The sequence below is a fragment of the Nicotiana sylvestris genome, chromosome 4, assembly GCF_000393655.2.
Source record: "Nicotiana sylvestris chromosome 4, ASM39365v2, whole genome shotgun sequence".
Classification (NCBI taxonomy): Eukaryota; Viridiplantae; Streptophyta; class Magnoliopsida; order Solanales; family Solanaceae; genus Nicotiana; species Nicotiana sylvestris.
Genome location: NC_091060.1, coordinates 7,466,736 through 7,538,824, shown reverse-complemented (window position 1 = coordinate 7,538,824; position 72,089 = coordinate 7,466,736). Strand labels below are relative to the sequence as shown.

The 72,089-nt window shown below is 38.4% G+C and overlaps 4 protein-coding genes and 1 long non-coding RNA gene across 14 annotated transcripts; 3 read left to right on the top strand and 2 right to left on the bottom strand.

The window, feature by feature from the left end:
* Window positions 1-495: 495 nt before the first annotated feature.
* Window positions 496-6,856, bottom strand: LOC104242754 (pentatricopeptide repeat-containing protein At5g65560-like). Of its 3 annotated transcripts, XM_070171747.1 has the most exons (3): window positions 3,992-6,856; window positions 3,758-3,844; window positions 966-1,569 (listed from the first exon to the last, which is right to left on the bottom strand). In XM_070171747.1, exon 1 carries the CDS (start codon window positions 6,685-6,687, stop codon window positions 3,994-3,996), a length of 2,694 nt encoding a protein of 897 aa, XP_070027848.1. In that variant the 5' UTR covers window positions 6,688-6,856; the 3' UTR covers window positions 966-1,569; window positions 3,758-3,844; window positions 3,992-3,993. The 3 variants fall into 3 exon arrangements, with proteins under 3 accessions (XP_009796137.1, XP_070027848.1, XP_009796136.1); XM_009797835.2 differs by lacking the exon at window positions 966-1,569 and adding an exon at window positions 496-856 and having other exon boundaries at window positions 3,758-6,856; XM_009797834.2 differs by having other exon boundaries at window positions 3,758-6,856.
* Window positions 6,857-38,861: 32,005 nt separating this feature from the next.
* Window positions 38,862-39,653, bottom strand: LOC138889217 (uncharacterized). Its single transcript, XM_070172489.1, has one exon. It carries the CDS (start codon window positions 39,651-39,653, stop codon window positions 38,862-38,864), a length of 792 nt encoding a protein of 263 aa, XP_070028590.1.
* Window positions 39,654-41,080: 1,427 nt separating this feature from the next.
* Window positions 41,081-43,327, top strand: LOC104242753 (HVA22-like protein e). The gene is made up of 5 exons (XM_009797833.2): window positions 41,081-41,284; window positions 41,409-41,435; window positions 41,704-41,826; window positions 42,499-42,691; window positions 43,017-43,327. Exons 1-5 carry the CDS (start codon window positions 41,238-41,240, stop codon window positions 43,035-43,037), a joined length of 411 nt encoding a protein of 136 aa, XP_009796135.1. The 5' UTR covers window positions 41,081-41,237; the 3' UTR covers window positions 43,038-43,327.
* Window positions 43,328-44,450: 1,123 nt separating this feature from the next.
* Window positions 44,451-56,691, top strand: LOC138888967 (uncharacterized). 3 transcript variants are annotated; one of them, XR_011406486.1, is made up of 8 exons: window positions 44,451-44,593; window positions 50,535-50,602; window positions 51,171-51,389; window positions 52,399-52,466; window positions 53,036-54,331; window positions 55,272-55,332; window positions 55,823-55,874; window positions 56,549-56,691. It is a non-coding gene; the product is annotated as an uncharacterized lncRNA (long non-coding RNA). The 3 variants fall into 3 exon arrangements; XR_011406488.1 differs by lacking the exon at window positions 50,535-50,602; XR_011406487.1 differs by lacking the exons at window positions 55,272-55,332; window positions 55,823-55,874.
* A 7,819-nt stretch (window positions 56,692-64,510) lies between these two features.
* LOC104236783 (uncharacterized) lies at window positions 64,511-71,779 on the top strand. Of its 6 annotated transcripts, none has more exons than XR_011406483.1 (7): window positions 64,511-64,585; window positions 65,521-65,722; window positions 66,748-66,815; window positions 67,384-67,602; window positions 68,662-68,729; window positions 69,299-69,517; window positions 71,063-71,779. XR_011406483.1 is itself a non-coding variant. In XM_070171546.1 (2 exons), exons 1-2 carry the CDS (start codon window positions 69,166-69,168, stop codon window positions 71,098-71,100), a joined length of 390 nt encoding a protein of 129 aa, XP_070027647.1. In that variant the 5' UTR covers window positions 69,064-69,165; the 3' UTR covers window positions 71,101-71,779. The 6 variants fall into 6 exon arrangements, 1 of the variants encoding a protein (XP_070027647.1); XR_011406484.1 differs by having other exon boundaries at window positions 65,510-65,722; window positions 67,395-67,602; XR_011406482.1 differs by having other exon boundaries at window positions 65,510-65,722; window positions 67,384-67,571.
* The last annotated feature ends 310 nt before the right edge of the window (window positions 71,780-72,089 follow it).

The window sequence follows — 72,089 nt, the reverse complement described above, 5'->3', positions numbered from 1 at the left end:
GAGGAACAAAAAGGATGACTAACTTACAATTTGAACTTTGAACTTGCTGCTATGAAGAAGAATGAAGTTCTCTTTGTATTTGTAAAAGAAAAATGAATATTCATTGATTTTGGGAGATACTAGCAAACTAGCAGACAAAATAAAAAATTGGGAAAAACCATGAATTAAGGCTTCAATCAATAAAAAAGATCTTGACTTTTAAATTTAATACATTTCAGTTCCTTTTTTAAAACTTTTGAGTAATTACCAAACTGACTTTTGAGAATTTGTGTATTATATACTTATTCAACAAAATTTGTTTTAATTTGAATAAGTCTCTATGGCTTATGCCTCACTAAAAAAACACGCATCAAACGCCTGAGCATACGCCTCTTGAGACTTTTGCCTCACACCATCGCATCGGGGTATTTTTGATGCGCCTCGCCCTGAAAACGCCTTTTAAAACACTGCCCTATAGTATTGATAGTCCAGAATTTTTCTATACCATGAGGTTAATTGAGCTATAGTCAATTAAATTGCAGCGATCAATTGGGAAAAGAAGATTTACACTGTCAAGTCTAGATAACTTAAATCTTAACCCTCCTCATACAAATCATTAATAATTTACACTCTAATGAAATTTATGAAACAAAGACGTGACAATATCAAAACTCGACTATAGGGAATAAAAAGGTATCGTCCAATTTTAGAGCTTCCTTTTGCATTATAGACTGATCAATAGAGTCTCTTGCTTTAGCTCTACTTTCATAAGTTTGGACTTTCGTTCTTTGCTGCCCTCTATATAATTGGCTGTAATCATAGTTTGGCTTTCGTAGATGGTATGTTGCACTCCCTTAATGCCATAATGATAAATTTCCTGACCAACACAGAAAACATATAAACACAATCGATGTATTGTAACGATTTTGAAATAATTGATTGACTTGCAAATAGTCGTCGTCATCTTTTTCCATAGTAGTCATAACTCAAGAAAGGAAAAGACCACTTAGTGCAGCAGAAAGAGAGCATCAAGCACAACTTTCATGTCACCACTTCTTCAACTATTCTTCTAGTATTTCGGCAAATAATTCTTTACACAACTTTCTCATCTCCATGGTACTCATGTCGCTATACATTCAACAAAACCTGAACTCATTAATAGGTGTTACAACAGGCGAGCTAATTTGTGTCTTTGACTTAATTGACAAATCAAGAATCCAATGACAACTATCCTATAGGAATCAGGGGGAAAGAAGTGTGAAGAGGGATTGTACAAGAAATACAGCGTGTTTAAGTGCATTACAGTTTTGCCTGCATGTTTAGTGTAGAATCAACAGCTGGGGAGGAAAATGTTACCATATTCTGTACATTTATGCAGTGACAATCCTCTAAAGCTGGCACAGCAATTACTTTGTGGCCGACCTCCAGCCCCCCGGCAAAATACAAATGCACATCAAATTCAGAGAGAGAACTTAAAAATGCATAGATAACCATGAGTTTCATAAACAAGACATCTAATCGTTTTTGTCCTCAATCTTCTGCAACATCCACGAGTTCATTTAAATGAACTAATTTAGCAGTTTGATCGTCCTGTATATTCAAAGTGAGAATTAAAGAATGTAAACTTCTTAAATTTTTTCTTAAACTTCTTAAAAGGGAGGCAAATCACAGATGCTCCCTTAATTGCAAATGAAGTACTAGATTGGAGGTTGAAGAGTGGCGAATCTGGTATTATCTGCAAGCTGGATATAGAAAAGGCATTTGACCAACTCAATTGGCAATATCTCATCACAATGCTAAGGAAAATGGGATTTGGACAAAGGTGGATAAGGTGGATGCAATTCTGTATCAAAACTGTCAAGTACTCAATTTTGATAAACTCAAGCCCAATCGGATTCTTCTCCCCCCCAAAAAGGTCTCAAGCAAGGGGATCCTCTCTCCCCTTTTCTATTCATTTTGGCCACGGAAGGCCTGAGCCAAATGCTGGACAAAGCAAAAAACCTTCAATGGAAAAGAGGGTTTGATGTGGGGAAAGCTCCAGGGAATGTCATCACTGTTTCTCATTTGCTTTATGCAGATGATACCCTTATATTCGGTGGAGCAGAGAACCTGAATCTAACACTTATTATTTTTCAGGTACTGTCAGGACTTCACATTAATATGCTGAAAAGCATAATTTATCCTGTCAACACAGTGGACAATTTGGAGAATCTAGCAGGAATTCTTTGTTGCAGCACAGGATCCTTCCCAGCCACTTACCTGGGCCTCCCATTGGGTGCAAAGTTCAAATCCTCTGAAGTGTGAAATGGTATCATTGAAAAGGTTGAGAAGAAGCTGGCAGCTTGGCAAGTACAGTATTTATCCATGGGAGGCAGGGTGACACTCATCAGTAGTGTCTTGGACAGTATCCCAACCTACACTATGTCTCTATTCAGTATTCCTAAGAAATCACTACAACATTTGGATAGGTTAAGGAGACACTTCCTTTGGAAAGGTAATAGTGAAGATCACAAGTTTCATCTGGTTAAGTGGGCCAAGGTCACACAGCCTAGGACTATGGGTGGTCTAGGCATCAGTAACTTAGCTGTTCATAATAAATGTATGTTGTTGAAATGGTTATGGAAATACAGTCAAGAAGGGCCAGCATTATGGAAGGAAGTAGTGACTGCAAAACATGGATCACTCAATCACTGGTGTACCAGACCTCAAGAGCACCACATGGTGTTGGTCTTTGGAAGAACATCAGCAAATTATGGGAAGAGTTCTCAAGAAATTGCAGCCTCAGATTTGGGAATGGACAGCGCATCAGATTCTGGAAAGATAAATGGCTTGGCGCCACACCATTGCAGGCGGAATATCCCAACCTATTCCTTATATCTACCAACCAGGACTCCCTCATATCCCATTACAGAGAAGGAAACTCTTGGAACCCAATCTTCAGAAGAAACATGCAAGATTGGGAAATTGAAGAGCTACTCAACTTGATGGCTAGATTGGGAAGCATCACCTATAATGACCAAGCAGCTGACACTTTGAGATGTGAGGTAGAACCAGATGGCCAATACTCAGTTAAATCAGGGTACTTATTGTGCTCGGAATGAAATGGTGGACAACTGGCCTTGGAAGCTCATATGGAGAACAAAAGCATCCCCAAAGGTGATTTCTTTCGGTTGGATTGCACTTTATGAAGCATGTTTGACCCAAGACAACCTAGCTAGAAGATCTTTCCACTTGGCAAACAGATGCCACATGTGCGTGCAAAATGAAGAAACATCCAGGCACCTCCTACTACACTGCCCAGTTTCAACAGATCTATGGAACATGTTTTTGTCTCTTTTTGGAATGGACTGGGTAATGCCTGGGAGTTTAAAGGAAGCCTTTTTGAACTGGAATAGTTGGAAAGTTGGTACAACCATCAAGAAAATCTGGAAACTAATCCCTTTATGTATTTTTTGGTGTATTTGGAATGAGAGGAATAGGAGATGTTTTGATGGAATAGCAACTCCAAACCACTCCTTAAGGCTAAATGTCTTTTACTTTTGTACAGTTGGAGTACCTTAACACCTGTAAACTCCCCTGACAATTTTTTTGGACTTTGTTAGCTCTTTAACATTAGTATAGGACTCTTTGTACTGGAGCTAACAAATCTTTTGTATCTATATTTCTGCATCTTCTTGATGCCATTTATAATATCTCTTACTTTATCAAAAAAAAAAAAAAAAAGATGAATAATAGATGGAAGAATGCAAGAAAAAGTTAAGAAAACAAAGTAACTTGCCTGTAACTTGTAAGAAGGAGCTGCATATACCAAGTGATGATTCCGAAGTGATCTCTCAGGAGGCAAATTCCTCTTAAACAGAATAGCCTACAGGCATGGAACGAGAGATCTTTATTTGAGCAACAGGGTATCAAGGTGCACATGAAGATCTCCATTGTCAATGAAGATCTAGTTGTGGACATCCTTGACTGCACAAACATATGCAGCAGAATCACAGAAGTAGGAACTTCATACTTTTATTTGTTGTCTGTTCTATCAAGTCCCTCTAGCAGCAATGAATATGTCTGGGTACTAAGCCGAAGACGATTTTTCTCCATAATATCCAACAACTCCGAACATCTATCTACAAAACCCCTCTTAAGTAAGCCATCAATTAGAAGCTTCCAAGCTACTTCATCATTATTGTACCCACAATCAAGAAGCCGGAAGAAGGTCGCCTTAGCTTTCTCATTGTTTCCGTCATCATACAATCCACACACGAGGAGCTTGTATGACTCTAAGCATGGTAAAAAACCTTGTGTAAGCATAGTTTCAAGATATCTTGCAGCATCCTCAAACAGTTTCAACTTGCAACAACAATTTACCATTGAGGTGTACATATCTTCACTAGGAGATATTCCGCAGTTCTGCATATGATCAAGTAACCTCGAAGCTTCCTCAAGGCGTCCTTCTCTACAGAGGCCAGTAGCAAGAGAATTAAAAGTGTTTGTATTAGGAGGACAGCCATATTCCCCCATTTTATCAAAGAGTTCAAGCAAAGTTTCGTATTTCACCACTTTCCACACGTCAGCAATATTAATGGAACTGGCCTTTGTTTTGATATCAAGTCCTCCTTGGGACAAATGTTTGATCAAAATGGAATAGGTGTAATGAGAAGGTTCATGTCCAGCATGAAACATACATTTTAGCACATCAAAGGCTCGATGCAGTAATCCTGCACGACCATAGCCATCAATCATTACTGTATAGGCCATCAAATCTGGCCTAACTCCCTCCTCTGCCATCTTAGCCATCACATCCTCTGCGTCTTTCAATTTCTCTTCATTGTAATATGCAACTAGAAACGAAGTGTAAATGCAGACATCAGGCTTGTGTCCTATGGAATCCATTAAATAAAAAACCTTGTACGCATGGTTAAAGGCAGATTCTTTTAATAGTTGCTCGATCAGGATACTATAGGATTCAATTGTGGGTTTAACACCACTTTCTGGCATCCTTTCAAGTAATTGGGCTGCTTCCAGCTGCTTACCCTGTTTACACAACCCGTTAATCAACACATTATAAGTGCATGCATTTGGGGAGCAACCTTCCTCAATCATTTCCTTAAACAACGTCAAGGCAAAATCAACTCTTTCAGCTTTGCAAAATCCATCAATTAGAGCAGTGTAGATCGCAACGTTAACCTTTATACCCTTCTCTTTCAGAGATCTAAAAATGGTGTGAGCTTCTTCAACTCTGCCTCTTTCACACAAGCCATCAACTAGAGTACCATAAGTCCACTCATCAGGAGCCAAACCATTCTCTTCCATCAATCTAAGCAACCTAAATGCACTACCTATTTCGCCCTCTTTACACTGTCCATGAACTAACAAGTTAAAAGTGACATCAGTAGGAGACAGTTTGCGTTCGAGCATCTTATCAAGTAGTGACATTGCCTTATGCGCCTTGTTTATCCTACAAAAGCCAGAAATCAATTCATTGTACGTACGGACATTCGGGATACAGTTATTCGGTTCCATTGTGTCAAAAACATCTAACGCGACATCAACCAAACCTTTCTTACAGTATCCATCAATCAAAGCATTGTATGTCACCACATTTGGAACTAGTCCATTTTCCGACATCACATTCACTAACACTCTCGCTTCGTCAAGCTTAAAGTCTTTACACAAGCCATCAACAAGCACAGTGTAAGTATGAACATTCGGCTTGCATCCTTTCTCCTTCATCTCATCAAACAATCGCAACGCTTCCGCCCTCCTATCCAATCTACACAACGCATCAATGAGAATCGTGTATGTCCTCACATTCGGACAACAAGCATCCTCATCTCCCATTTCCACAAACAACCTCATCGCCTCATCCATCCTCCCCGCTTCACACAACCCATGAATCAAATTATTGTACGAAACCACATTCCTTCGACAACCCTTCTTAGGCATTTCCTCAAACACCTTGTAAGCACTATCTACATCCTTTCTCCTACAATGCCCCAGTATAAACGACGTGTAAGTATGTGTATCGGGACTCAAACCAGCTTGCAAAATCTTACTCAAATAAGATTCAGCCTCAACAATATTACCTAATTTACAATAAGCATTAATCATAGTATTAAAAGTATAAATATCAGGCTTAATTAAATCACTCAACATTTCATCAAACACACATTTAATTTCCTCAATCATAACGAATCGCGATAAACACATCAACAACGTGTTATAAGCCCACACATTGAGCTTAAACTCATCATATTTGTTCATATCAAGCAATAAACGCATCGCAAAAACGGCGTCGTCACGAGTTTCGCATGATTTAAGCATGTTAAGTCGGGTTTTTTGAGCAACCCGAAAGAGATTATTAGAAATTAAAATCCGTAAAAGGGACGCGTAGGATTGAACATTGAGTTTGAAAGAAGGGACACAGGAGAGATAATTAAAAAAGGAGAGGGCAATTTGGGGATTTAGATTTGGGTATTGTGAGAGGAAAGACGAAAAGGAAGAAGGGGATAGGGAAGGAATTAGAGTTTTGAGGGAAGGGTGTTTTTGCCAATTCGGATGTGAAAGGAGGGAGAAGAGTTGGTGATTAATGGAAGGTTCTGGAGATTCTTCTGAGGTTGAAGATGAAACGGAAAATGGGAAGAATTTGATAAAGAAGAGAGGAATTGAGTGAACTGAACGGAATGGAGTAATCAACGCCGTTAATTGGATCATTGTATTGGGAAATCAGACGGCGGTGTTGACGACTCCGTGAATGGAAGAAATCGTTTAAGTTTTGAGATTCATTGGAGCTGAAGAAGGAGACTGAAAATGGAAGCTCAGAAACGCAGTGGCTGCTGAACACAGTAGGGCTGACTTTCGAATTTTTTGTTCCTCTTTTTCTTTTTTCTTTTTTCTTTTTTTCTATACTACTTTTTATTTCTTTTTCGGAAAAGGGTGAAAATTACCCTGCCTATTCGATTTAGTATAAATATATCCTCCGTCACCTAGGCTCATTTGGTTTGAATACGACTTATATCGATATAAAGTTATGTCGGTTAGGGGTGTCAATGAATATTTAAAAACTGACTAAACTGATCGAACCGTACCATACCGAACCGATTTTTAGGCTTTTTTTAAAAAGCCGTAGGTTTTTATATAAAACTATAACTGTACCGATAATTACGGCATGTTTTTTATTTTATAAAAATAAATCGAAAAATACCGAACCGTATCGAATAAATTTTATGTGAAAAATATATTTAGATAATAAGTTTAAAAATAATAAAGCAATAAATTTTTCTTTGGGCCTTCGAATTATAAAAACCATTACAAGCCAACAAGTAATTAAACTTATAATACTAATTTCTAAAACCTATTATGTTACTTCTACTTAAACTAAGTTATTTCAAGTATTTGTATTAGTAAGACACAAAGTATTCTAGCGATTATGATTAGCAAACTACAACGTATTGAATATGTTTCCATTCATATAATTTGAATTTACCTTTTTGAATATTTAATCTTCTATGACTTTATTCTTGAGTCCTAGCTTGGTTAATAACTTTCCACTCATGTAATTTATATTTTCTTTGCTTTTACTTAATTTCTTTTACGTTGCTATAGAATAGTTGATGGATCTAAACTATGGCCATCTTTCATGTTTTTTTAATTCATCACCCTTTAAACAGTAAGAATGTCTAGAAAGTTTTGCTAAGTCCTATAAAAGAACGTATTTTATTGCATTCTACTTCTACTGGTGAATTTTACATAACATTTAAAAAAATACCGAAAATTAACCGAACCGTACCGATACCGAAAGAGAAACCGACATGATTGGGACGGTTTCAAAAATATAACTTTGGTTATATATAATAGAATAACCGAAAAATTGTTATGGTATGTATTTTATAAAATAACCGACCGAATCGAACCATTAACACCCCTAATGCCGGTATAAGTTATGTTGAGATAAGTTATGCTGGGATTAGTTATGCGAGGATTGTTGTTTATCCACTGTTTCATATGTTGTATTAAAAATGGCAATTGCATAATTTCTAAGAAGAAGGTATAAGTTATACCAGTACTAATTACCCCACCCTCTATAAGGTATAAGTTATCACGGTGTTAAAATTAACACCGGAATAACTTATACCTCTTTTGCTAACCAAACAGAATATTAAGGTGGTATTAAATTTTTATACCACCCATATACTTTCTTACACCTCATACCAAATACCAAATGACCCCTTATTGAGCCAAAAATACCCCATCATTATTTTTCTGGCTCAATTATGCCCCTACGACTAACGATCAATGCCAAATAAAAAAAATATTTGTTTAAATTATACGTGAAAATTTTTTATTGGTCTAATTTTAAACTATGACCCCAATTAAACATAGAATTTTTATCTTTTAATACACTGTTTGAAACTTTATTACCAAAAATACTTATGTTTAATTAATTACCCGACCTAAATAAATTTTATTTACAAAATATATACATTCCACCTTAAAAGGCTTGCAATTCATTATTACTGCTTTCAATCAAGGAATTTAGTTACACCTATTTTCCTTTTTTCACCTTTCTCTTTCTTAAGTCTAGAATATTGGTACGGGATCTTTTCTGCGGCTGCTTTGAACCCTTGGGATTCATGAACATATGTATCTACTGAATAAACTATTCAAAGTTGTTTTCTTGTTACAAATTAATATTCGAAAAAGTGAACAAATATTTGTTTAATATAGAAGAAGATGACCTAACAAACATGGGGAAAATCAAAGAATAACCACAGGAGGTTTTAGTGTTTGGTCAATTGCTCTGAACTTGTTCCATTTACTGTAGTATTATTCTTTACCTGTGAAAATCGTTTGGTATTTTGGCAAAAGTTCTGATGTTGATAGACCTGCTCCTTGGCCTTTTGAGGTAGAGAAAAAGGTTAAATCCCGTGACTGAGCTTAGGGCAGGTAATGGAAAGTCATTAACAGCTTGTTTGGATGGTTGTTACCCATTGTATCGTATCGTATTGTATTGTTATTTTAAATACAATATTTGTTTTGATTGTTACTTAAATTTTATTGTATCGTATCGTTAAATTCATCGTTACATAGCGATGAAATGTGCCACTTTATGTAACGACCGATTTGGTATGGTCGCGTCGTTACCTTGTCTTTTTCTCTCAATCTCACCCTTTATTATTATTAAATTATTTTATTTTATCATTTACCCTACTTTTTTATATAGTAATTTTACCTTGTATCATAATTTTTCTTTATAATATTGCAAGTTTATTCTTAATATTGTTGGTGCGTGATATCATGAAACGATGGCAAACGATACAATCTATCCAAACATTGTATTTATCAAACGATACAGTACAATACAATACAGTACGATACAATACATTATGAAACGATGCGTAACAACCATCCAAACAAGCTGTAATCGAACAACTCAAAGTTAGGAAATTTATTTTAGTTTAACTCAAATTTATTTTTCTAATATCAATGAGAACCTTTTTCATACAACTAATTATATATTATACACAACAACAACAACAACAACAACCCAGTGTAATCTCACAAATGGGGTCTGGGGAGGGTAATATGTACGCAGACCTTACCTCTACCCCGAGGGGCAGAGAGGCTGTTGTATAATATAATTATATATTATACAACTTATCTAAAACTTTCACACATTATTTCTACCCAGTTATATACATTTACAATATCATAACACTTAAATATAATTTTTATACAAATTTTATACAATATATCTTTTATATATTTTGTATCTGATTTATACATAGTAAAAATAAATTTCATACAACTAATTATAGATTATATAACTTATCTACAACTTTACATTATTTCTACCTAGTTATATATAACTACAATATCATACAACTTAAATACAATTTTTATATAATATTGTTCAACTTTCATACAATATTTAAATAATAAAATATATACAAACAACATAATACAATTTACCTACAATTTTACTACAATTTCGTAAGTATACTATATATCATGTCTTCTTCTTCTTCTTCTTTTTCGAGTTTCAATCTGAAATTCAGTCAAAATCAAGTCTAATCTTCATCAAAACACCCTCAAAATTGAGATATAAACACCAAACAATATTCCTAATTGTTTGCAACAACACCAAATCCAAACAAATAATAATTTTTGAAAACCCAAAATCGAATTCAAAGCTTTTTAATGGCTGTCAATGGTGGAATTGCTGCTCTCTTTTCATTTGCTCTACATTACTGAAATTAGGGATTGAGAGATAGAGAGAGACGGAGAGAAAGAGAGAGAGAGAGAGAGAGAGAACAAGGATGAAAAATAATTGATTCTTAATATGAAGGGATAGTAATTTAATTCCTAAAGTGTATATAATTGGTAAATTTGTATATAGGATGTATTTAAATTGAAACTTGAGTAGGGAGGGTAATAAAGTTTTAAATAGTGTATAGGAATGTAAAAATCCAAACACACCCTTAACCCTTTTTTTTACTCAACCCCAAAATCCGGCCCACTAAAAAAAATAGTCAAATTCTTGATTGATAAAAAAAATTAGCTTCTCCATCTTTTCAACTCTACCATAACCATAGTTGCCACCAACCCCTTTCCTCCGTAACAACCACGTTGCCATCACAACCATGATTCTTTTGTTTGTGTCATTCCTCTAACAGCGAGAATATTATGCTAATCGAAAGGGTTTGATTAGAAAATCTTTAATTTTTTTGATTTGATGTCCTTTTTTTGTTGTAAAATTAGGATTTTGTTCGAGAAGGAGTACCTAGGCCGTAAATTTTTTATTTTCTACAATAAATTACCATTTGGGTCTAACAACTTATTAAGAGTTTGCAAAATTTATAAAAATTGTGAAGAAAAAACTGGACTATTCCGAAATTTAAAGCCCATGTATTTGTAATGGGTTCTTTGATTATCTTATGTGATGAGAAACAAAAAAAGATTTATCATTATATGTGACATTTGAATGTGAAAATTAAGGTCTTTTGACGAACATTTTTGAAAAATGACAACTCCAATGGTAAATATAAAATGAAGAAGATAAAAATAAGAAAAATAACCAAAATTGCCTCTAGACTAAAAATGTGGTGGCAGCGTGGTTGCTATGGAGGAAAGGGAATGTTGGCATAGGTGGTAGAATTGAAAATATGAAGAAGTTATTTTTTTTGACAATCAAGAGTTTGGCCATTTTTAAGGCGAGTCGGATTTTTGGGCCGATAAAAAACAGGTTAAGGGTAGGTTATTTAATTGGGGTCATGGTTTAAAATTGGACCAATAAAAAGTTGCCACTTGTAAATTAAGTAAACCTTATTTGTTTAGCATTGACCATTAGTCGTAAGGGCATAAGCGAGCCAGAAAGATAACGGTGGGAGGATTTTTGGCTCAATAAATGAACAAAGGACATATTTCTACCAAATCGAATAGTGTGAGGACAGTTTTGACCCTTTTCCGTTTCTTTTTATATACTCCATAGTGAGTATCTCTATTTTAGAATTATTAATTCTTAGAATTAATACAACTTAGCTAAAAATAGTGCATATAGAAGAAAAATATCCATATAGGTAATACCTACAAGTTGAGAATAAATTTTACACTTAATAAAGAAATACTATTATTATTATTATTATTATTATTATTATTATTATTATTATTATTATTATTATTATTAATATATTGTATATAGCCGTTTAGTTTGATTTTTATAAATATCGAATCAAACCAACCACTGTCAATTTTTATAAATTTAAAATCAATTCAAACCAACCATTGTTAATTGAAATTTAAAATCAATTCTAACCAAGTCAAATAATATCATTTTTAAAATTTTCTTGTTTTAGAAAAATAATTTTTACAATTTTTCAATGGCAAAATCAAACATCACGAATGTGCTTATACAAATTTTAAATTACTAAAAGCATATAATTTTTTTCTTATATACTACTTGTTTACCTCAAAAATACGAGTAACAATTAAATTTGATTTGTGATTTTAAAGATAGGTGATTTAGTTCAATACCAATTAATAATCAAGAAATATGAAGTAGAGATGAAAGAGACAAGTGAATCAAACCAATGTTACTCAACAACAGTGACCTCGAGGTGGTGTTAGAACAGTAAGAACAATTAAGTAAGAAAAGTAAAATAAGAAATGTAGAGCTAAGGACAATTCTATGAACATTAGGCAAAAAGGTAGAAAGTATATTCTTTGCTCAATGATTGGATGATATTACAAATGATTGGGGTCCCCTTTATATAATAGGGGAACCCCTAAATAAGGTATATTTCTATTTGCAGTAAGAAATATTCTTGGTACAGCTGTCTAACCGCCTAGTACGGAATCGTACAATCCTATTCCGGGATTTGCGCCATGACTTTGGGGACGTGGCAGGAATCTAGCTCATTCTGGTACAAATCCATAACGGTACTATTTCGGGGTCGAGCACACTTGGCCTCGGTATTCCTCGAGCACTTAGGTCTTCAAGCCTCTTATTCTACCTTCGAGCCCGAGCTTGGTCTATATCGAACTCTTGACCTCGATACTACTTCTCGAGCCTACAAAATCGGAGGCGTATGATTTTGACCGTATACATCGGGCTTGATCCTAGTCTATTTTGATCTCACTCTTGAAGTGACCCTCGAGCCCACGAAATCGGGGTAGCCCCGATTTCTACCGGATACAGATAGTCCCCGCGTTTCTTAGAGTATAACGACAAGAAATGAATTGAGTCCTTGATCTTTATCCCGATTTACCACGACATCATCATCGTGACGTAAGCGGCTGAGGAAATGAGAGCTTGGAAGTTGGTCTTTCTCGAGGAAAACTCTAAGAACTTTTAGCGAGTCCGGCGGCGGGGAAAGTTCTGAAGGCGAAGACACTTCTGCCAATAAGGACCGTGCCTCTTGGGTTTCGTGCTCTTATTAATTTTTTGCTTTTGAGGTTGATCGGCCCTTGCGAGGAACACTTGATCGTGACCTATAGCTCTTGTAAAAAGGATTATACAAAGCCTTTTTCCTTCCATGACTTCTGAATCTATTATCCTTTTGTGCGGGTCAAAGCGCCTTATCATAAAATTCCTTTTGAATGTCCAAAGTTTGAGATGGTAATGACAGATAAAAAGTTCTGCCCTCAAACGTTTCTGATCAATGGTCCCCGAATGGCCATTCGAACTTGAGTTTGAGTAGATCTTAGGCTCAACAGTCGATGAGGTAAGGTAGCCCTTGGGCTTGATAGTTGAGTGAGTGCATGCTCGAACTTGAATAAAAATAGCCCTAAGGCCTTATGGCCAAGCGAGGACATGCTCGAACGTGAGATGAGGTGGCCTTTGGGCTCGAAAGATAGTCCCCGAGTGAGAATTTTCTCGAACTCGGGTAGCCCTTGGGCTTAGTAGTCAAGTGAGTACTTGCTAGAACTTGAAATGAAGTTAGCCCATAGGCTTTATAGATAGTCCCCAAGTGAGGGTTTACTCGAACTCGGGTTAAGATAGCCCTTGGGCTTTTATGATCGAGTGAGGACTCGCTCGAACTCGAAATAGAGAAACCCTTAGGCTTCATAGATAGTCCTCGAGTGAGAATTTTCTCGAACTCGGGTAGCCCTTGGGTTTAGTAGTCGAGTGAGTACTTGCTCGAACTCGAAATAAAAATAGCCCTTAGGCTTTTATAGCCGAGTGAGGATTTTTTCGAACTCGAAGTAAAGTTAGCCCTTAGGCTTTTTTATATTGGCCCTTAGGCTTTTTTAGATTGGCCCTTTGGCTCTTTAAGTTGGGCCAATTCGGCCTCTGAAACGACTATAATTTTTCCCTCTTTTTGGCTAAAAGACTTAGTGAAAATTTCTTTATGCCTTAGCATGTGTTTTTTGTACCCGTTAGGTTTTTCGAGGGTTCAATCGATCAGAAACCATTCGTGTTAATACCTCTTGAGGCTTTTTCAAAGGCTGATGTTATCGAAGCCTTTAAATTATTCGAAGGCTGATTTTATCAAAGCCCTTTTTGCTTTTGCCGAGGGTAGCCGAGTTTAACCGGTTTTTCGAAGTATTTGAAGGCCTTTAATTTATGGCGAAAGTCGGACATCTCCAAGTCGCATTATTTCGGTCGTAGCCTTTTACATGACCGTAGTCTTTAATATGACCGTAGTCTTTAATATGACCGTGGTCTTTAATATGGCTGTAGCCTTTAATATGACCGTAGCTTTCGGGTATGTCTCTTGGACTTGTTTCCCGATAACCTTTCGAACTTGTCCGAAAGGTTAGTCTCCGAGTATGATGGTCTTGTCTTTTGCATTGAGGGATGCCTCATTGAGGTCTTATAAATTCAAGTTCAGATACTCGAATGTGTTGACTGTCGATGACAGTCCCCACGTATTCGAAGTGTATTTGCGTTGTAGCCCTTGAGCCATTTCTCGTGGAATCACAAGTATGATGTTCGTATAGTAGCAAGTTTCTTTGATACACAAAGTGTTTTGATATATAAAGAATGATTCTTTGGATAATTGATACATGCGTACATGTTTTGCCATCGGGGCTCGACTATTCTATACGGACACGGTTCATCCGACCGTTTAGCCCATTACAAAGTTCTCCTATGGAGACCCGATGTCCTAAAGTGATTTTCTTGCAACAAAGTAAACATTCGAGGGCAATGCCCTTCAGTACTCGAGGCTTATTGTAGGGAACCTCATATACCGTTGAATTGCTTTAAGTTAACACGACAATGGTTTCCTTGTTAAAAACCTCACCGGAAAAACCCATTTGGGACAAAAAATGGTCTAAGGGAAAAAGAGTGTAACACGTGCTTTAGGTCCAAAGCTTCATGATGATCCTTGTCGAAAACATACAAGTGTTAGTCAAAAAAATAGAAAGGATTGGACTGGGGTCGTACCATTCCGATATTGGATATTTAACATGATCTTCCTCGGCATCAAGCCCCCGTGAATTTTGACATCGATCATTTCTCCTCTCATTTCATGCGAAGCTTTGCCCAGACTCGCTGCTTCTACGGTCTGCATTATACGGTTGATTTCGATCTCTATTGGACCTCGGCTCTCGATCGACTCCCTTTTGATCCTACCCATGGGCCTGCTAGGATAAACGGACCCCGAAGGAGTCCCTAGTTGATTATCCTCGACTCTAATCTTTGACTGGTACCGATTATGTATATCGGCCCAAGTGACAGCCGGGTATTCGAGTAAACTTTGCTTCAACTAATATGATATAGAACTCCGAGTGTTGAGACCTTGAGTGAAAGCTTGAGCAGCCTAGTCATCGGTGACCGGAGGCAAATCCATTCTCTCTACTTGGAACCGAGATACGAATTCCTTGAGCATCTTGTTATATTTCTGCCCTACCTTGAAAAGGTTCGACTTCCTCGTTGCAATTTTAATGGCTCCGGCGTGTGATTTTACAAAAGAATCTGTAAGCATGTCAAACGAATCAATAGAATTAGGTGGTAAGTTATGATACCATATCAAGGCACCCTTGGATAGAGTTTCCCCAAACTTCTTCAGCAGTACGGATTCAATTTCATCATCTTCCAAGTCGTTTCCTTGATGGCGCACTTATACGAGGTGACGTGTTTATTCGGATCGGTCGTCCCGTTAAACTTGGGAATCTCGGGCATATGGAACTTCTTGGGGATTGGCTTCGGAGCCGCACTAGGGGGAAAGGATCTTTGCACGAACTTTTTAGAATCTAGTCCTTCTAAGATCGGGGGTGCCCCGGTATTTGATTAACATGGGAGTTATAAGTCTCCACTTTTTTGTCATTATCCTCAATCTTCTTCTCCCCGGATTCGATTCTCTTGGTGAGTTCCTCAAGCATCCTCATTATCGTGGGGTCAGTCCCCGAGCCATTACCGTTTGGTCTCTCCGGCACTGGCTCAGTACGTCGAGTGTCCCCTGGTTCGACCACACTTGGAATTTTATCCTGACTTTGAAGTTGAGCGATGGCAATCTGTTGAGCTTATAACATCTCGAATATTACTTTGAGGCTGATTCCCCCGTCTCCTATACCCTGTGTTCCTTGGCCCCCAAATCGGGATTCCCTACGCACACTTCCTCTGGGGTCTGCGCCTAGATCCGCATTCAAAGTAATGTATGAACTAACATCGACCGGTTCCACATTTGGCACTTCCTCAGGGTTTATTGGTGGTAAACCGACCCCTACATTGTTGTTTTCCCCATGAAATCCAAGACAATCGTAGTCGTGTACAGGTGTGTTTCGCGAGTTTGACATGTTTTTATGTGAGAACAAAAATTCTTGACAAGAACAAATGTAAAAATAACGTGTGTTATGAGAATCAGTATTGAAATAATCACTATTATCTTTAATCCCACGGTAGGCGCCAAACTGTTTACCTTGAAAATACGAGTAACAATTAAATTTGATTTGTGGTTTTAAAGATATGTGATTTAGTTCAATACCAATTAATAATCAAGAAATATGAAGTAGAGATGAAGGAGACAAGTGAATCAAACCAATATTACTCAACAATAGTGACCTCGAGCTTAGTGACCTTGAGGTAGTGTTAGAACAGTAAGAACAATTAAGTAAGAAAAGTAAAATAAGAAAAGTGGAGCTAAGGACAATTCTGATGAACAGTAGGCAAAAAGGTAGAGAGTATATGTCACGACCCGGATTTTCCACCCTCGGGAGTCGTGATGGCGCCTACTAATATGAGCTAGGCAAGTCAATTATTGAACAAATAACCTTTTTACCCTTTTTATTCTCTTTAACAGTTATAAAGCAATAACGTTTAAACAGCGGAAATTTAAAATAAGCGAAAGAAAAGCAAGAGTATCTGAACATGTAACTAATACAATTGTTTAAGCCTTAACCACCCAGAACTGGTGTCACAGTGTCACAGACGATCTAAGATTTACTACATACAAAGTCCAAAAAATAAACGATACACTATTTCTGAATTAAGGAAATGAAACAGGGATAAAAGGATAGAGGGAGACGCCGGGGCCTGCGAACGCTTGCAGGTCTACCTTGGATCTCCGCGTGGACTGAAGGTAGCCACCCAATCTACAGTCCAAAAGATGCTCCGGGATCTACACATAGTGCAGAGTGTAGTATCAGCACAACCGACCCCATGTGCTGGTAAGTGCCTAGCCTAACCTCGACGAAGTAGTGACGAGGCTAGGACCAGACTACCACATAAACCTGTGCAATTCAACTATATACAGCAGAAAAGAAGAACAGAAATAAACAGTCAAATATGGGAAGGGTAGCATACTGCGGGGGAGATATCAATTCAGAATAGAAAAAACAACAGGTAATTGAAGGAAACAGTAAATCTCGGATATCAACAAAGAACCAGAAATCATTAAGTGCACGGCATCACCTTTCGTGCTTTTACTCTCGTCCTCACCAAAGCAATCAAGTAATGAAAATGTGCACGGCTTCACCCTTCGTGCTTTTACTCTCGTTCTCACCATATAATCAATATAATCGGCATGGAATGGTACATCGTGCGGCACGACATCACCATTCGTGCTTTACACTCTTTCCTCACAAATCATACACGGCATCACTCTTCGTGCTTTATCACTCTCTCACCAAACAATACACGACATCACCCTTCGTGCTTTAACTCTCTTCCTCACCCAAACAACAATCACAAATAATAGGGCAATGAAATAAATGAAAATACAATAAGAATCCCGGCAAGGGAACAATAGTTCAACAATCAAGTCCCGGCAAGGGAATAACATCAAAAGAAATCTAAACATTCCGGCAAGGGAGATAACATGAAAAACAACAATATCCCGGCGAGGGAGTTAATATTATGATTCTCTTCTCTTTTCCACTTTTACTTCATAACTCACTTCACAACTTTGAGCCAATACTCTAAAAGATTCAATTTCCACGTATACTTTCACATTTCATTGTACAACTCGAGCCAACGCTCCTCAATGTTCAAATGTCACAATTACTTCCACAAACTTTGTCCAACAATAGAAATCATTATCAAAGCATGAATAATACAACGAAGTCATAAAAAATCACAATATAGGACTCACGGGCATGCTTGACACCAACGTATAGATACTCGTCACCATACCTATACGTCGTACTAGACAAATACCACATAGCAAACAGGACTCGACTCCTAATCCCTCAAGCTAAGGTTAGACTAAACACTTACCTCGATGCCACGAACACAATTCAAGCCTCTACTATCGCTTTACCTTTTGATTCCACCACCAATTTGCTCATATCTAGCAATAAGTTACTTAATTACATCAATAAACACTAAATGAATCAATTCTAATGCATGAAAATGAGTTTTCTAAAGTTTTACCCAAAAAGTCAAAAATCGCTCCGGGACCACATGGTCAAAACCCGAGGTTCGAACCAAAACCCGATTACCCTTTTTCCTCACGAACCCAAATATATAATTTGTTTTGAAATTGGACCTCAAATCGAGGTCCAAATCCCCAATTTTTGAAAAACCTAGGTTCTACCCAAGACACCCAATTTCCCCCATGAAAATCATTGATTTTGAGTTGAAATCATGTGAAAAGATATTAATGATTGAAGAAAACGAGTTAAAATTGACTTACAATCGATTTGGAAGAAGAGTTGTCTTTGAAAAATCGCCAAGAGTGTTTTGGTTTTGAAAGAGTGTGAAAAGTGGGAGATTTTCGGCTAAGTATAAAAATTGCAGGTTGTAGATATGGGAATTGCGACCAGGGTTCGCAATTGCGAACCCAGCCCTCTGCTATGTTTGCATTTGCTAGGTGGGAAATACGAAGAATGTGTCGCATTTGCGACGACTGGCTAAAAGGGGGAGTATCGCATTTGCGATAGAATTTTCGCAATTGCGAGGTAGGCTGGCCTGGGCTTCTTTCGCATTTGTGACATGCCCCTCGCATTTGCGACATGCCCCTCGCATTTGCGAGCCAGGCTTCGCTAATGCGAAGCCTACAGGCCTGCAATGCAACAACTGAAAGTCTGCAATTCCTCAAGTCCAAAATCCACCTCATGGCCTATCCAAAACTCACCCGAGCCCACGGGACTCCAAACCAAACATGCACACCAAGCTAAAAATATCATACGGACTCGTTCGTACATTCAAATCACCAAAATAACATCAACAACTATGAATTTAGCATCAAAGTCATGAAAATTTCTTAAGAACTTCAAACTTACCAAATTTCTCAAATAAGGTCCGCTTCTCATCATTTTAAAATCGTTTCTTACCAATTTTCACAAGCTTGACTCAAATCATATATAAGATCTGTACCGGGCTCCGGAACCAAAATACGGGCCCGATACCAATGGTTTCAAACATATTTCTCTTCCAAAAACCTCATAATTATTTCAACAAAACAATTTCTTTCAAAAATTTATTTCTTGGGTTTGGGATCTCTGAATTCAATTTCGGGCATATGCCCAAGTCCCATATTTTCCTACGGACCCTACGGGACCGTCAAATCACAGGTCCAAGTCCGTTTACCTAAAATGTTGATCGAAGTCAAATTAATTCATTTTATAGTCAAAATTTATCATTTTTCACAGATTTTTACATAATGGCTTTCCGGTTACGGGCCTGGACTGCGCATGCAAATTAAGGTGATGCTGAAAGAGATTTTTAAGGCCTCAGAATGCAAAATTCACTTCTAAAACAAGTGATGACCCAAAAGTGATAACCCTTTTGGGTAATCATAGTATATTCTTTGCTCAATGATTAGATGATGTTATAAATGATTGGGGTCCCCTTTATATAATAGGGGAACCCCTAAATAAGGTATATTTCTATTTACAGTAAGGAATATTATTGGTACAATTGTCTAACCGCCTAGTACGGAATCGTACAATCCTATTCCGGGATTTGCGCCATGACTTTGGAGACGTGGTAGGAATCTAGCTCGTTCTGGTACAAATCCATAACGATACTATTTTGGGGTCGAGCAACTTGACCCCGGTATTCCTCGAGCACTTAGGTCTTCGAGCCTCTTATTCTACCTCCGAGCCTTAGCTTGGTTTATATCGAACTTTTGTCCTCGATGCGACTTTTCGAGCCTACAAAACAACGGAGGCATATGATTTTGACCTTATATATCGGGCTTGCTCCTAGTCTATTTCGATCTCGTTCTTGAAGGGACTCTCGAGCCCACGAAATCGGGTAGCCCCAATTTCTGTCGTATACAACTATATATCAAAATAGATATTCATGTTTACAAAAATTTATAAAATATGTCGAATAACTTTGCACACAGATTTCCACTTAGGTGTTACTCTTTCGCATCACTTTAGTCTTTTCATCGTGTAAGGTTCGATTGAGACCTCGACTATTTTGGATTTGCATCGTGTAAGGTTCATTAAAGGGAAAAACGCTCTATATTCGAATTTTTTTCTTTCATTAGTCTTGAACTCGAGATTTTCAATTAAGGATAGAGAGATCAGATCCTATATGTCATACCACAATCCTTGGGCAAAGTGCACTAGTAGCTACTTTTAAGCCTACTATTTAAAATATATTCAAAATTTATAATATATTTAAAAATTAGAAAATTCACACAAACTTCAGGACTAAGTATTCTGAATTATTGAGTTGCCAATTTGAAATTCAAAGTGTCTTGAATTTCTGAACTGCTAATTTCAAATTCGGGACATATATAAGATTCGAATTTCTTGCTACAATATAATTTTTGAACTTTAGGACACAATGTCTTGAAGTTTGAACCTTGAGGTTCAAACTTCACAACGTCATGTCCCGAAATTTAAACAAATTAGTTAATCTTTAAATACGTTGTAAATTGTGCATTTATTTTAAATGACATTATAGACAATAAATTTGCGTCAAGAAAATAATCGAGACTGAAAATATGCGACAATCGTAGTATTTGATTTCAAATAATATGAGTGTACAATCTCTATGAATCCTCTGATTCTTCTTTCCAAGTGTAAATAAATTCAAGGGCCTTTGAGCTTGATCTTGAATATGTAGTTGTTTCTACAAAAAATGATCTTGTTCTTGAGCTTGAGCTTTATTGCTTGAACTTGACCTTGATTTGTTCTTTGTTCTTGAGCATGAACTTGATTTGTTCTTCATTCTTGCGCTTGAACTTGATTGCTTGAAGCTTGAAATTTGTGGAGGAATTTGCAGCGTTTGATCCATGAGCTCTTTCTTGCTTCTTGTTATATCTTCTGGTATCTTTTATGAGTTATGAAGACCCCTATTTATAGTTGTAAGATAGAAGAGTTGTAATGAGAACAAACTCTTTCCGACCAATCAGATTAAAGAGTGACAAGGTCGCATTTGATTGGCCAGAACATGTCACTTGCACATGTAGCGCGATTTCATTAGCCTTTTAATTTGATTTGGCATGCCTTGTCATTTTGATACGTGGCATGATCGCATTGGCTCTTCTGTTTGACTTGGCATGCCACGTCATTTGACACGTGGCACCAAATCGGGCCTTTAGGAAGATGACATTTTAGGCTTAATGAAGTGGGCTTATCACTTTAGCCCCAATTAAATGGGCTAGCCCAATGGAGTAAGACTTATTTATTTGATCCATATATATTGGACCAATATAATTAATTCAATTATATTAGCCCATAGTATTTATTTGGAGAATATATCTTGAATTTAAAATATAATCCAAATTATTTTGTGAATTTAATTTTAATAAAATTTATATGCCGATAAATGCCCCATACTTTAAGACTTGTCGGAGTGTAGATTTGTTGCACTTCCAAGACGAGGCTTGAAGTATAATATCTTTCTTTCTAAGATCCCTTTTTGTTGGTCCATGCACTACTTTAGAGTAATTATTCCCAAGAGTAGTGTGCCATAACTTTTTCAAGTAAGCTTGCACGAGTATCCTTGCTTATTCATGGGGATATACTGCCAAAAGAATAATTTAAGAGTTTCTTGGACCTCCTTAGCTATATTTTTTAACCAGAAAGAGATCTTCTTTCTCAAATGTCTGACATTTTTTCATTCAAAAAAAAATGACATGCATTATTAAGTACTCCATTCGTGTGAATACCATGAGTTATTTAATCATGGAGTAATTTTTCATGTGGAAATTTAATGGCCGCAAACAAAATGGAGTATTACTTTTCCATGTAGTCATGTTGGCCTCCACAAATTCTTTGATCATTTTGATTAAGATAAGGACATGTGACACCTCTTTATCCTTTCAGTTGAACTAGGATACCTAAACCTTCTTAGACTCCTATAACTTCCACAGTTTCTATCACATTAGGACTTAAAGCACCTCCACTATTTATTTATAAATAGAGATCCGATAAAAGGTTTAGAGCCCAGAAATGGTGTTACAAGAGAGTTTGAATCTGCCTTTGACGCTTGGAAGAGTTGAAGGTAACTTCTTCTTCTTTTCTTTTCAATATTTCGTCAACCTTTTATAGTCATTACATTTTGTGGTATAAAATTAATATCTTGCTGTAGAAAATTTCAAATCACGGTCTATTTAATTCTACAAAAGCTAGACTTTGAGTTCTAGAACATATACGAAATTTAGGATTAGAATCTTCACAGATCACCCTAGGTGATTTTTCGAATTTAACCTTAATTTTTGTCATGATGATATTTTCAGATTTGTGCGACTTCACCAAAAGTTTTATATCTTGACATAGGAACCTCGAAATCGCAAACCATTTGATCAGAAACTAGAGTTCAAGATCTACAATATATCCTAAATTCAGAGTTAAACACATTCAGGATCGTTCCAGATGATTTTTTTGAAGTGAGTTCTATATTCTAACACGCCATCAGTTTCAGATTTGTGTGACTTCACCAAAAGTTTATATCTTAATGTAGGAATCTTGGAATTGCAAACCATTTAATTTATCAGAAACTAGAGTTCAACATCTGCAATATATCCAAAACTTAGAGTTAAACACATTTAAGATCGTTCCAAATGATTTTTTGAAGTCGGCTATATATTTTGACGCGCCATCAATTTCAGATTTGTGCGACTTCACCAAAAGTTTTATATCTTCATGTAAGAACCTTGGAATCGCAAACCGTTTAATTCCTCAGAAACCAAAGTTCAAGATATACAACATATCCAAAATTCAGAATTAAACACTTTTAGGATCGTTCTAGATGAATTTTTTTGAAGTCGACTCTATATTCTAATGTGCCAACAGTTTTAGATTATCCCAGCTTCACCAAAACTTTTGTATCTCGATGTTGGAATGTCGGAGTTGAAAACCGTTTTAATTGGTAGAACCTAGACTCTGAGAGCACTAAAAATAATGGCCCAAATCATGCAAGATTGTTCTAGACAATACTTTGAACTCAATTTTCAAATCTAACATGCCTTGACAGGTAACCATCTTTCTTGTACTTGTATTTTTTTTGCTGCCTTCTTTTTGTTGTTGTAGGCAATGGATATCTTCATCAATAAGGCTAGATGCACCTAGAAGGAAAAATTTGTGGCAAAAAATAGAAGGACAAATCTTCAACATCATATGGAAGGAAAAATCTATGACGACATATAGATGATCAAGTCCACAACAACACATAAGAAGATAGATCCCTCGCAACATATAGACGGATAAATCTCCATCACCATATAGACGGATAAATCTCCATTACCATATAGACGGATAAATCTCCATCACCATATACATGGATAAATCCATATCAACATATAAAAGTATCAAATTTATGACAACATATAGAAGTATCAAATCCAAGAAAACATATAGCAGGATCAAATCCATGAAGAGGATAACTTAAGGTGCAAAGGGACTTAATGTCCGCCTTAGGATTGAAGAATTATAGTTCCTTTTAAGGATAAACTCATGAAGAGACCAACTTCAGGTGCAAAGAGACTAACATGTACACCTTAAGATTGGAAAATTAGAAAACTTCAACTTGAAGGCTTGGCGGACTTTGAAGATTTCAACTTGAAGACCAACAAATTTGAAGATTTGACAGGCTTGAAAATTTGGTAGACTTTGATGCTTCAACTTGAAGAGCTGTGGACTTTTACTTCAACATGAAAAATTATTAGGCTTGTAGGGATTAAATAATTCAACTTGAAGATTGGCGAATTTGAGGACTTCAAACTGAAGACCAATGGACATGAAGACTTGGAGGGATTGAATACTTCAACCTAAAGATTGGCGGACTTTTAGACTTCAACTCGAAGTGCAGTGGACTTGCAGAATTCAACTTGAAGAGAGACATACTTGAAGATTTGGAGGGCTTATATAATTCAACTTGAAGATCGACGAACTTGAGGACTTCAAATTGACCACCGACAAACTTGAATACTTCGACTTGAAGACTGGCAAACTTGCAGACTTCAACTTGAAGGATGGTAGACTTTGCAAAATTTAACTTGAAGAGTTTCGTGTCTTGAATATTTAGCTCAAAGTTGAAGAGCTCTGCAAGTTGAAGTTTGGCTCAAATTTAAAGAGGTTTGCGACTTGTCTTTGCTCGACTTTAAAGAGATTTCGATTTGAGTCTTTGCTCGAATTCAAAAAGCTTTGCGACTTGAAAACTTTGCTCGAATTTGGAGAGCTTTGCAACTTGAAGACTTTGCTCGAATTTGAAGAGCTTTACGTATTAAAGATTTAGTTCAAAATCGGGGAGCTACCTGACATATAATAAAGAATTAAGTGCCACGAAGCATTATAACTTACAGTTTAGGCTCATGTGTTAAGGAGAATTATAACATTTTATGCTCGTGCGTTGAGGAACATTACGACATGCATGGACTGTAACGACCCGATCGGTCGTTTTGAGCTCTAGCGCATCGTTTAGTAGTTTGAGACTGTGAGCAGCTTCCCTTAAGGTATTATGACTCGTATGCATCATCAGAATTGAATTTCGGGAAGTTCGGAGTTGATTTGGAAAGAGAATTCTCATTTCGGAAGCTTTAAGTTGGAAGAATTGACTAAGGTTGGATTTTTGAGAAAACGACCTCAGAATTGGGATTCGAAGGTTCCATCAGGTTTGTATGATGATTTCGGACTGGGGTTTGGAAGACCTCGGAATTGGGCGATTCTTAGAGGGTTTCAAGAGGGAGTTTTCATCATCAACGACAAGGTAAGCTAACCCCACCTATCTTGAGTTAAATATATTGATTATGTATGGATTTTAGTATGTAAATTGGTAGAAATTTGGGGGTTTGAGGAAAACCTAGAAAATTCATATTCTTGGATTCTGACCACAATTTTGGGTATTGAATTAAGAGAAAATCATATATTTGAGTTCGTGAGTTCATGCGTAAATTTTATCTAAAAAAAAATTTGGATATCGGGAACGTGGGCCCGAGGGCAATTTTGTCAACTTTTCGATCGGGGTTAGGAATTGTTATAAATTGGATCGTAATGAGTATTTGAACATATATTAATGGATTTGCATAATTATTGACTAGTTTTGGAGCATTGTGCATCGATTCGAGTCTTCGGAAGAGCGTGGAATGCCGGTTATGGATCTTCGAAACGAGGTGAGTCTCCTTTCTAACCTTGTAAGAGGGAATTGTCCCCATAGGAGAAATAATTAAATATGTGCTTCTAATTGTGGGGGCTACGTATGCATGGGGTGACGAGAGTCCGTGCGTAGCTACTATTATGTTTAAGTCCGGGTAGTCTAGGACCCAAAAGCATGCTATACTTGGATTATTTGTAATCTTATTAACAGTTTGAATTGCTTAAATCACATCGAATTAGTAAATGAATTTCTAAAAAGATTTAAACTTCTTTTTCTTAAATTGTTAAAAGAGAATTGGTAGCCTATTGGCATATTATGGCATCTTATGAGACTTTTGATCATGTCCAGAGTGACTTATTGCCTGAGTAGTTCGTACTGGTGAGACGAGATCATTGGATTTAGGATCAGTGCAATTAGATTATATGAAGAATATTAAAGAGCAAATACCATTATTTGGTTCAGAAGGAGGTAATGATTCTTGTAATGAGTATAGCCCCAATGATTGTTGATTCAACAGTTGGTTATGATTTTCTACACATCTCTTCCGTCGCTGCGGTATTGTAAGAGTTAGAACAAAGCCTATGTATGTCATGAGATGCAATGGGAGCATCATATTCGTGAAATTTTGACTAATTTGATCAGAGAACGTTATTCTGGTCGTGTGAGTAAAGCGGTGCAAGGCGTGAATTCAGCAAAGGTATATAGTCATGCTTTGGTGCAGCATGTAGTGATTGATACGGTGAGCGTATGTTGGAAACAGGCCTGGCAGAGAATTTCGGATGTTGGAATTGGGCTCTAAGATTATTTGCTTGAATAAAAAAGAATATCTTTAGAATTGATCGAGCCAATGTGCTCAACTAGGTTGTAGTAGCACGGGTAGGTGCACGAGGTGTTAAACAGTGATTTCGGACAACTCCAGTGCAGTTCTTAGCACGTTCGAAGACGAACGTATGTTTAAGTGGGAGAGAATGTAACGACCCGACCGGTCGTTTTGAGCTCTAGCACATCGTTTAGTAGTTTTAGGTCGTGAGCAGCTTCACTTCAGGTATTATGACTCGTATGCATCGTCGGAATTGAATTTCGGGAAGTTCGGAGTTGATTTGGAAAGATAATTCTCATTTAGGAAGTTTTAAGTTGGAAGAATTGACTAAGGTTTGATTTTTGAGTAAACGACCTTAGAATCGGGATTCAAAGGTTCCAGCAGGTTCATATGATGATTTCGGACTTGGGCATATGTCCAGACTGGGGTTTGGAAGACCTAGGAACGTTTCGGCGCCTATTGTGGAAGTTAGCTTTTTTGGAAGAATCTCATAAGTTTGGATTGAAGTGCATTTCAGGGTTATCAATGTCCGTTTGAGATTTTGAGTCTGGGAATAGCTCTATATGGTGATTCTAGAATTGGGGGCGCAATCAGAAGTGAATTCGGAGGTTCGTCGATCATTTTTGAGTCATTTGGCTAAAGATAGAAATTTGAAGGTTTTTGAGAAGTTTGACCGAAAGTGGACTTTTTGATATCGGGGTCGGATTCTGATTCCGAAAGTTGGAGTAGGTCCGTAATGTCGAATATGACTTGTGTGCAAAATTTGAGGTCAATCAGACGTGATTTGATATGTTTTGGCATCGAATGAAGAAGTTTGAAATTTTAAAGTTCATTAAGCTTGGATTGGAGGCCGATTCATGATTTTAGCGCTGGTGGATGTGATTTGAGGCCTCGAGAAAGTCCGTAATGTATTTTGGGACTGGTTGGTATGATTGGTTGGGGTCCCGGGGGCCTCAGGTGGATTTGGGGTTATTAACGGATCGAAAATGGAATTTTGGAAAGGGCTGAAGTTGCTGGTGTAACCGCACCTGCGAGACTAGGGCCGCATGTGCGGAGCCGCAGAAGCGGAAATGGATGGCTAGGCTGGGACCGCAGATGCGGTCATTTTGCCGCAGATGCGGGACCTCACCTGCAGAAGGAGAAGTGCAGATGCGGAAGTTGAAGGCTTGGGGGAAGACCGCAGAAGCGGCAATTGGTCCGCACCTGTAGGACCGTAGAAGCAGTCAATAGATTGCATGTGCGAAAGTACTGGAAGCAGTGAGTGTTTTAAAAATCGGGATTTGCCATTTTCTCACATTTTTCTCTTGGCTTGGGCGATTCTTGGAGGGTTTCAAGAGGGGGTTTTCATCATCAACGACAAGGTAAGCTAACCCCACCTATCTTGAGTTGAATATATTGATTATGTATGGATTTTAGCATGCAAATTGGTAGAAATTTTGGGGTTTGAGGAAAACCTAGAAAATTCGTATTCTTGGATTTTGACCATGATTTTGGGTATGGAATTAAGAGAAAATCATATATTTGAGTTCGTGAGTTCATGGGTAAACTTCATCTTCAAAAAAATTTCGGAATTTGGGCACGTGGGCCCGAGGGTAATTTTGTCAACTTTTCGATCGGGGTTAGGAATTGTTATAAATTGGATCGTAATGAGTATTTGAACATATATCAATGGATTTTCATAATTATTAACTAGTTTTGGAGCATTGTGCATCAATTCGAGTCTTCGGAAGAGCGTGGAATGCCAGTTATGGATCTTCGGAGCGAGGTGAGTCTTCTTTCTAACCTTGTAAGATGGAATTGTCCCCATAAGAGAAATAATTAAATATGTGCTTCTAATTGTGGGGGCTACGTACGCACGAGGTGATGAGAGTCCGTGCGTAGCTACTATTATGTTTAAGTCCGGGTAGACTAGGACCCAAAAGCATGCTATACTTGGATTATTTGTAATCTTATTGACAGTTTGAATTGCTTAAATCACATCGAATTAGTAAATAAATTTCTAAAAAGATTTAAACTTCTTTTTCTTAAATTGTTAAAAGAGAATTGGTAGCCTATTGGCATATTGTGGCATCATACGAGACTTTTGATCATGTCCGGGGTGACTTATTTCCTAAGCAGTTCGTACTGGTGAGACGAGATCATTGGATTTAGGATCAGTGCAATCGGATTATATGAAGAATATTAAAGAGCAAATACCATTATTTGGTTCAGAAGGAGGTAATGATTCTTGTCATGAGTATAGCCCCAATGATTGTTGATTCAGCAGTTGGTTATGAATTTCTACACATCTCTTCCGTTGCGACGGTATTGTAAGAGTTAGAGCAAGACCTATATATGTCATGAGATGCAATGGGAGCATCAGATTCGTGAAATTTCGACTAATTTGATTAGAGAACGTTATTGTGGTCCTGTGAGTAAAGTGGTGCAAGGCGTGAATTCAACAAAGGTATACAATCATGCTTTGGTGCAGCGTGTAGTGATTGATACAATGAGCGTATGTTGGAAACAGGCTTGGCAGAGAATTCCAGATGTTGGAATTGGGCTCTAAGCTTATTTGCTTGAATAAAAGGGAATATCTTCAGAATTGATCGAGCCAATGTGCTCAACTGGGTTGTAGTAGCGCGGGTAGGTGGACGAGGTGTTAAATAGTGATTTCGGACAATTCCAGTACAGTTCTTAGCATGTTCGAGGACGAACGTATATTTAAGTGGGAGACAATGTAATGACTCGACCGGTCGTTTTGAGCTCTAGCGCATCATTCAGTAGTTTGAGGCCGTGAGCAGCTTCATTTCAGGTATTATGACTCGTATACATTGTCAGAATTGAATTTTGGGAAGTTCGGAGTTGATTTGGAAAGAGAATTCTCAGTTCAGAAGCTTTAAGTTGGAAGAATTAACTAAGGTTGGATTTTTGAGTAAACGACCTCGAAATCGGGATTCGAAGGTTCTAGCAAGTTCGTATGATGATTTCGGACTTGGGCGTATGTCCGGACTGGGGTTTGGAAGACCCGGGAACGTTTCAGCGCCTATTATGGAAGTTAGCATTTTTGGGAGAATCTCATAAGTTTGGATTGAAGTGCATTTCAGGGTTATCAATGTCCGTTTGAGATTTCGAGTCTAGGAATAGCTTCGTATGGTGATTCTGGAATTCGGAGCTCGATTGGAAGTGAATTCTGAGGTCCGTGTATCATTTTTGAGTTATTTGGCTAAAGATAGAAATTTGAAGGTTTTTGAGAAGTTTGACCAGAAGTGGACTTTTTGATATCAGGGTGGGATTCCTATTCTGAAAGTTGGAGTAGGTCCGTAATGTCGAATATGGCTTGTGTGCAAAATTTGAGGTCAATCGGACGTGATTTGATATGTTTTGGCATCGAATGAAGAAGTTTGAAATTATAAAGTTCATTAAGCTTGGATTGGAGGTCGATTCATGATTTTAGCGGTGTTGGATGTGATTTGAAGCCTCGAGCAAGTCTGTAATGTGTTTGGGGACTGGTTGGTATGATTGGTTGGGGTCCCGGAGGCCAGGAGTGGATTCCGGGTGGTTAACAGATCGAAAATGGAATTTTGGAAAGGGCTGAAGTTGTTGGTTGCTGGTGTAACCGCACCTGCAAGACTAAGGCCGCTGGTGCGGAGCCGCAGAAGTGGAAATGGACTGCTAGGCTGGGATCGCAGATGCAGTCATTTTGCCGCAGATACGGGACCACACCTGCGGAAGCAGAAGCGCAGATGCGGAAGTTGAAGGCTTGGGGGAAGACCGCAGAAGCGACAATTGGTCTGCACCTGCGGGACCGCGGAAACGGTTAATAGATCGTAGGTGCGAAAAGACTGGAGGCAGTGAGTGTTTTAAAAATCAGGATTTGGCCATTTTCTCTCATTTTTCTCTTGGCTTGGGCGATTCTTAGAGGGTTTCAAGAGGGTGTTTTCATCATCAACGACAAGGTAAGCTAACTCCACCTATCTTGAGTTAAATATATTGATTATGTATGGATTTTAGCATGTAAATTGGTAGAAATTTGGGGGTTTGAGGAAAATCTAGAAAATTCGTATTCTTGGATTTTGACCACGATTTTCGGTATGGAATTAAGAGAAAATCATATATTTGAGTTCGTGAGTTCATGGCTAAACTTTATCTTCAAAAAAACTCTGGAATTCATGCACATGGGCCCGAGGGCAATTTTGTCAACTTTTCGATCGGGGTTAGGAGTTGCTATAAATTGGATCGTAATAAGTATTTGAACATATATTAATGGATCTGCATAATTATTGACTAGTTTTGGAGCATTGTGCATCGATTCGAGTCTTCAGAAGAGTGTGGAATGTTGGTTATGGATCTTCGGAGCGAGGTAAGTCTCCTTTCTAACCTTGTAAGAGAGAATTGTCCCCATAGGAGAAATAATTAAATGTGTGCTTCTAATTGTGGGGGCTACGTATGCACGAGGTGATGAGAGTCCGTGCGTAGCTACTATTATGTTTAAGTCCGGGTAGTCTAAGATCCAAAAGCATGCTATACTTGGATTATTTGTAATCTTATTGACAGTTTGAATTGCTTAAATCAAATCGAATTAGTAAATGAATTTCTAAAAAGATTTAAACTTCTTTTTCTTAAATTGTTAAAAGAGAATTGGTTTTCTTTGGTTAATTGTTCCCTGATGACTTCTTGATTGACTGTCTGTGGGTCTTTAAATTCTGGAACGGGCCGAATGCCTCAGTAGATTAAATAGATGCATCTATGTTTCGCGCCATTCGACCCTCTGGTAGTGCATAATTTAAATATTATTGGATCAGGCCGTATGACCTCGACATGATTTGCGCATGCTTGTATTGCTTGCCTTGAAACTTATTGAAGTTGTTATTGCCTCTTCCCGGCTTGAGAATATGTGTATAAATGATGAAAAAGGAAATTTTAGGAATTTCACATAAAAGAAAGAATTGTTTACATGTTTCACCTTATTGAATTACAAATCCTGTTTATATGAATCCTCAATTCATTATATTACGGACATATCATTATTGCACCACTAGTAAGTGTCGAAGTCGACCTCTCGTCTGTACTTCTTCGAGATTAGACGGGATACTCATTGGGTATACGTTGTTTTCGTACTCATACTACACTTGCTGTGCATTTTTGTTACACAGGCACATGCATCACTAGTGGCCTGGCGGGCGTAGCAGCATGGTTGATGCGGAGACTTAGGTGAGTTGCACTTCTCGAGATGACCCCCAGCCAACAGAGTCTCTTCCAGATTATTGTATTTATTTTCTGTCCAATTTGTATTCAAGACGGTTGTTGTATTGTATTGCTTCCTAGAAATAGCTCATGCACTTGTGATACCGAGTTCTGGGATAGTTATGTGGTATTTTGTATTGACTTCTTGACATGTATATTTAATTTGAACTGAGTATCTTTTACTAGTAAAAAAAAATGGAAGAAAAATTAGAGTTTTTCACAATTTTTTAAATGAGAATTTAATTAAGTATTTATGGTTGGCTTGCCTGACAGCGGTGTCCGGCGCCATCACGACCCTTAGTGGATTTTGGGTCGTAACAAAATGGCATCAGAGCACTAGGTTCCCTTAGGTCTCACGAGTCATGAGCAAGTCTAGTAGAGTCTCGTGGATCAGTGCGGAAACGTTTGTATTTATCTTCGGGAGGCTACAGGGCTGTTAGGAGTACTTCCCTTCTTGATTCCTCATTGTGCGATTTGATTCCTTTGAGGCTTATGCCTTTGTTTCTTTCCTACTCAATCTTATGCGACGTGAAGCGCTTGTTATAAATCGAGAATTGAATAATTGTAATAGTACTACAGACGTGGTCTGGGATGTTCCTCCCTGTATAGTTGGTTGGGCTATTGTCATCGCCTTGCGGAAGGATCTTTCTATCGTTTTGGCTCGGTAGTTGTGCTTCTAAGAGCTTGGAGGCTATGCACAGGTTGCTATGATGCTCACGATTGATTATCGCACAATATTGACTTGATAGTGACTTGCCTATGTGTTGGGGCAGTGAATGATTCGAAAGGAAGTCTATTCAGTGCACGATTCAGACATCTGTTATTTCATTTCCGACGGAGGAAAAACAATTGGCTTAGAGGTGTCCAGATTTGGAGTGATGGGGTAACAAGACTTGGTGATTTCGAGTGTGATAGGATTTTCATCTGCGACGTGGTGTCGCCGTCCGTGATTGAATATGTTAAGTTTGCCAGTGTTATGGTTTTCTTCAACCCGCCTTTGGGGCAGGGTATTGTGGAATAATATTGGAGAAACGACTGTCAGATATCGCGGGGTGCGGTGGTTCAAGATTGAATAGGTGTTTCTAATGTTGACAGCTCGAGAAAGATGATATTCGGAAAAGTTTAAAGTTAGTAGCGATTTGTGGGTTCAAGTGCTACGAAGATAGATTTTATTTAAGGCAACAACTGAGCAGCAAGAGATGAGGAAGGACACGTGGGGAGTGTCAGGCGGTGGTTCAAATTTTTAGAAGGCCAGGTATAAGAGGCAAAGGTCCAGTAGTCTATTAAAGGGGTGAGTTCCGCCAAAGTGGGAGAGTGGCGGAGTTGCATATAGGCCTGGCGGTAGGATGACTACGCACCTTAAGGAGAGTTTGGAACGATTTGGAAATTTTAGTGATTGGTGATTGGGGTCTACGGATTAATTTGAGGTATGGACTATTATGCGGCAGGAGATTTGATATAACGGAAAGGGAGCTACTTGAAATGAAGAAGGATACAAGATAACTTAGAATTGAAGGGATGATGACGCACATTTAATTGATGTCCATGAGAGGGTGAATGGACTTGGGCAGCTAGAGAGTGAGCTAGGACTCAAGACGGATTATTGGTGTCGTAGTGATTGTACCCCATGGAGCAGCGTTGGAAGATGTCGGCACGTAAATTCCACAGGTGGGTTATCTCCAATGAGCAGATCAGCGGTCGCATGGTTGGCAAAAATTCTGCGAAGAATTTTATTGGTTATACATCGAGGAGATCGGTCGTGAGAATGTGGTTGATGATTCCGAGTATAAAAAGGGGTTTTACAGAAAGATTCCGAGAATTTTGACTGTTGATTGCGCAAGGTTACGTCAATAAGAGAGAAAGAAACCTGGTGAATTCCAGAGTTGTGTAATAGTGGCTTCAGGCTAAGTGGGAGACTCCCACCGCCTATGATTGGTTTGCATGGTTTACTACTTGCGTGGTTCTGGTTATTAGTATATTGATGGGTTATTTCAGCTACGGGAAAGGAACATAAGTGGTAATTCGAACAAAGGAACTGTTAAATGTGTGATATGATTGGCCTTATTGGCTCATGTTCAGACTTGGGGAAGGATTTAAGAATTATGCCTTGTATAGATGCGGGTTTCAAGGGAAGTGATTCTGCCCGGTGCTTCGTCAAAGGGGTATTCGTGTGCCAGAAGATTCATGGAGTCGATTATATTCGGGGCCAAGTTAGAGTGGGTGGTTCTCAACAATGGTCCTAGTGGATTCAAAGGGCTAAAGTGCGGTGCCTAATGATTTCGAGCCTATAGGTTCGGTTAAGAATCAAGCTTTGTAGCAGTTTATGAGAAGAGGCCCAGAATGTTCTATGATATTTTATCTTGAAGTGTAGCGTTTGGGAGGTATGAAATGGTTAGTGGGATCTGAGACAGCATGGTCTCGTGATTCAAGGTCACTTGGGATGAGTGCGGATGGAGTGTGTATGTGTTGAATGGAGTTATTGTTATATCTAAGGCAAACAAGGATAAATAGAAAGAAGATGGATTGGTTAGCCATAGTTGACTTTGCATATTGGTGGTAGTAATCAGTTCATTCAGCGTGATCAAGTTATGCAAGTGATTTGAGACGATACATGTGAGGCTTGTCGGCCGCCGTAATTGATGTTATTTAGAAGTATTCTACTGTTATGGCCTGTTGTGTGTAGGCGGACCCCGAAAGGACTATGGTGGCTTAGACCACTTCTTCGAGATTTGCATATTCTACGGTTATGAGAATTCACCTGTGTGTTGCCATGGTTCTCCTGAAGTGAGTTAAGTGAAAAGTTTTTATATGATGTAGTGTTAATCTATTAGTGGTTCCGGAGTTATGGTGAGACTCGTGTTCTATCGTATATTGGCATGTTGGGTGCAGCGAGTGATATGGAATTTGAAGTAAGGATCAAGGTTGTAGTTTGGTGTTGACAAGGATGTCACGAGCTCGGATGAGCAGGAAAGGAGTTTCGATGTTTAAAGTAAGTTGGTATTGTCTTCGGCGTCACCTGAGATCGGTGTTTTGTGAAAAAGGCTTTGCATCCTAGTTAAGAATTCTTGATCGCTTTTCAGCATTAGTGCGGCCGATGGTTTGGATGTACATACCTGTTATCTGTTATAGAAGGTTGTGGGAGCGTGCCCCATTGGAAGAATGTATAAGTGTGACATGTAGTCACTTGATTGATTGAAGAATTAAACCAAGTGTGAAGATTATAGTGATGTCATTAATTTGAGAATTTAGGCCTGGAGGGCACTCGGTTTATTGGGTGGTGGACTATGGAGGATTGCTCCGGTTATGATGGTTGATCTTATGTGTTATGAGGAAAGGGGGTCATTATGGACCCATGAAAAGTTATCAGCCTAGTTCAGTGTGATCAGGATCGACTTAAGGTTTGTAGATGGATTTAAATGTGAATATGGGCTCTATATCAGGCCAGATGTGTTCATTTCAGTAATGCGCTCCTTATAGAAGAGTAGTCGGAGTATTATTTCGTCGTCAGCTATTTCATATAATGATATATTGCGCCATGTCAGTTGTGAGACGGCTTGGGGAATTTCTTATGTGTTGAGGTTCCGCGCAGAGATGATGTTATATGAGCAGAATGACTCTTGAGATTCAGATCTATATCGCACCTCAGTTGTGCTTGAGTTTTTGTAGCTTATGGCGCTGTATATCTCCCCAAGAATGGTATAATGCACTTAGTGTGCTCATGGCCGACAATCGGTATTTTGTTGTAATGAGCAATCTGGCTCTGTGTGTATCTTCTTACGTGAATTTTATATGTGGATCGGGTGGCACGCTGCCATAGGTATATTGTTTGGATCGGGTTGCGCACCGCAATGGTGTGATGTTGAGCACAGTTCCCTATATCTATTTTTATGTGTTTTGTTTGCTATTTTTCTAGGGAAAACTCATATTAGCTGTGTGAGAGTTAGGTAGTCCCTTCCAGAGTTCGTTTCCCTTTTGTATCGCGTTCGAATTGGTAGCCTATTGGCATATTGTGGCATCATACGAGACTTTTGATCATGTCCGAGTGGCTTATTGCCTGAGCAGTTCGTATTGGTGAGACGAGATCATTGGATTTAGGATCAGTGCAATCGGATTATATGAAGAATATTAAAGAGCAAATACCATTATTTGGTTCAGAAGGAGGTAATGATTCTTGTCATGAGTATAGCCCCAATGATTGTTGATTCAGCAGTTGGTTATGAATTTCTACACATCTCTTCCATCGCGGCGGTATTGTAAGAGTTAGAGCAAGACCTATGTATGTCATGAGATGCAATGGGAGCATCAAATTCGTGAAATTTCGACTAATTTGATCAGAGAACATTATTGTAGTCCTGTGAGTAAAGTGGTGCAAGGCGTGAATTCATCAAAGGTATACAGTCATGCTTTGGTGCAGCGTGTAGTGATTGATATGGTGAGCATATGTTGGAAATAGGCCTGGTAGAGAATTCCGGATGTTGGAATTGGGCTCTAAGCTTATTTGCTTGAATAAAAGGAAATATCTTCAGAATTGATCGAGCCAATGTGCTCAACTGGGTTGCAGTAGAGCGGGTAGGTGCACGAGGTGTTAAACAGTGATTTCGGACAACTCCAGTGCAGTTCTTAGCACGTTCGAGGACGAACATATGTTTAAGTGGGAGAGAATGTAACGACCCGACCGGTTGTTTTGAGCTCTAACACATCGTTCAGCAGTTTGAGGCCCTGAGCAGCTTCACTTCAAGTATTATGTCTCGTATGCATCGTCGAAATTGAATTTGGGGAAGTTCGGAGTTGATTTGGAAAGAGAATTCTCATTTTGGAAACTTTAAGTTAGAAGAATTGACTACGTTTGGTTTTTTGAGTAAACAACCTCGAAATCGAGATTCGAAGGTTCCAGAAGGTTCGTATGATGATTTTGGACTTTGGCGTATGTCCGGACTGGGGTTTGGAAGACCCGGGAATGTTTCGGCGCCTATTGTGGAAGTTAGCATTTTTGGAAGAATCTCATAAGTTTGTATTGAAGTGCATTTCAGGGTTATCAATATCCGTTTGAGATTCTGAGTCAAGGAATAGCTATGTATGGTGATTCTGCAATTGGGAGCTCGATCGGAAGTGAATTCGGAGGTCCGTAGGTCATTTTGGAGTCATTTGGCTAAAGATAGAAATTTGAAGGTTTTTGAGAAGTTTGACTGGAAGTGGACTTTTGGATATCGGGGTCGGATTTCGATTCTGAAAGTTGGAGTAGGTCCGTAATATCGAATATGACTTGTGTGAAAAATTTGAGGTCAATCCGACGTGATTTGATATGTTTTGGCATCGAATGAAGAAGTTTGAAATTATAAAGTTCATTAAGCTTGGATTGGAGGTCGATTCATGATTTTAGCGCTATTGGATGTGATTTGAGGCCTCTAGCAAGTCCATACTGTGTTTTGGGACATGTTGGTATGATTGGTTGGGGTCCCGAGGGTCTCAGGTGGATTCCGAGTGGTTAATGGATCGAAAATGTATGGAAAAGGCTGAAGTTGCTGGTTGCTGGTGTAACCGCACCTGAGAGACTAGGGCCGCAGGTGCGGAGCCGCAGAAGCAACCTTCGTGCCACAGAAGCGGAAATGGACGGCTAGGCTGGGACCGCAGATGCAGTCATTTTGCCGCAGATGCCGGACCGTACCTGCGGAAGGAGAAGCGCAGATGCGGAAGTTGAAGGCTTGGGGGAAGACCGCAGAAACGACAATTGGTCCGCACCTGCGGGACCGCAGAAGGGGTCAATAGACCGCAGGTGCGAAAGGATTGGAGGCAGTGAGTGTTTTAAAAATCGGGATTTGGCCATTTTATCTCATTTTTCTCTTGGCTTGGGCGATTCTTGGAGGGTTTCAAGAGGTGGTTTTCATCATCAATGACAAGGTAAGCTAACCTCACCTATCTTGAGTTAAGTATATTGATTATGTATGGATTTTAGCATGTAAATTGGTAGAAATTTGGGGTTTGAGGAAAACCTAGAAAATTCGTATTCTTGGATTTTGACCACGATTTTGGGTATGGAATTAAGAGAAAATAATATATTTGAGTTCGTGAGTTCATGGGTAAACTTTATCTTCAAAAAAATTTTGAAATTTGGGCACGTGGGCCCGAGGGCAATTTTTTTCAACTTTTCGATCGGGGTTAGAAATTATTATAAATTGGATTGTAATGAGTATTTGAACATATATTAATGGATTTATATAATTATTAACTAGTTTCGGAGCATTGTGCATCGATTCGAGTCTTCGAAAGAGCGTGGAATGCCGGTTATGGATCTTCAGAGTGAGGTGAGTCTCCTTTCTAACCTTGTAAGAGGGAATTGTCCCCATAGGAGAAATAATTAAATATGTGCTTCTAATTGTGGGGGCTACGTACGCACGAGGTGTCGAGAGTCCGTGCGTAGCTACTATTATGTTTAAGTCCGGGTAGTCTAGGACCCAAAAGCATGCTATACTTGGATTATTTGTAATCTTATTGACAGTTTGAATTGCTTAAACCACAGCGAATTAGTAAATGAATTTCTAAAAAGATTTTAACTTCTTTTTCTTAAATTGTTAAAAGAGAATTGGTTTTCTTTGGATAATTGTTCCATAATGACTTCTTGATTGACTATATGTGGGTGTTTAAATTCTGGAACGGTCTGAACGCCTCGGTAGATTAAATAGATGCATCTATGGTTTGCGCTATTCGACCCTCTAGCAGTGCACATTTTAAATATTGTTGGATACCGACGTACGACCTCAGCATGATTTGCGCATGCTTGTATTGCTTGCCTTGAAACTTATTAAAGTTGTTATTGCCTCTTCCCGACTTGAGAATATGTGTATAAATGATGAAAAGGGAAATTTCGGGAATTTCACATAAAAGAAAGAATTGTTTACATGTTTCACCCTATTGAATTACAAATCCTGTTTATATAAATCCTCGATTCATTATATTACGGACATATCATTATTGCACCATTAGTAAGTGTCGAAGTCGACCTCTAGTCTCTACTTTTTCGAGATTAGACGGGATACTCATTGGGTACACGTTGTTTTCGTACTCATACTACACTTGCTGTGCATTTTTGTTGTACAGGCACATGCATCACTAGTGGCCTGGCGGGCGTAGCAGCATGGTTGATGCGGAGACTTAGGCGAGCTGTACTTCTCGAGACGACCCGCAGCTAGCAGAGTCTCTTCTAGATTATTGTATTTATTTTCTGTCCAATTTGTATTCCGGGCGGTTGTTGTATTGTATTGCTTCCTATAAATAGCTCATGCACTTGTGACACCGGGTTTTGTGATAGTTATGGGGTATTTTGTATTGACTTCTTGACATGTATATTTAATTTGAACTGAGTATCTTTTACTAGTAAAAAAATAGAAGAAAAATCAGAGTTTTTCACAACTGTTTAAATGAGAATTTAATTAAGTATTTATGGTTGGCTTGCCTGACAGCGGTGTCCGGTGCCATCATGACCCTTAATGGATTTTGGGGTCGTGACATGGACTCTTCAGCTTCATCTTCGGACAAATACTTGCCTCCATTCTCAGAATCCTCTACTTCTATTTCATCATGAGGCTCAAAGCCAGGATATCTTTGATCTCCACTTGTAGCCATACTCAATTCCATATCATGTGCACGAGTTACTAGTTCTTGAAATGTTTTGGGCTTTATGACTTGTAAAATATAGCAAAGACTCCAATGCATAGCTTGAATGTATATTTCGATGCCAGAAGTCTCGCTAAGGTGATCTTTACAGTTGAGGTTTAAGCTCCTCCAGCGGTTAATGAAGTCAATAACTGGCTCATCCTTTTCTTGATGAGTGTTTGTAAGTTCGATCATGCTTGCGATGCGTCTTGTGCTATAAAAATGATTGAGAAACTCTTGCTCCAACTGCTCCCAACTATCGATAGAACCAGATACAAGATCTGTGTACCAATCGAATGCATTACCTTTGAGAGAACAAACAAACTGTTTGACAAGATGATCACCATAAGTCCCAGAGTTGTTGCATGTCTCGACGAAATGCACCACATGTTGCTTGGGATTTTCTTTTCCATCAAATTGGTTAAGCTTTGGAGGTTGATATCCAGTAGACATCTTCAAGTTATCAATCCGTTGTGTGTATGACTTTGCATATGTGAGGGAAGATTTAATCGGAGGATCAATTTTATCTTCAATTATCCCCATGATGAAGTCCTTCAATTGATCAACATGAATTAGACCTTCTGAAGAAACTTGGATCTCTTTGACCACGATCGTTTGCCTCGCAGCGGATTCTCCCCTACTTTATTTTCGGAAAGCTCCACATGTGCTTGAATTGATTTTGCTTCTGCTAAGCTCTCGATCTCACTTGCTAACTTTTCGAGGCGGGTATCTCTATCCTCCATATACTTGGTCAACTTCTCAAGTGTTTTGTCAAATTTGCAAGTTGTTCTTCCATGATCGAATTGTTAGATCTTATTCTTGAACTTGGAAAAGAAGAGATGAGAAGTATAAATGGTCCCACTGGGCGTGCCAGAATTTGTAGATAATAAATTTGCGTCAAGAAAATAATCGAGACTAAAAATATTGCGACAATCGTAGTATTTCATTTCAAATAATATGAGTGTACAATCTTTATGAATCCTCTGATTCTTCTTTCCAATTATAAATAAATTCAGGGGCCTTTGAGCTTGATCTTGAATATGTAGTTATTGCCACGAACGATGATCTTGTTCTTGAGCTTGAGCTTGATTGCTTGAACTTGACCTTGATTTGTTCTTCGTTCTTGAGCTTGAACTTGATTTGTTCTTTGTTCTTGAGCTTGAACTTGATTGCTTGAAGCTTGAAACTTATGGAGGAATTTGCAGCGTTTGATCCACGAGGTCTTTCTTACTTCTTGTTACATCTTCTGGTGTCTTTTTTGAGTTATGAAGACCCCTATTTATAATTGTGGGATGGAAGAGTTGCGATGAGAACAAACTCTTTCCGACCAATCTGACTGAAGAGTGACAAAGTCGCATTTGATTGGTTAGAACATGTCACTTGCACATGTGGCGCGATTTCATTAGCCTTTTAATTTGATTTGGCATGCCTTGTCATTTTGATACGTGACATGGTCCTATTGGCTCTTCTGTTTGACTTGGCATGCCACGTCATTTGACACGTAGCACCAAAGTGGGCCTCTAGGAAGATGACATCTTAGGCTTAATGAAGTGGGCTTATCACTTTAGTCCCAATTAACTACGCTAGCCCAATGGATTAAGACTTATTTATTAATCCATATATATTAAACTTATATAATTAATTCAACTATATTAACCAATAGTATTTATTTGGACAATATATCTTGAATTTAAAATATAATCCAAATTATTTTATGAATTTAATTTTAATAAAATTTATATGCCTACGGACATATTTAAAAGTGACTATTTGGTCTAATTTCCACACAACCCTGGTCTCTTGGTGGACATCTTACTATATTATATAAATACTCCATCTAATGATGTGTTAGTACTACATTTTGGATCTTGTCCATGAATGTTCAAGTTCAATTGATCTGTCGTGTGCTAAACCTAGAACACTACGTCAAAGTAAGAACCTGATACGGATTTGTCCATCTTAAAACCGACAAGTGTTTTCTTTTGTTCAATAAAGCCTGTGCTTCCACAATTCTTCCTCTCAAAACTATCATTTCATTTACTTAAACAGTTTCTCACTCAGACATTTCTTCTTCGTCTTCTTTGAAGTTTCATTTGAATCATATCATTTCCTTTTCAAAAGGAAATAATGGGTCATTTTTGGACTTTGATCACTCATCTTCATACTATCGCCGGGTAATTTAATATTTTTTTATAAAAAAATCCTTTATCTTTTTCTTATGGGGTCTTTATTTATCTATGTTTAGTACTTGTAAATTCTTGAAAAGTGACAGTTGTATATTTTGTATTAAAATTGCAGGCCAGTGACGATGTTGCTCTATCCTCTGTACGTAATATTATTCCCTCCGTTTTCAAATTAGATGACATACTTCGTTTATCGAAAGTCAAATTGTATAAAGTTTGACCAATATTTTAAAATATTTTTTTATCATATTGACATAAGAAAAATTGCAACTTATAGTATTTCTCGTATAGTTTATGAATATCTAAATTAAAACAGAGGAGTATATAAAAAAAGTGCCCTTCATTTCCTTATTAAGTTGATTGTTTTAGGGTGATATTGTTGAATTCCTTTTGAATATAATATTGTGTAGATATGCATCAATAGTAGCTATAGAGAGCACTTCCAAGTTGGATGATGAACAATGGCTTGCTTATTGGATTCTCTATTCTTTTCTTACACTTGTGGAGATGCTACTTCAACCCATTCTTGATTGGTAAGTTATTAGCTCTCTTTAAACTTTTCGGGAGAATTTTCACATTCTACGAGAGAATAGAATAAAAGATTTCGTCGACTAATTTTACTTTTAAATGGTCTAAATAACTGTCGTGGCGGATTCACACCATTATCTTAATCCACTTGGCTATAGTTCCGCCACCATCCCCCAACAGTTTATGATCAGATCCTTTCTGAACTCCTTAACGGTCCATATTGGGTAGATCTACCCTTCTCATCCTCTGATCTTTTATCTACCGTTCAATCTATTGATTTAATTTCTTCTCGACTGGCCTATTACGTACTGGAGCCAATCTACTACACGCTAATAATAGTCTTTTGGATTTCATCTCCTAAAATAGCAAATGGTTGGCCGTTCGGTCGAGTCCATCCCTTGAAGTCGTATATATGTACCCTCCCAGTATGCGTGAGTATTCCAATTGACAGAATGCCAGCCAGAATTCGAGAACGGTCCATCCCACCATAATGAATCTCTCCTAATGCTATCTACTAATGGATCGATTTATTTAATGACCGCATATTCAAAAGAAGCTTTTTTCCATACTATAGTAGCAACTTTGTGTTTAATGTGAGATAGAAAGTGAAGATAAATATATGTATCATAAGTTATTATTTATTTACTTTAATTTTGTGTTTCTGAATTTTGATTTAGGATACCAATATGGTACGATGTGAAGTTGATCATTGTGGCATGGCTAGTTTTGCCCCAGTTTAGAGGAGCTACTTTTATATATGAAACCTATGTTAGGGAAAAACTAATCAAGAAATATGGAGAATCACATCAACATATGTCTCCTGAAGGAAAGGCCAAAAAGAAATCTGTACACTTCATTACTCCAAAGAAGGTGAGTTAATTTGATCGAGCAAATTATGAATAAGTTTCTTTATAATTTATGTTTAATTAGCAAAATATTAAAGTCTTGATTGTAAGAAGCAACAACAACAACAATAATGTCTTAATCCTAAACAAGTTGGAGTTGATTATATTAATCCCCATATAATATGGACTCTCCAAAATGTTGCCGTGCCCGTGTTTGATCCTCCAAAAATGCACCACTTATGCAGAATTCGCCACACGTCCAAAGACTTTTTTGAAGGGTCCAGGCAATATAGATTAATCCTCATTGGCCATTTTAATCAGTATAATTAACAGTCTATTTTCTTGGATAGGGAGAAGATGAAGTTTACTAAAGGAGCACACAAGAAATGCTACAGTACAGATCACTCAACTTTTTGTTGGTCATATTCAACAACAAAGAAAACAACAACAACAATTCAGTATAATCCCACAAGTAGGATCTGGAGAGAGTAATATGTACGCACACCTTACCCCTATTACGAGGGGCAGAGAGGCTGTTTCCAGGTTGACTAGTCTTTTGTTGTATGATATTCAAAGTTTGCTAGCTGTTGTAATTTTAATTTGACACTGGAAGCAAACTTTGTATTATGGACAAGCTTATAATTACGAGATCCGTTATGTATGTTAGTTGATGTCGATATTATTATGAATATGAGTATAATTTTTATTACACTTAGAATTGTTTGGTAGGGAAACAAGTCATTTCAGGATTAATTATTCCGGGATTGTTATTCCACCTTTCCATAGGGGTAAAAATAACTCTACAATCCCGAAATAACTAATTTCAAGATTAGTTATACCGTATTTTTATCCCAACCAAATGTGGGATAAACTCATCTCAAATTTAATCCTGCGATTAATTATTCTTTGTCACTCGTGCCAAACAATAATACTATAAAAAGAACTTTTACACTACCATGTAGAGACAAATTTAGTCTTCGCCAAGAATTTGTATTTATGTTAAAAATCCAGTAAATAAGTACAATTAATATATTTCGAATCCATTAAATCAAACGAGTTGTAGTAGAATTTCGAACTTGAATGCATAAAGTTTAAATTTGAATTCGCCAATAAAAAAGGGGGCATCCCGGTACATGTGCAAGCATCATGCATTCAAGCAAGGTCCGAGGAAGCGTCACACCCCAAATGATGTAGTCACTGCTTCCATGGCTCAAATTGTGACCTATATGTACACGCAGAGGCGGACCTATGTGGTGAGGTGAGGGGTGACGTGACCCCATTAGTCTCGGCACTACAAGAAAGTATAGAATTGGCAACAGTTTTTTTGCAACAACAATAATGTTGTTGTAAAATACAATAAACGGCAACAACTTTATTTAGTTGTTGCTATATCATAGAATTTTTACCCACAATTTTTTTTTTATTAGCAAAAGTTTTAATATTGTTGCCATATTTAATAAATAATATAATAAATTTTAAATAAATATAAATTAGTAACAACTTTTTACCAACAATATTGCAGTTGTTGGCTAAGTTTAATAAGTGGAAACGACGTGATTAGATTGTTGTTATATTATAGAATTTTTAACAAGTATTTTCTTGTTACATATTTTAGATTGTCGTTCCTATATTTTAAGAGTAATATAATAAGTATTAAATATTAAAATAATTGGCAACAACAAATATAAGTTGTTGCTATTACCCAAAAGTTTGTGGCCTAAAATTTAATAAATTACTTTTACTTTTCCGCCAAAACAAACACGCCAAAACAGGTTTTCCTATTCTATTACTTTTCCCCAAATTCTTAGCGCACTTTTAATTTCCACTGCATCTAGGTTTTTTCTTTTCATTATTCGGCTAAACTAAGTTCTTGCATCTGGTGTGTTCGATTCTTCGATCTCCATCGCTGTGTTCTACCCAAAATCTGGTGAGTTCTCGATTTTGATTTCGTTTCTACTTAATGTTTGGTGCTTTCTGCGTTTGATTTAGCTTAGTCGTATTCTTCTTCTTAGGTTTTCTCTTTTCAGTTATTGTGCTAAACTTAATTGGTTTCTTTTTAATTCTTAATCATATTCTGCTTTTGATCTCTATTCCGTTTTTTCTTTTTATGATACTAACGTTTTGGACTAGAAAACAATTGGTTTTGTATTGGGTGTTATAGTTATTTGGATATGGTTTTGGCATTATTGATTTATGCATTATCTTTGATTATTTTTTTGCCTAGAAGGTACGAAAGTATGAAATTTCAGTTGCAAAACTCCAAATTTTGGAATAGAACAATATGATTTTGTTTTGGATTTTATGGGTAGTTGAATCTGGTTTTGGTATATTTTAGCATTGTCCTTGATTTTTCTTCACTTAGAAGGTCCTTCAAATGAGAAAATTCAATAGCAAATATGATTAGGAAATATCACATAAACATGTCATCAAGTAACTCAAATTACCATGCCTAATTGAATCACTTTAAAAAATTTAGTTAATCAGACATGCTTTGCTTAAAGTAGAAACTAATCATTCTTCTTAGTTTTAGTTTTCAAAGCTAAAATCTAGAGCTTCTTTACTTTTAGTAGTAGCAGATGCATTTTAGGAATTTCAGATTCTTTTTTTTTTTTCACTTGCTATCTTCTTCTTTTTTTTGTTACTTTTTCAAGATGCTACTCATCTTCCTTTGCTTCAGTGGCTATTAGTTCAAATTATATATTTTATTTTAACTGTTTTCTAATATAGAGTCTTCTCTAACTTCTGTTTTAGATAATAAAATAGAGAGAAAGTTAATTATATAATTTAACAATTCTAATTGTATAGTTTTATATTTCTTGTTTTATATTTCATTGTAGGTAAGCATATGATGGATAAGAATTGGCTACTTATTAAGAATAGGACATTACCGGAATACTTGAATGGTGTAAAATATTTTTTGAACTTTGCATTTTCTAATCCTGAGGTTAGTGAAAGAATCCAATGTTCGTGCATTAAATGTAATAATGTTCTTAGAAAATCACGCGATGAGGTGAAGAATGATTTACTTAGGTGGGGAATAGATCCGATCTATGATAGGTGGATTTATCATGGTGAGTCGGATTCATCTTCGGATGATGAAATAAATTCTAATACAGATTCAAATTTAGGGAATGATGATGCTTGCACTTTTGAAATGTTGCATGACATGTATCGTGGTGTTCCCTCTAATAGTCGTTTGTTTGATGAGACCACTGACTCTATGTACGAAGAGCCAAATATAGAAGCTAAAAGTTTTTATAGGTTATTAAAAGATGCAGAGCAAAAGTTGTATCCCGATTGTGAAAAGTTCTCCAAACTCTCGTTTGTAATGCGTCTTTTTTAGATGAAGTGTCTACATGTCTGGAGTAATATGACTCTTTGTTGAAATTATTGAGTGATGCATTTCCCAAAGGAAATGTTCTCCCTAATTCTATCTATGAAGTTCAAAAGATCATAAAAGATTTGGGTCTAGATTATGTGAAGATAGATGTATGTGTTAATAATTGTATTTTATACAGAAAAGAATATGCTGATCTTGAGCAATGCCCTAAATGTAGTGAAAAAGATGGATAGTAAGAAAAGGAGAAGATATTGATAATGAAGTTGCTTCAAAAAAATTGAATAAGAGAAATAAAAGAATTCCTAGGAAGATTCTTAGATACTTTCCTTTGATACCAAGATTAAAACGATTATTTATGACAAGACAAATCACAGAAGATATGAGATGGCATAAAAATAAGAGAGTTGATGATGGAGTATTAAGGCATCCAGCTGATTCATTGGCATGGAAATCTTTTGATGAAAAGAATTCAAGTTTTGCTTCAGATCCACGTAATGTAAGACTTGAGCTTGCTTCTGTCATGACCCGGATTTTCCACCCTCCGGAGTCGTGATGACACCTACTAATGTGAGCTAGGCAAGTCAAACCTTTGATCTAATTACTTCATTAACCGATTATTTCTTTATAACAAATATAAGGCGATAACGTGATAACAACAGAAATTCAAATTAAGCGGAAGACAACAATAAAATATATGAAAACTGTATCTATTACAAATACTTAAGCCTTAACCACCCAAAACCTGGTGTCACAGTGTCACAGACTGTCTAGGATTGCTACATACAAAATTTGAATAACAGTACACTGTTTCTGAATAGAAGGAAGATGAAACAGGAAATAAGGATAGAGGGAGACGCTAGGTCCTGTGGACGCCTGCATGTCTACCTTGGATCTCCGGGTGGAATGAAGGTAGCTTCCACTCTACGGTCTAAAAGCTGCTCTGGGATCTGCACATAGTGCAGAGTATAGTATCAACACAACCGACCTCATGTGCTGGTAAGTGTCTAGCCTAACCTTGACGAAGTAGTGACGAGGCTAGGACCAGACTACCAAATAAACCTGTGCAGTTCAAATACATATACAGCGGAAAAAATACAGAAATAACCAGTCAATATGGGAGGGGGAGCATGTTGTGGGGGAGATAACAATTCCGAATAGAAAGACACCAAGTAATAAAAGGAACAATATAACTCGGATATTAGCAAAGAATCAGAAATCAACAAATGTACGGCATCACCCTTCGTACTTTTACTCTCGTCCTTACCAAAGCAATCATATAATAAAAATGTACACGACATCACCCTTCGTGCTTTTACTCTCTTTCCTCACCATATAATCAATATAATCGGCATGGAATGGTACATCGTGTGGCACGACATCACCCTTCGTGCTTTACACTCTTTCCTCACAATCATACACGACATCAGCCTTCGTGCTTTACACTCTTTCCTCACAAAACAAACAATGCACGTCATCACCCTTCGTGATTTAACTCTCTTTCTCACCCAAACAACAATCACAAACAATAGGGCAAGGGAACAAATGAAATTGCAATAAAAATCCCGCCAAGGGAACAACAATTCAACAATTTAATCCCGGCAAGGGAACAACATCAATAACATCAACATCCCGACAAGGGAGATAACGAATAAATCAAAATAGCCCGGGTATTGGCTTGTGTGATTTCTCGGTCTTCCTTATATGATCGCATCAGAGAGCGCCAGTATGATGATCCGCATTTGCTTGTCCTTAAGGACATAGTTCAGCACGATGATGCCAGAGATGTGACTATTGGTGATGATGAGGTGTTGAGGATGCAGGGCCGAATTTGTGTGCCCAATATGGATGGGCTTCGGGAGTTGATTCTGGAGGAGGTCTATAGCTCACGGTATTCCATTCATCCGGGTGCCGCGAAGATGTATCAGGATCTGAGACAGCATTATTAGGGGAGGAGAATGAAGAAAGACATTGTGGGATTTGTAGCTCAGTGTCTCAATTGTCAGCATGTGAAATATGAGCATTAGAGACCGGGTGGCTTGCTTCAGCAGATGGATATTCCAGAGTGAAAGTGGGAGCGGATCACCATGGACTTTGTAGTTGGACTCCCACGGACCTTGAAGAAGTTCGATGTTATTTGGGTGATCGTGGATTGGCTGACCAAGTCTGCACGCTTCATTCCTGTGTGTACTACTTATTCTTCATAGCGGTTGGCAGAGATCTATATCCGGGAGATTGTTCGTTTGCATGGTGTCCCAGTTTCCATCATTTCAGATAGGGTCACTCAGTTTACTTTGCAGTTTTGGAGGTCTGTGCAGCGAGAGTTGGGCACTCAGGTTGAGTTGAGCATAGCTTTTCACCCTCAAATGGACAGGCAGTCTGAGTGCACTATTCAGATATTGGAGGACATGTTGCGTGCTTGTGTCATTGATTTCGGAGGGTCATAGGATCAGTTTCTACCACTCGCAAAGTTTGCCTATAACAACAGCTACCAGTCAAGTATTCAGATGGCTCCATATGAGGCTTTGTATGGGAGGCAGTGTAGATCTCGGTTTGAACCGGGTGAGGCTATGCTATTGGGGACAGACTTGGTGCAGGATGCTTTAGAAAAGGTGAAGGTAATTCAGGAGAGGCTCCATACAATGCAGTCGAGACAAAAGAGTTATGTCGATAGGATGGTTCGGGATGTGTCCTACATGGTTGGTGTGAAGGTTCGGTTGAACGTTTTGCCTATGAAGGGTGTTATGAGGTTTGGAAAGAAAGGTAAATTGAGTCCTCGGTTCATTGAGCCTTTTGAGGTGCTTCGGAGGATTGGGGAGGTGGCTTATGAGCTTGCTTTGCCACCCTGCTTCTCGAGTGTGCATCCGGTATTTTTTATGTTTCTATGCTCTGTAAGTATATTGGGGATCTGTCTCATGTTTTGGATTTCAGCACAGTTTAGTTAGATGGTGATTTGATTTATGGTGTGGAGCCAACAGCTATTTTGGAGCGTTAGGTTCGAAAGTTGAGATCAAAAGATATAGTTTCAGTGAAAGTGTAGTGGACAGGTCGGCCCATGGAGGAGGCTACCTGGGAGACTGAGCGGGAGATGCAGAGCAGAAATCCTCACCTGTTTTGAGGCTTCAGGTACATTTCTTGACTCGTTCGAGGACAAACGTTTGTTTAAGAAGGGGAGGATGTGATGACCCGGCCAGTCATCTCATGAGTTACCGCTCTGTTTTCCCCATTTATGCTTCTTATTGCTTTGTTTATCGGTTCTATGTGTGATCGGGTTGGTTGGCTCAGGTTCGGAAAGGTTTTGGTAAGGTTTGAGACACTTAGTCTCTTTTGAGGAAGCTTAAGTTAGAAAAGTCAACCGGATGTTGACTTATGTGTTAGAGGGTTCGGATGTGAGTTCCTATGGTTCAGATAGCTTCGGTAGGTGATTTGAGACTTAGGAGCGTGACCGAAATGTGTTTTGGAAGTCCGGAGTAGATTTAGGCTTGAATTGGCGAAATTGGAATTTTGGCATTTTCCGGTTGATAGGTGAGATTTTGATATAGGGGTCGGAATGGAATTACAGGAGTTGCAATAGTTCTATTGGGTCATTTGGGATATATGTGCAAAATGTTAGGTCATTCGGACGTGGTTTGGTATACTTTTTTATCAAAAGCGTAATTCAGAAGATTTTGGAAACTTAGGCTTGAATCCGATGTGTTTTGGTTGATTCGATGTTGTTTGAGGTGTTTTGTAGATTGGTATAAGTTTGGATGGTGCTATATGATGTGTTTGTGCTTTTGGTTGAGGTCTCGGGGCCCTCGGGGTGATTTTAGATGGTTGGCGGAAAGTTTGAAAGTTGGTTTTGGCAACTGAAGATGTGCCATTTGTTGTCATAACCGCACCTACGACTAGGGGACCACAGGTGCGGTCCCGCAGAAGCGAGCGAGGAGGCACACCTGCAGTGGTGCAGGTGCGATATTTCAACCGCAGATGTGGAAAATAGTCAAGAAGTGAGGACCGCAGATGTGGCGTTTGGGATCGCAGAAGCGGTTGCGCAGGAGCGAGATTTTGACCGCAGGTACGAAAAGCCTGGGCCTGAAGGGATACATTATTTCCTTCATGAAGTTTTGGGTTATTCCACCATTTCTAAGTTGGTTTTGGAGCTTTTTGGGAGATTTTGAAGAGGGATTCAAGGGATATCATCTAGAGGTGAGATTGTTGAACCTAAAACTTGTTTCTATGGTATTATTTCACGGATTAGAGATGTAATTATGGAAATTTAGGGGTTAAAATTGGGAAAACTAAGACTTGGTATTGGAGACCTAGACTTGAGAATTTGAGGGGCCATTTGTGGTCGGATTTTTGGACTTTTGATATGTATGAACTCGTGGGGAGACAAAAAATCTATTGATGTAAATTTTATCGAATTCTGAGACTTGGGCCCGGGGTTCGGGATTTGGTTAATTTTGGGATTTATGTTGTCAATTGATTATTTTCGGATGGGCTTCGTTCCCTTAGCATATTTTGATGTCGTGATTCTAATTTTTGATAGATTCGACGAGAGTTGAGGCCGATTCGAAGGGCAAAGGCATCGCGGGCTAGAGTTTGGACCGGATTGAGGTGAGTAATGATTTTAAATATTATCCTGAGGGTATGAAACCCCGGATTACACATCGTTGTGCTATATTGAGGTGACGCACACGCTAGATGACGAGTGTGGGGTCGTGCACCATTGGGGATTATGACTTAGTCCATCCCGAATGACTATTTTACCGTATATTTGATTGAAAACTGTTTGATATCATCATGTTTTGGGCTGAATGCCATATTTGAGCCTCGTGCCAACTATTTGGACCCTTAGGGGAGTTTTACTGATATTTCTTTACTGTTTTGACTTTATACTTGTACTCAGTCATGCTATATTTTACCATTTTCATAACTCAGCCATGTTTACTCTGTTTTAATACATTAAATGCTATTTTAAATGATAATTTGGGCTGAGCATCATGTTTTACTGTTGCCCGAGTGGCTGTGAGATTCTGACTGAGTAAGGCCGATGGCCTGTGTTGTGAGGATACTTTGGGTCGGCTGCACGCCGCAACAGTGACACTGATTATGGCACTTCCTCCTGAGTTGCCTTTTATTCATCCAGTGTTTCACGTTTCAGTGCTAAGAAAATGTATATCAGACTCATCTCAGGTGATTGAAGGACCTGCTATATCGCTTGATGAGAAGTTGTCTTACAAGGAGGAACCGATGGCTATTGTTGATAGGCAAGTAAGAAAGCTTCGGTCAAAAGAAATTGAGTTCGTAAAATTCTTATGGCGAAATCATACAGTCGAAGAAGTTACTTGGGAACTAGCAAAAGATATGCAGGCGAAGTATCCCCATTTGTTTCAGTCTACAGGTATGTACTTAAGTTAAATTCGGGGATCGAATTTCATAAGGTAGGGAAGATGTAATACCCTATATTTTTAATAAGAAGTATATTGGTCATTAGCAAATAATAATAATAATAATAATAATAACCAATTAATTGGAAAAAGAGAGAGAGGAAGAAACCTACTCTAACTAAAAGAAGGGCAAAGCCACTAAAAGAAAAGGGAATGAAAGGGACGGACAGAAGCTAAAGAGGGTTTCAAAGAAAATAAAACCCTTAGACCTACCATGAACAGAAAAACAAAAGAAAGAAGCTTCGGTTGTTTCTCTAGCGCTGAAGACCGTGTTTAATCTAACCTTTGGCATACAATTCCTTAAGTTTCAGCAATACACTCCAAGTAGTTACATGTATTTCTTCCTCTTTTAAGACTATGGAATTTTATATACATAATCTTTTTAGGGCTGAGTAGATATAATTTTGAAGTTGGATTAAAAATTTGAAGGATATAGTTAAGGAAATTGGGAGAAATTCATGAGACTTTTCCATAAATTAACTGGGTAAATTATATAAATAGGTTGGAGTTGATAGATTAGTAATTACTCATATGTGGGTAAATATAATTTGGCGAATTAATAGTCAAATATGGAAATTTTTGGGAGATTTTGAAGAGGGATTCAAGGGATATCATCTGGAGGTGAGATTGTTGAACCTAAAACTTGTTTCTATAGTATTATTTCATGGATTAGAGATGTAATTATGGAATTTAGGGGTTAAAATTGGGAAAACTAAGACATGGTATTGGAGACCTAGACTTGAGAATTTGAGGGGCCATTTGTGGTCGGATTTTGGGACTTTTGATATGTATGAACTCGTGGGGAGACAAAAAATCTATTGATGTAAATTTTATCGAATTCTGAGACTTGGGCCCGGGGTTCGGGATTTGGTTAATTTTGGGATTTATGTTGTCAATTGATTATTTTCGGATGGGCTTCGTTCCCTTAGCATATTTTGATGTCGTGATTCTAATTTTTGATAGATTCGACGAGAGTTGAGGCCGATTCGAAGGGCAAAGGCATCGCGGGCTAGAGTTTGGACCGGATTGAGGTGAGTAATGATTTTAAATATTATCCTGAGGGTATGAAACCCCGGATTACACATCGTTGTGCTATATTGAGGTGACGCACACGCTAGATGACGAGTGTGGGGTCGTGCACCATTGGGGATTATGACTTAGTCCATCCCGAATGACTATTTTACCGTATATTTGATTGAAAACTGTTTGATATCATCATGTTTTGGGCTGAATGCCATATTTGAGCCTCGTGCCAACTATTTGGACCCTTAGGGGAGTTTTACTGATATTTCTTTACTGTTTTGACTTTATACTTGTACTCAGTCATGCTATATTTTACCATTTTCATAACTCAGCCATGTTTACTCTGTTTTAATACATTAAATGCTATTTTAAATGATAATTTGGGTTGAGCATCATGTTTTACTGTTGCCCGAGTGGCTGTAAGATTCTGACTGAGTAAGGCTGATGGCCTGTGTTGTGAGGATACTTTGGGTCGGGCTGCATGCCGCAGCAGTGACACTGATTATGGCACTTCCTCCTGAGTTGCCTTTTATTCATCCAGTGTTTCACGTTTCAATGCTAAGAAAATGTATATCAGACTCATCTCAGGTGATTGAAGGACCTGCTATACCGCTTGATGAGAAGTCGTCTTACGAGGAGGAACCGATGGCTATTGTTGATAGGCAAGTAAGAAAGCTTCGGTCAAAAGAAATTGAGTTCGTAAAATTCTTATGGCGAAATCATACAGTCGAAGAAGTTACTTGGGAACTAGCAAAAGATATGCAGGCGAAGTATCCCCATTTGTTTCAGTCTACAGGTATGTACTTAAGTTAAATTCGGGGATCGAATTTCATAAGGTAGGGAAGATGTAATACCCTATATTTTTAATAAGAAGTATATTGGTCATTAGCAAATAATAATAATAATAATAATAATAACCAATTAATTGGAAAAAGAGAGAGAGGAAGAAACCTACTCTAACTAAAAGAAGGGCAAAGCCACTAAAAGAAAAGGGAATGAAAGGGACGGACAGAAGCTAAAGAGGGTTTCAAAGAAAATAAAACCCTTAGACCTACCATGAACAGAAAAACAAAAGAAAGAAGCTTCGGTTGTTTCTCTAGCGCTGAAGACCGTGTTTAATCTAACCTTTGGCATACAATTCCTTAAGTTTCAGCAATACACTCCAAGTAGTTACATGTATTTCTTCCTCTTTTAAGACTATGGAATTTTATATACATAATCTTTTTAGGGCTGAGTAGATATAATTTTGAAGTTGGATTAAAAATTTGAAGGATATAGTTAAGGAAATTGGGAGAAATTCATGAGACTTTTCCATAAATTAACTGGGTAAATTATATAAATAGGTTGGAGTTGATAGATTAGTAATTACTCATATGTGGGTAAATATAATTTGGCGAATTAATAGTCAAATATGGAAATTTTTGGGAGATTTTGAAGAGGGATTCAAGGGATATCATCTGGAGGTGAGATTGTTGAACCTAAAACTTGTTTCTATAGTATTATTTCATGGATTAGAGATGTAATTATGGAATTTAGGGGTTAAAATTGGGAAAACTAAGACATGGTATTGGAGACCTAGACTTGAGAATTTGAGGGGCCATTTGTGGTCGGATTTTGGGACTTTTGATATGTATGAACTCGTGGGGAGACAAAGAATATATTGATGTAAATTTTATCGAATTCTGAAATCTGGGCCCGGGGTTCGGGATTTGGTTAATTTCGGGATTTATGTTGTCAATTGATTATTTTCGGATGAGCTTTGTTCCCTTAGCATATTTTGATGTCGTGATTCTAATTTTTGACATATTCGACGCGAGTTGAGGCCGATTAGAAGGGCAAAGGCATCGCGGGCTAGAGTTTGGACCGGAATGAGGTGAGTAATGATTTTAAATGTTATCCTGAGGGTATGTGTTACAACCCATATCCACATGTGTTAGTTCATGCCATATATTAGTTAACATAAATCCAACAAGGAATTATCTTTGAGATGATAAGAAGTCAATCCTATTGGTCTTAAGTGATACAAGAGTGTATAAGGGTGATTAACCAGTATTAGAAGTTAAACGAATCAAGGATGTTGTAACTCGTATTTTCAGGTAATCTAGCGGTGCTTAATACACTCAAGAGGTCATTTATTAAGGTATTTTAATCATATAATATCCGTATCATAAGTCTTGAAGTCAAACGAGTTATGAAACAAAAGTCGACAAAAGTTGTCGCAACTTAGGTTCATAATTTTACTTAAACATTAGGTCAAATGTTTCTAATCTTTTCTCATAATTTACAAGGAATTACGGGGTGATCTACCAACCAAATTAAAGATCTATGAGTCTAGTTTCCAACGCATTAAACCGTTCATCGATACGATCTCGGAGTAGAGAGATATTCGCGTTTTCGCGAGACTGCGCCAAGAACCTCTCTATGGGGCCCACTAAGCCGGTTTAAGATATTTGGACCTATATAGGATGACTACAACCCGTTTTTAGTCATTTCTTTTCACTATTTTCAGACCTTAGAACCCTAGGAACATCCTCTCAAGGTTCTCTCAAGATTCAAGACCCAAAAAAAGGGCAAACAACACAAATCAAGTGTCGGGAATTCCGTGGCGCTAGTAAGTCTCTTGTTCTTCTTGTTGTTGCTCATTTTTGTGTCGTTCCAACTCGTGTGGGAGGTTGTTTTAAAGGGTATATGTTCTGTAAATACTCCCTAATGTTCTTAATATTAATCCTAGGTGATTTCAAGCCTTCTAAAGTGATTCTAGTGCCGAAAAACACTAATTGATCGCTAGTTTCGCTTTTTTGTTGTTGTGGCAGCATTGGAGGGATATTTCATGGAAATTTAAGGTCAAATTGGAGTTGTTCTTTCTGTATAAAGGTAAGGAACCTCTTACTCTATATGTATTTAAGATTATCCAAGTTGCGGCTAAGCCATTGAAGCTAGAACTTGTGAGATATATATCGAAAGGTTTGGTAGTAATGTTATTGTTTTGTGGACTGTTTTGCGTTGTTGTTGGGCTGCGTATTTTACTACTATCTTGTGGAGTTTTGGAGGAGGAAGGGTGTGGAGAAACACCATATATATGTAGGGTTATGGGCTGATAGTTATTCGTAACATTTCCAGGTTGTTTGACACGACTACGGTGGTCGTCGTATGTATGGAGTGATTAGGCTATGTGTGGACTATTTTGGGAGGCTCAATATGTTTATTATTGATGTTGTTTGGGCTGTTTGGTGACTGTTTTGAATGGTGTGAGGTCATATATATAGGGGAGGTGCTGTCCGTTTCATCGTAAAATAGGTTGTGGTCGATACATAATAGTTATGACGCTTAAATGATAACGATAGTATCGTTTCTCTTATTGTAGACTAAGGAGTTTTGACAATTGCATAGCTTGAGATTGGGGAAGTATATACAAGGTATGTGAGGCTATCCCTTTCCTTCTTTTGCACGACTCCGATTGTACATAATGTAATGAACGAGCTTCCAAGATACTCTACTCTTAGAAGCTAGCAGTACTTACATTGTTTTCCCTCTTATGGAACGATTGATGTTAATGTTACTTCTCTTATTCTTATGTTATCAATGTTGTTCGTACTTCCTAAATCTTATAAGGTTCATAGTGAAGAGTTAGTCCTAATAACGCGTACAGAGGATACCGACCTTACGTCACTCCGAAAGGTTTAGAATGTGATTCCATGAGTCGAGCATGCATTATATATATGTATCTATTTTACTCTACCGAGCCACGCTATAGTTGGCCGGGTACGACACCTATTGTGCAACCACTGATCAGTTGGGTTTTACCGAGCTCCACGTGGCCGGGTACGATTCTACCGAGCCTATTATGGCCGGGTACGATATGATGATGATGATGCCCACAGAGGCGAATGCTTTAAAGGTTTATGTATTTATACATATGTATCATGCATTTCATGTAAGTAGCCCTCAGAGGTACTAAGATGTTACAGGTTGTATATTCTCTATCCTTGCTTACATTACTGATCGTATTTATGGTTCCTTGCCTTACATACTCAGTACTTTATTCGTACTGACGTCCTTTTATTTGTGGACGCTGCATGTCGTGCTGCAGGTCCTGATAGACAGACAGGTGCAGCTCCCCCACCACAGTAGACTGTCTAGTTCAGCGGTGATTGGCGAGATCCCTTCTCCGGACTTGCCTTGGTCTTGGTATGCAATTTTTGTTATAGACATTATGGGTATGTCGGGGCCCTGTTCCGGCTATGTTGCAACACTTATGTTCTTTTAGAGGCTCATAGACAAGTGTCGGCTCCATGTATAGTTTGGTATGCCTTGTCGGCTAGTTTTTGTTGTATAGTCTTTCATAGTAGCGTGGTAGCTCATACCTTATATGTAGTTTCTTGATTGTCTGGTCATCCCCTGCTATGTATGTTCATGCCGTCATATTTTATTGCTGGTTGTCCATGATCTAGGTCTACCATTTATATTGATCTCTTTAGCCTTAAAAGATAATAATGAAGGTTAGATGAAATGTACGTTGGTGCTCGGCAAGTGTGGTCGGGTGCTAGTCATGGCCCTTCAGTTTGGGTCGTGACAAACTTGGTATCAGAGCAAGTCTGTCCTAGGGGTTGTCTATGAGCCGTGTCTAGTAGAGTCTTGATTATGGATGTGTAGCGCGCCACATTTATAATCAGGAGGCTACATGACATCTAGGGTTGTTACCTTCTTCCTGAATCTAGATCGTGCGTAGAGTTGAGTCGTAAGTGTTCGTCTCTAATATTCACCTTGTTTTTTTCAGTGATGCCTTCGACTAGGAAGCAAACGATTAGTAGACGGCTTGATACAGCAGCGGGAGAGGGTACCAGTCAGGTGCCCCAAGTCAGAGCAGGACAAAGTGAGGCTCAAAGTGAGATGCCCTCTCATACCTCATCTACTCCATCTCCTCCAGAGGATATTAGAAGGCACCCAGCGCCTCCAGTTCCTCCGTCTGGCACTCCAGACCAGGATATGCGGAGTGCTTTGCAGTTATTGACTAGCTTGGTAGCTGCTCAGGCTCAGAGGCAGAATACAGGTGCTGCTGAGAAACCAGTTAGTACAAGAGTTCGTGATTTTATTAATTTAGACCCTCCAGTGTTTACCGGATCAGACCCCAAGGAGGACCCACAGACTTTTATTGACCAGGTTCATCGTACACTTCGGGTTATGCATGTTAGTGATACAGAGGCAGTAGAGTTGGCTTCTTATCGGCTACGGGATTTAGCAGTTCTCTGGTATGATAGTTGGGAGAGATCCAGGGGTCCGAACCCTCCTCCAACTGTGTGGAAGGAATTTTCTGAGGCCTTTCTTCGTCACTACTTGCCAGTTGAGATACGACGAGCTAGAGCTGATAAGTTCTTGAACCTTAGACAAGGTAATATGAGTGTGCGAGAGTACAGTATGCAGTTTGATTCTTTGGCAAGGTATGCTCCCCATATGGTGGCCGAGATGAGTGATAGGGTGCATATGTTCGTGAATGGGTTGGGACCACATCTAATAAATGAGTGTACGACAGCCTCCTTGGTGGAGGGCATGGATATTTCCCGTATTCAAGCTTATGCCCAGACCCTAGAGGATCGTAAGCGCCAGCAGAGGGCAGTTAGGGAGCAGGATAGGGGCCAGCATAAGAGGGCGAGATTTGCAGGGTATTCTGATGACTTCAGAGGCAGCATCAGGCCATAGTTTTCGAGGAGTTCGGCGCCACCTGTAGCTAGTGCTCCTCCACAGTTTCAGAGACCTCGATATGATCGATCCTATTCTGGTCCAGGTCAGAGTTCGCGGGCATCTGGCTCGCAACATCACAGGGATACTAGTCAGATGAGACCCCCAACACCACGTTGTGATCAGTGCGGCAAGGCCCACTTTGGACTGTGTCGTCGAGGTTCTGATGCATGTTATTCGTGCGGGCATCCTGGCCATATGATGCGGGATTGTCCTAATAGAGGAGGTGATGGTATGGCTCAGCCGACTGGATCTGTGTCTGGTTCTTCCTCATCAGTTCGACCTCCAGCATGGGGTTTTCAGCAGTCGACAGGTCGTGGTAGGGGTAGAGGTGCAGTGCCGAGTTCGAGTGGTGCTCAAAATCGAACCTATGCTCTAGTAGGTCGACAGGATCTCGAGTCGTCTCCAGATGTTGTTACAGGTATTATATCTGTATTTTCTTATGATGTATATGCGCTGATTGATCCGGGATCTACATTATCATATGTTACACCCTTTGTGGCTAATAAGTTTGGCATTGAACCTGAATTGATAAGTAAACCCCTCGCGGTATCTACTCCGATAGGAGATTCTGTGATTGCTAGAAGGGTATATAGAGGTTGCACTGTGATGATTTGTAGTCGTCAAACCTCGGCAAATTTATTTGAGTTAGAAATGGTTGATTTTGATGTGATAATGGGAATGGACTGGTTGGCCTCATGCTATGCAAATGTTGACTGTCGTACGAAGATGGTTAGGTTCCAATTTCCGGGTGAACCCGTCATTGAATGGAAAGGGAACATTGCTACACCGAAAGGTAGGTTTATTTCCTATCTTAAGGCAAGGAAAATGATCTCAAAAGGTTACATTTATCATCTCGTTCGCGTTAGGGATGCGGAGGCGAAACCGCCTACTTTACAATCAATCCCTGTGGTCAACGAATTCCCAGATGTTTTCCCAGATGAACTCCCAGGCCTTCCTCCTGAAAGGGAGATTGAGTTTAGCATTGATGTGTTGCCTGACACTCAACCGATCTCTATTCCTCCATACAGAATGGCCCCGGCAGAGTTGCGAGAGTTGAAGGTGCAGTTGAAGGACTTGCTGGATAAGGGCTTTATTAGGCCTAGCACTTCACCTTGGGGTGCACCAGTCCTATTCGTGCGGAAGAAAGACGGGTCGTTACGGATGTGTATCGACTATCGACAGTTGAATAAGTCTACTATAAAGAACAAGTATCCACTTCCAAGAATTGATGACCTGTTTGACCAACTCCAGGGTGCCAAGTATTTCTCTAAGATTGATTTACGTTCAGGGTATCATCAGGTGAGGGTTAGGGAGAAGGATATTCCAAAGACGGCCTTCCGGACAAGATATGGGCACTTTGAGTTCTTGGTGATGTCGTTCGGGCTAACAAATGCCCCAGCAGCTTTTATGGATCTCATGAATACTATATTCAGGCCCTATCTTGATGTGTTCGTGATTGTATTCATTGATGACATTCTAGTGTATTCTCGTTCGGAGGTGGAACATGCGGGCCACTTGCGGATAGTATTACAGACGCTTCAGGATCGTAAGTTATATGCTAAGCTCTCCAAATGTGAATTCTGGCTGAACTCAGTAGCATTCCTTGGCCATGTGATATCTGATGAGGGTATTAGTGTCGACACTCAGAAGATCGATGCAGTAAAGAATTGGCCGAGACCTACAACACCATCAGAAGTCCGCAGCTTCCTAGGGCTAGCAGGATATTATAGGCGGTTTGTAGAAGGATTTTCCTCTATATCATCACCATTGACTAAGTTAACACAAAAAGCTACCAAATTCCAGTGGTCTGACACTTGTGAACGTAGTTTTCAGGAGTTGAAGAATCGATTGACATCTGCACCAGTGCTCACTCTTCCTGAAGGAACAGAAGGTTATGTGGTATATTGTGATGCCTCAGGTATAGGTTTGGGGTGCGTATTGATGCAGCATGGGAATGTGATTGCTTATGCATCAAGACAATTGAAGAAGCATGAAAAGAATTATCCAACCCATGATTTGGAATTGGCTGCAGTAATATATGCTTTGAAGATATGGCGGCACTACTTATACGGCGTCCATGTTGACATCTACACAGATCACAAGAGTTTACAATACATCTTCAAGCAGAAAGAGTTGAATTTGAGGCAGCGTAGGTGGCTTGAATTATTGAAAGACTACGACGTCGAGATATTGTATCATCCCGGTAAAGCCAATGTTGTGGCAGACGCTCTCAGCCGTAAATCAATGGGAAGCTTAGTACATATTGAGGCAGGTAGATGGGGGTTGATTAAAGAGCTTCATCAGCTAGCCAATATGAGAATCAGATTGTTAGACTCTGATGACGGAGGTGTTACTGTACAGAATACATCAGAATCATCTTTGGTAGCCGAGGTAAAAGCACGACAATATGAAGATCCTATCTTAGTACGATTAAGAGAAAGCATTCAACAGTGTAAAAGTATGGCTTTTAGGATCGGAAAAGATGGGGCACTGAGATACCAGAGCCGATTGTGTGTGCCTAATGTGGCAGGGTTGCGAGAGAAGATTATGAATGAGATTCATCAATCCCGATATTCCATCCATCCCGGCTCGACAAAGATGTATCATGATGTCAAGGAGCAGTATTGGTGGGATAATATGAAGAAGTCTATTGCTGAATTTGTAGCCCAGTGTCCCAATTGTCAACAAGTAAAGATAGAACATCAGAAACCCGGTGGATTGCTTCAAAATATAGAGATTCCGACCTGGAAGTGGGAGGTGATTAATATGGACTTCATTATTGGATTACCTCGCTCTTATCATAAGTTTGACTCCATCTGGGTGATAATTGATCGACTTACAAAATGTGCCCATTTTCTGCCAGTGAAGACAACTTACGCGGCTGAAGATTATGCAAAGTTGTATATCAAGGAGATTGTTAGGCTTCATGGTGTGCCCATATCTATTATATCAGACCGAGGAGCTCAATTTACGGCTAACTTTTGGAGGTCTTTCCAGAAGGGTTTAGGCACACAAGTAAATCTCAGCACTGCATTTCATCCGCAGACTGACGGACAGGCTGAACGTACCATTCAGACACTGGAAGATATGCTACGAGCATGTGTTCTAGATTTTAAGGGGAATTGGGATGATCATCTTCCACTCATAGAATTCGCCTATAACAATAGCTACCATTCCAGTATTAAAATGGCCCCATACGAGGCACTATACGGGAGGAGATGTAGATCACCAGTTGGATGGTTCGAAGTCGGTGAAACAGAATTATATGGGCCAGATTTGATTCACCAAGCTATTGAGAAGGTGAAAGTGATACAGGAGCGATTGAGGACGGCACAAAGCAGGCAAAAATCTTATTCTGATGTCCGACGTCGTGATCTAGAGTTTGAGGTTGGTGATTGGGTTTTCCTGAGGATCTCACCAATGAAGGGTATTATGCATTTTGGGAAGAAAGGTAAGCTGAGTCCAAGGTATATCGGGCCGTATAAAATTCTTCGACGGATTGGACAGGTTGCTTATGAGTTAGAATTGCCATCCGAATTGGAATTTGTCCACCCGGTATTCCATGTATCTATGTTGAGAAAATGTATTGGAGACCCTTCTCGAGTCGTCCCTATCAAAGATGTACAAGTTACAGAGGACCTATCATATGAAGAAGTGCCAGTGGCGATATTAGATCGGCAAGTCCGCAAGCTGAGAACAAAAGATGTAGCTTCCGTCAAAGTATTGTGGAGGAACAAAAATATGGAAGAAATGACATGGGAAGCAGAAAAGGAGATGAAGTCAAAATACCCTTACTTATTCCAGAATGAAGATAACAAGGATGCTGGTGGAAGACAGGATACATTGGAAGAAGAAACGGCTCTATGAGGTAAGCAATAATTTGAGAATACTCCTCCTTAATACAAAATGATGATATGTAGATAATGTAAATACGCATAATGCTTTGTGTAGACTTGTGAAACCATATGTTGGGCTTAATTACTTGCAAGTTTTGCTAGTGACCATTTTATAGGGGAAAATTGATCGGAAATTTCCATTGGAATCCACGATGATTTAAACTCCCCATAAACCCTTACATTCGAGGACGAATGTTCCTAAGGGGGGGAGGGTGTTACAACCCATATCCACATGTGTTAGTTCATGCCATATATTAGTTAACATAAATCCAAGAAGGAATTATCTTTGAGATGATAAGAAGTCAATCCTATTGGTCTTAAGTGATACAAGAGTGTATAAGGGTGATTAACCAGTATTAGAAGTTAAACGAATCAAGGATGTTGTAACTCGTATTTTCAGGTAATCTAGCGGTGCTTAATACACTCAAGAGGTAATTTATTAAGGTATTTTAATCATATAATATCCGTATCATAAGTCTTGAAGTCAAACGAGTTATGAAACAAAAGTCGACAAAAGTTGTCGCAACTTAGGTTCATAATTTTACTTAAATATTAGGTCAAATGTTTCTAATCTTTTCTCATAATTTACAAGGAATTACGGGGTGATCTACCCACCAAATTAAAGATCTATGAGTCTAGTTTCCAACGCATTAAACCGTTCATCGATACGATCTCGGAGTAGAGAGATATTCGCGTTTTCGCGAGACTGCGCCAAGCACCTCTCTATGGGGCCCACTAAGTCGGTTTAAGATATTTGGACCTATATAGGATGACTACAACCCGTTTTTAGTCATTTCTTTTCACTATTTTCAGACCTTAGAACCCTAGGAACATCCTCTCAAGGTTCTCTCAAGATTCAAGACCCAAAAAAAGGGCAAACAACACAAATCAAGTGTCGGGAATTCCGTGGCGCTAGTAAGTCTCTTGTTCTTCTTGTTGTTGCTCATTTTTGTGTCGTTCCAACTCGTGTGGGAGGTTGTTTTAAAGGGTATATGTTCTGTAAATACTCCCTAATGTTCTTAATATTAATCCTAGGTGATTTCAAGCCTTCTAAAGTGATTCTAGTGCCGAAAAACACTAATTGATCGCTAGTTTCGCTTTTTTGTTGTTGTGGCAGCATTGGAGGGATATTTCATGGAAATTTAAGGTCAAATTGGAGTTGTTCTTTCTGTATAAAGGTAAGGAACCTCTTACTCTATATGTATTTAAGATTATCCAAGTTGCGGCTAAGCCATTGAAGCTAGAACTTGTGAGATATATATCGAAAGGTTTGGTAGTAATGTTATTGTTTTGTGGACTGTTTTGCGTTGTTGTTGGGCTGCGTATTTTACTACTATCTTGTGGAGTTTTGGAGGAGGAAGGGTGTGGGGAAACACCATATATATGTAGGGTTATGGGCTGATAGTTATTCGTAACATTTCCAGGTTGTTTGACACGACTACGGTGGTCGTCGTATGTATGGAGTGATTAGGCTATGTGTGGACTATTTTGGGAGGCTCAATATGTTTATTATTGATGTTGTTTGGGATGTTTGGTGACTGTTTTGAATGGTGTGAGGTCATATATATAGGGGAGGTGCTGTCCGTTTCATCGTAAAATAGGTTGTGGTCGATACATAATAGTTATGACGCTTAAATGATAACGATAGTATCGTTTCTCTTATTGTAGACTAAGGAGTTTTGACAATTGCATAGCTTGAGATTGGGGAAGTATATACAAGGTATGTGAGGCTATCCCTTTCCTTCTTTTGCACGACTCCGATTGTACATAATGTAATGAACGAGCTTCCAAGATACTCTACTCTTAGAAGCTAGCAGTACTTACATTGTTTTCCCTCTTATGGAACGATTGATGTTAATGTTACTTCTCTTATTCTTATGTTATCAATGTTGTTCGTACTTCCTAAATCTTATAAGGTTCATAGTGAAGAGTTAGTCCTAATAACGCGTACAGAGGATACCGACCTTACGTCACTCCGAAAGGTTTAGAATGTGATTCCATGAGTCGAGCATGCATTATATATATGTATCTATTTTACTCTACCGAGCCACGCTATAGTTGGCCGGGTACGACACCTATTGTGCAACCACTGATCAGTTGGGTTTTACCGAGCTCCACGTGGCCGGGTACGATTCTACCGAGCCTATTATGGCCGGGTACGATATGATGATGATGATGCCCACAGAGGCGAATGCTTTAAAGGTTTATGTATTTATACATATGTATCATGCATTTCATGTAAGTAGCCCTCAGAGGTACTAAGATGTTACAGGTTGTATATTCTCTATCCTTGCTTACATTACTGATCGTATTTATGGTTCCTTGCCTTACATACTCAGTACTTTATTCGTACTGACGTCCTTTTATTTGTGGACGCTGCATGTCGTGCTGCAGGTCCTGATAGACAGACAGGTGCAGCTCCCCCACCACAGTAGACTGTCCAGTTCAGCGGTGATTGGCGAGATCCCTTCTCCGGACTTGCCTTGGTCTTGGTATGCAATTTTTGTTATAGACATTATGGGTATGTCGGGGCCCTGTTCCGGCTATGTTGCAACACTTATGTTCTTTTAGAGGCTCATAGACAAGTGTCGGCTCCATGTATAGTTTGGTATGCCTTGTCGGCTAGTTTTTGTTGTATAGTCTTTCATAGTAGCGTGGTAGCTCATACCTTATATGTAGTTTCTTGATTGTCTGGTCATCCCCTGCTATGTATGTTCATGCCGTCATATTTTATTGCTGGTTGTCCATGATCTAGGTCTACCATTTATATTGATCTCTTTAGCCTTAAAAGATAATAATGAAGGTTAGATGAAATGTACGTTGGTGCTCGGCAAGTGTGGTCGGGTGCTAGTCATGGCCCTTCAGTTTGGGTCGTGACAGTATGACACCCCGGATTACACATCGTTATGCTATATTGAGGTGACGCACACGCTAGATGACGAGCGTGGGGTCGTGCACCGTTGGGGATTATGACTTAGTCCATCCCGAATGACTATTTTACCGTATATTTGATTCAAAATTGTTTGCTATCATCATGTTTTGGGCTGAATGCCATATTTGAGCCTGTGCCAACTATTTGGACCCTTAGGGGAGTTTTACTGATATTTCCTTACTGTTTTGAGTTTATACTTGTACTCAGTCATGTTATATTTTACCATTTTCATAACTCAGCCATGTTTACTCTGTTTTAATACATTAAATGATATTTTAAATGATAATTTGGGCTGAGCATCATGTTTTATTATTGCCCGAGTGGCTATGAGATTCTGACTGAGTAAGGCCGATGGCCTGTATTGTGAGGATATTTTGGGTCGGGCTGCACGCCGCAGCAGTGTCACTGATTATGGCACTTCCTCCTGAGTTGCCTTTTATTCATCCAGTGTTTCACGTTTCAATGCTAAGAAAATGTATATCAGACTCATCTCAGGTGATTGAAGGACCTGCTATATCGCTGAAGTTGTCTTACGAGGAGGAACCGATGGCTATTGTTGATAGGCAAGTAAGAGAGCTTCGGTCAAAAGAAATTGAGTTCGTAAAAGTCTTATGGCGAAATCATACAGTCGAAGAAGCTACTTGGGAACTAGCAAAAGATATGCAGGCGAAGTATCCCCATTTGTTTCAGTCTACATGTATGTACTTAAGTTAAATTCGAGGACCGAATTTCATAAGGTAGGGAGGATGTAATACCCTATATTTTTAGTAAGGGGTGTATTGGTCATTAGCAAATAATATTAATAATAATAATAACCAATTGATTGGAAAAAAAAGAGAGAGGAAGAAACCTACTCTAACTAAAAGAAGGGCAAAGCCACTAAAAGAAAAGGGAATGAAAGGGACGGACAGAAGCTAAAGAGGGTTTCAAAGAAAATAAAACCCTTAGACCTACCATCGAACAGGAAAAACAAAAGAAAGAAGCTTCGGCTGTTTCTCTAGCGCTGAAGACCGTGTTTAATCTAACATTTGACATACAATTCCTTAAGTTTCAGCAATACACTCCAGGTAGTTACATGTATTTCTTCCTCTTTTAAGACTATGGAATTTTATATACATAATTTTTGTAGGGATGAGTAGATATAATTTTGAAGTTGGATTAAAAATTTGAAAGATATAGTTAAGGAAATTGGGAGAAATTCATGAGACTTTTCCATAAATTAACTGGGTAAATTATATAAATAGGTTGGAATTGATAGATTAGTAATTACTCATATGTGGGTAAATATAATTTGGCGAATTAAGAGTCAAATATGGAACTTTTTGGGAGATTTTGAAGAGGGAGATTTTGAAGGGGGATTCAAGGGATATCATCTGGAGGTGAGATTGTTGAACCTAAAACTTGTTTCTATGGTATTATTTCACGGATTAGAGATGTAATTATGGAAATTTAGGGGTTAAAATTGGGAAAACTAAGACTTGGTATTGGAGACCTAGACTTGAGAATTTGAGGGGTCATTTGTGGTCGGATTTTGGGACTTTTGATATGTATGAACTCGTGGAGAGACAAGGAATATATTGATGTAAATTTTATCGAATTCTGAGACCTGGGCCCGGGGTTCGGGATTTGGTTAATTTCGGGATTTATGTTGTCAATTGATTATTTTCGGATGGGCTTCGTTCCCTTGGCATATTTTGACATCGTGATTCTAATTTTTGGCAGATTCGACACGAGTTGAGGTCGATTAGAAGGGCAAAGGCATCGCGGGCTAGAGTTTGGACCGGATTGAGGTGAGTAATGATTTTAAATGTTATCCTGAGGGTATGAAACCCCGGATTACACATCGTTATGCTATATTGAGGTGACGCACACGCTAGATGACGAGCGTGGGGTCGTGCACCGTTGGGGATTATGACTTAGTCCATCCCGAATGACTATTTTACCGTATATTTGATTGAAAACCGTTTGCTATCATCATGTTTTGGGCTGAATGTCATATTTGGCCTCGTGCCAACTATTTGCACCCTTAGGGGAGTTTTACTGATATTTTCTTACTGTTTTGACTTTATACTTGTACTCAGTCATGCTATATTCTACCATTTTCATAACTCAGCCATGTTTACTCTGTTTTAATACATTAAATGATATTTTAAATGATAATTTGGGCTGAGCATCATGTTTTACTGTTGCCCGAGTGGCTGTGAGATTCTGACTGAGTAAGGCTGATGGCTTGTGTTGTGAGGATACTTTGGGTCACGCTGCATGCCGCAGCAGTGACACTGATTATGGCACTTCCTCCTGAGTTGCCTTTTATTCATCCAGTGTTTCACGTTTCAATGCTAAGAAAATGTATATCAGACTCATCTCAGGTGATTGAATGACCTGCTATATCGCTTGATGAGAAGTTGTCTTACGAGGAGGAACCGATGGCTATTGTTGATAGGCAAGTAAGAAAGCTTCGGTCAAAAGAAATTGAGTTCGTAAAAGTCTTATGGCGAAATCATACAGTCGAAGAAGCTACTTGGGAACTAGCAAAAGATATGCAGGTGAAGTATCCCCATTTGTTTCAGTCTACAGGTATGTACTTAAGTTAAATTCGAGGACCGAATTTCATAAGGTAGGGAGGATGTAATACCCTATATTTTTAGTAAGGGGTGTATTGGTCATTAGAAAATAATAATAGTAATAATAATAATAATAATAATAATAATAATAATAACCAATTAATTGAAAAAAACAAAGTGAGGAAGAAACCTACTCTAACTAAAAGAAGGGCAAAGCTACTAAAAGAAAAGGGAATGAAAGGGACGGACAGAAGCTAAAGAGGGTTTCAAAGAAAATAAAACCCTTAGACCTACCATCGAACAGAAAAACAAAAGAAAGAAGCTTCGGCTGTTTCTCTAGCGCTGAAGACCATGTTTAATGTAACATTTGGCATACAATTCCTTAAGTTTCAGCAATACACTCCAGGTAGTTACATGTATTTCTTCCTCTTTTAAGACTATGGAATTTTATATACATAATCTTTGTAGGGCTGAGTAGATATAATTTTGAAGTTGGATTAAAAATTTGAAAGATATAGATAAGGAAATTGGGAGAAATTCATGAGACTTTTCCATAAATTAACTGGGTAAATTATATAAATAGGTTGGAGTTGATAGATTAGTAATTACTCATATGTGGGTAAATATAATTTGGCGAATTAATAGTCAAATATGGAAGTTTTTAGGAGATTTTGAAGAGGGAGATTTTGGGAGACTTTTGAAGAGGGATTCAAGGGATATCATCTGGAGGTGAGATTGTTAAACCTAAAACTTGTTTCTATGGTATTATTTCACGGATTAGAGATGTAATTATGGAAATTTAGGGGTTAAAATTGGGAAAACTAAGACTTGGTATTGGAGATCTAGACTTGGTAATTTGAGGGACCATTTGTGGTCGGATTTTGGGACTTTTGATATGTATGAACTCGTGGGGAGACAAGGAATCTATTGATGTAAATTTTATCGAATTCTGAGACCTGGGCCCGGGGTTCGGGATTTGGTTAATTTCGGGATTTTTGTTATCAATTGATTATTTTCTGATGGGCTTCGTTCCCTTAGCATATTTTGACGTCGCGATTCTAATTTTTGATAGATTCGACGCGAGTTGAGGCCGATTCGAAGGGCAAAGGCATCGCGGGCTAGAGTTTGGACCGGATTGAGGTGACTAACGATTTTAAATGTTATCCTGAGGGTATGAAACCCCGGACTACTCATCGTTGTGCTATATTGAGGTGACGCACACGCTAGATGACGAGCGTGGGGTCGTGCACCGTTGGGGATTATGACTTAGTCCATCCCGAATGACTATTTTACCGTATATTTGATTGAAAACTGTCTGTTATCATCATGTTTTGGACTGAATGCCATATTTGAGCCTCGTGCCAACTATTTGGACCCTTAAGGGAGTTTTACTGATATTTCCTTACTGTTTTGACTTTATACTTGTACTCAGTCATGCTATATTCTACCATTTTCATAACTCAGCCATGTTTACTCTGTTTTAATACATTAAATGATATTTTTAATGATAATTTGGGTTGAGCATCATGTTTTACTGTTGCCCGAGTGGCTGTAAGATTCTGACTGAGTAAGGCTGATGGCCTGTGTTGTGAGGATACTTTGGGTCGGGCTGCATGCCGCAGCAGTGACACTGATTATGGCACTTCCTCCTGAGTTGCCTTTTATTCATCCAGTGTTTCACGTTTCAATGCTAAGAAAATGTATATCAGACTCATCTCAGGTGATTGAAGGACCTGCTATACCGCTTGATGAGAAGTCGTCTTACGAGGAGGAACCGATGGCTATTGTTGATAGGCAAGTAAGAAAGCTTCGGTCAAAAGAAATTGAGTTCGTAAAATTCTTATGGCGAAATCATACAGTCGAAGAAGCTACTTGGGAACTAGCAAAAGATATGCAGGCGAAGTATCCCCATTTGTCTCAGTCTACAGGTATGTACTTAAGTTAAATTCGGGGACCGAATTTCATAAGGTAGGGAGGATGTAATACCCTATATTTTTAGTAAGGGGTGTATTGGTCATTAGCAAATAATAATAATAATAACCAATTAATTGGAAAAAAAAGAAAGAGGAAGAAACCTACTCTAACTAAAAGAAGGGCAAAGCCACTAAAAGAAAAGGGAATGAAAGGGACGGACAGAATCTAAAGAGGGTTTCAAAGAAAATAAAACCCTTAGACCTACCATCGAACAAAAAAACAAAAGAAAGAAGCTTCGGCTGTTTCTCTAGCGCTGAATAACGTGTTTAATCTAACCTTTGGCATACAATTCCTTAAGTTTCAGCAATACACTCCAGGTAGTTACATGTATTTCTTCCTCTTTTAAGACTATGGAATTTTATATACATAATCTTTGTAGGGCTGAGTAGATATAATTTTGAAGTTGGATTAAAAAATTGAAAGATATAGTTAAGGAAATTGGGAGAAATTCATGAGACTTTTCCTTAAATTAACTAGGTAAATTATATAAATAGGTTGGAGTTGATAGATTAGTAATTACTCATATGTGGGTAAATATAATTTGGCGAATTAATAGTCAAATATGGAACTTCGAGGGTTGGGTATTCTAAATTAGCTATGAATTAGCCTAAACATAGAAATTTACATGAGACCGATATTATATAATTATAGATTGAATTGGAGGAAGTTGTACGAATTGCTCGAGGTAAAGCGTTTGGAATTTCGGCACGAGTACTGTGAGTAGTAATCTTAGCGCAATTTGTGTTTTCATAACCTGCATGATTTACACATAATTTTTAATATGAATATGTTACCGATTAATTTGAGTTGCATGTGGGACAAGTCTTTTACTCGATATGATACCGAAATAGTTATTTGACATGATTACCATTGTTTTAAATATTCTTGTTGTCACTAGATATATTTTACCGTTACTTGAATTTACTATTATCGAAATGAAATTATATGATTTGATAAGAACTGAAATGTCCTATATTTTTTTAAAATATTTCCTATGAGTATATATGGATTACAGAGACAAGTATAAATGTTAGTAGACTTTGAAGGATCCCGTAGCTAACGGCGGGTTAGTTAGACCTGGTGCACCTTGTATTTATCGATTACAGAGTACAGTTATAGCCCTCGCTAGTGGGAAGGTAGAACTAGCATACCGTTACTGATTTTCCCTCGAGTAGGGACTACCGTTATATTTGACATCTTACGAAGAAGTCCACAGTTACACCGATTACATGATCCGTTCATTGAAACCTCCCAAAAATGTGAATACTGATATTATACAGTGGTTACCGAGCTTATTACTGAATTGTTAATTATATTTTACTACAAGAAAAGCATGATGATACTGAAAACTATTTATTGTTTCTGAAAGGTCATTTTTATGTTATTTTCTCTTTGAGATACTAGCATGTTTCTGACTTGTCCCCAAATAAAAATGGTTGTAGTTAAGTGTTATTACTCACTGAGCTAGCGACTCATTCCCCGCTAAATTTGTTTTACAGAGACAGCAGTTGACGCAGGCGAGGATTTCGTTAATTAGAGCACACAGGTTGGGAATTCTTGGTGAGCCTTGCACTTGTTATCGTGGGCGGAAATTTTTATCAATTGTTATGATCTTTTCTTTGAATTTTTCGAGTTGCTCCATAGTCATTCTTTTAGTGTCATGAGTATTATTTTGCTATTAGTCTTATGTTGAGTATCGTTCTTTATTATCAAGGTTGGAATTAAATTAGTATTTTTAGTTGTTAGTGGGTTGATTAGTAATGGTGGAGACTCATTTTGGTTGATTGATTGGTTGTCAATTGTTTGGTATGATATTAAGATGTTGGTTGTTTATTTCTAAGACAGGTTTATTTTTGGGATAGTCTAAAAACAGGGAAAACTCTATCCGATTTTCTGAAAAATACCGATGAGGCTTTCTTGGGGGCACTTGCTCCTAGGTGCCGGTCATGATCCTAAATTGGGTCGTGACATCCAGCTCAGGCAGATTCGAAGATTCACTAGGTAGCTGCTTGGCGTCCACAGCCCAATGCTTATCCCCCTATCTTATTTACCTTGTTTTAGTTATGTAATAGACTATGTAAACTTTTCCTGTTTTTATTCGGATAGTAGATGCTCATGACTGGTGACACCCCGATGTCGGGCTATGTCTATTCCACAATTGTACTGTTTCACCATATTTTGGGATTATTATTATGTTAAAAACTTAATTTGTATTATTTTAACTGCTTAAAATGAATTGGGTGTGTGTCGGCTAGTCTGGTCTTCACGAGAGGCGTCCTCACGACCGTGTCTGGGTTTAGAGCCGTGACAGAGACACAAGGAGGAATTTCCTTTGTGGTTTGAAGAAAAGGTAAACTAGATCATTTGATGCTAGTTTATCTTTATTTAGGATAATTTTTAAATTTTACTTTCACAAGGAGTATTAAAGTTTTTGACTTTGTAAAAAAAATATTATAGGTGATCCAATTAAAAAAGAATGGTGATGGTCGAGTTGCCGATGAATTACTAGTTTTGGCAAGACATCCG

Coding starts and splice junctions, on each gene's coding strand:
- LOC104242754 (XM_009797835.2), bottom strand. CDS start 6,687: ATGATCCAATTAACGGCGTTGATTACTCCATTCCGTTCAGTTCACTCA.
- LOC138889217 (XM_070172489.1), bottom strand. CDS start 39,653: ATGGGGATAATTGAAGATAAAATTGATCCTCCGATTAAATCTTCCCTC.
- LOC104242753 (XM_009797833.2), top strand. CDS start 41,238: ATGGGTCATTTTTGGACTTTGATCACTCATCTTCATACTATCGCCGG. Junction 41,436..41,703: donor ACGATGTTGCTCTATCCTCT/GTACGTAATATT, acceptor AATATTGTGTAG/ATATGCATCAATAGTAGCTA. Junction 42,692..43,016: donor ACTTCATTACTCCAAAGAAG/GTGAGTTAATTT, acceptor TTTCTTGGATAG/GGAGAAGATGAAGTTTACTA.
- LOC104236783 (XM_070171546.1), top strand. CDS start 69,166: ATGGCCTGTGTTGTGAGGATACTTTGGGTCGGGCTGCATGCCGCAGCA. Junction 69,518..71,062: donor CCATTTGTCTCAGTCTACAG/GTATGTACTTAA, acceptor TTTGTTTTACAG/AGACAGCAGTTGACGCAGGC.